The 51,486-nt window shown below is 41.3% G+C and overlaps 5 protein-coding genes across 9 annotated transcripts; 2 read left to right on the forward strand and 3 right to left on the reverse strand.

Annotated features, from left to right (window-relative positions):
• Positions 1-15,710: 15,710 nt before the first annotated feature.
• Positions 15,711-20,374, reverse strand: LOC141004532 (flavin-containing monooxygenase 5-like). Its single transcript, XM_073476072.1, has 10 exons — positions 20,253-20,374; positions 19,434-19,574; positions 19,150-19,338; positions 18,839-19,004; positions 18,407-18,549; positions 17,899-18,095; positions 17,387-17,534; positions 17,052-17,259; positions 16,865-16,937; positions 15,711-16,791 (listed from the first exon to the last, which is right to left on the reverse strand). The coding sequence occupies exons 2-10, from the start codon at positions 19,563-19,565 to the stop codon at positions 16,377-16,379; spliced, it is 1,671 nt and encodes a 556-aa protein (XP_073332173.1). The 5' UTR covers positions 19,566-19,574; positions 20,253-20,374; the 3' UTR covers positions 15,711-16,376.
• Positions 20,375-22,139: 1,765 nt separating this feature from the next.
• Positions 22,140-27,964, reverse strand: LOC141004861 (flavin-containing monooxygenase 5-like). Of its 3 annotated transcripts, XM_073476548.1 has the most exons (12): positions 27,751-27,830; positions 27,223-27,349; positions 26,282-26,472; positions 25,941-26,129; positions 25,504-25,669; positions 25,069-25,211; positions 24,715-24,911; positions 24,092-24,227; positions 23,680-23,899; positions 22,812-22,884; positions 22,626-22,695; positions 22,140-22,535 (listed from the first exon to the last, which is right to left on the reverse strand). In XM_073476548.1, the coding sequence occupies exons 3-12, from the start codon at positions 26,411-26,413 to the stop codon at positions 22,296-22,298; spliced, it is 1,566 nt and encodes a 521-aa protein (XP_073332649.1). In that variant the 5' UTR covers positions 26,414-26,472; positions 27,223-27,349; positions 27,751-27,830; the 3' UTR covers positions 22,140-22,295. The 3 variants fall into 3 exon arrangements, with proteins under 3 accessions (XP_073332649.1, XP_073332646.1, XP_073332645.1); XM_073476545.1 differs by lacking the exon at positions 27,751-27,830 and adding an exon at positions 27,868-27,964 and having other exon boundaries at positions 22,140-22,695; XM_073476544.1 differs by having other exon boundaries at positions 22,140-22,695.
• Positions 27,965-28,790: 826 nt separating this feature from the next.
• Positions 28,791-33,240, reverse strand: LOC141004895 (flavin-containing monooxygenase 5-like). Its single transcript, XM_073476592.1, has 9 exons — positions 33,103-33,240; positions 32,725-32,913; positions 32,141-32,306; positions 31,725-31,867; positions 31,404-31,600; positions 31,024-31,159; positions 30,248-30,467; positions 29,949-30,021; positions 28,791-29,485 (listed from the first exon to the last, which is right to left on the reverse strand). The coding sequence occupies exons 1-9, from the start codon at positions 33,232-33,234 to the stop codon at positions 29,095-29,097; spliced, it is 1,647 nt and encodes a 548-aa protein (XP_073332693.1). The 5' UTR covers positions 33,235-33,240; the 3' UTR covers positions 28,791-29,094.
• A 3,967-nt stretch (positions 33,241-37,207) lies between these two features.
• LOC141004334 (flavin-containing monooxygenase 5-like) lies at positions 37,208-42,067 on the forward strand. 2 transcript variants are annotated; one of them, XM_073475767.1, is made up of 11 exons: positions 37,235-37,307; positions 37,412-37,508; positions 37,631-37,771; positions 37,863-38,051; positions 38,250-38,415; positions 38,621-38,763; positions 39,875-40,071; positions 40,713-40,860; positions 40,988-41,195; positions 41,297-41,369; positions 41,468-42,067. In XM_073475767.1, the coding sequence occupies exons 3-11, from the start codon at positions 37,640-37,642 to the stop codon at positions 41,880-41,882; spliced, it is 1,671 nt and encodes a 556-aa protein (XP_073331868.1). In that variant the 5' UTR covers positions 37,235-37,307; positions 37,412-37,508; positions 37,631-37,639; the 3' UTR covers positions 41,883-42,067. The 2 variants fall into 2 exon arrangements, with proteins under 2 accessions (XP_073331867.1, XP_073331868.1); XM_073475766.1 differs by lacking the exon at positions 37,412-37,508 and having other exon boundaries at positions 37,208-37,307.
• Positions 42,068-44,171: 2,104 nt separating this feature from the next.
• On the forward strand, positions 44,172-50,786 carry LOC141004333 (dimethylaniline monooxygenase [N-oxide-forming] 2-like). 2 transcript variants are annotated; one of them, XM_073475765.1, is made up of 11 exons: positions 44,240-44,330; positions 45,315-45,455; positions 45,615-45,803; positions 45,922-46,087; positions 46,230-46,372; positions 47,139-47,338; positions 48,220-48,453; positions 48,779-48,900; positions 48,996-49,068; positions 49,215-49,284; positions 49,373-50,786. In XM_073475765.1, the coding sequence occupies exons 2-11, from the start codon at positions 45,324-45,326 to the stop codon at positions 49,718-49,720; spliced, it is 1,677 nt and encodes a 558-aa protein (XP_073331866.1). In that variant the 5' UTR covers positions 44,240-44,330; positions 45,315-45,323; the 3' UTR covers positions 49,721-50,786. The 2 variants fall into 2 exon arrangements, 1 of the variants encoding a protein (XP_073331866.1); XR_012179810.1 differs by lacking the exons at positions 48,779-48,900; positions 48,996-49,068; positions 49,215-49,284; positions 49,373-50,786 and having other exon boundaries at positions 44,172-44,330; positions 47,139-47,400; positions 48,220-48,306.
• Positions 50,787-51,486: the final 700 nt, after the last annotated feature.

The following is a 51,486-nucleotide window of genomic DNA, read 5'->3' on the forward strand; positions in this document are numbered from 1 at the left end:
CTGCTGTGTCTCGTTCAGCCAGTATAGGAGCACATTTGGGAGCGATTTCGAGTCAATCGGTCCAAAGACCTGGAAGCTATTGAAAAAATGGGCCACTTTTTTCTTTAAAATATTCACCAAAAATACAAATTTCACCGGAATCCGATGGGGACTGCTGTGTCTCATTCAGCAAGTAGAGGACCACATTCGTGACGAATTTCGAGTCAATCGGTCAAAAGACGACCGTAACCCTAACCCTAGCTCCATAACCCTAACCCTAACCCTAACCCTAATGCCAGCCTTAAGGCAGTCTCATGAAACATTGTCTCTTTTCACTAAAATATTCACCAAAAATACAAATTTCACCGGAATCCGATGGGGACTGCTGTGTCTCGTTCAGCCAGTATAGGAGCACATTTGGGAGCGATTTCGAGTCAATCGGTCCAAAGACCTGGAAGCTATTGAAAAAATGGGCCACTTTTTTCTTTAAAATATTCACCAAAAATACAAATTTCACCGGAATCCGATGGGGACTGCTGTGTCTCATTCAGCAAGTAGAGGACCACATTCGTGACGAATTTCGAGTCAATCGGTCAAAAGACGACCGTAACCCTAACCCTAGCTCCATAACCCTAACCCTAACCCTAACCCTAATGCCAGCCTTAAGGCAGTCTCATGAAACATTGTCTCTTTTCACTAAAATATTCACCAAAAATCCAAATTTCACCGGAATCCGATGGGGACTGCTGTGTCTCGTTCAGCCAGTATAGGAGCACATTTGGGAGCGATTTCGAGTCAATCGGTCCAAAGACCTGGAAGCTATTGAAAAAATGGGCCACTTTTTTCTTTAAAATATTCACCAAAAATACAAATTTCACCGGAATCCGATGGGGACTGCTGTGTCTCGTTCAGCCAGTATAGGAGCACATTTGGGAGCGATTTCGAGTCAATCGGTCCAAAGACCTGGAAGCTATTGAAAAAATGGGCCACTTTTTTCTTTAAAATATTCACCAAAAATACAAATTTCACCGGAATCCGATGGGGACTGCTGTGTCTCATTCAGCAAGTAGAGGACCACATTCGTGACGAATTTCGAGTCAATCGGTCAAAAGACGACCGTAACCCTAACCCTAGCTCCATAACCCTAACCCTAACCCTAACCCTAATGCCAGCCTTAAGGCAGTCTCATGAAACATTGTCTCTTTTCACTAAAATATTCACCAAAAATACAAATTTCACCGGAATCCGATGGGGACTGCTGTGTCTCGTTCAGCCAGTATAGGAGCACATTTGGGAGCGATTTCGAGTCAATCGGTCCAAAGACCTGGAAGCTATTGAAAAAATGGGCCACTTTTTTCTTTAAAATATTCACCAAAAATACAAATTTCACCGGAATCCGATGGGGACTGCTGTGTCTCGTTCAGCCAGTATAGGAGCACATTTGGGAGCGATTTCGAGTCAATCGGTCCAAAGACCTGGAAGCTATTGAAAAAATGGGCCACTTTTTTCTTTAAAATATTCACCAAAAATACAAATTTCACCGGAATCCGATGGGGACTGCTGTGTCTCATTCAGCAAGTAGAGGACCACATTCGTGACGAATTTCGAGTCAATCGGTCAAAAGACGACCGTAACCCTAACCCTAGCTCCATAACCCTAACCCTAACCCTAACCCTAATGCCAGCCTTAAGGCAGTCTCATGAAACATTGTCTCTTTTCACTAAAATATTCACCAAAAATACAAATTTCACCGGAATCCGATGGGGACTGCTGTGTCTCGTTCAGCCAGTATAGGAGCACATTTGGGAGCGATTTCGAGTCAATCGGTCCAAAGACCTGGAAGCTATTGAAAAAATGGGCCACTTTTTTCTTTAAAATATTCACCAAAAATACAAATTTCACCGGAATCCGATGGGGACTGCTGTGTCTCATTCAGCAAGTAGAGGACCACATTCGTGACGAATTTCGAGTCAATCGGTCAAAAGACGACCGTAACCCTAACCCTAGCTCCATAACCCTAACCCTAACCCTAACCCTAATGCCAGCCTTAAGGCAGTCTCATGAAACATTGTCTCTTTTCACTAAAATATTCACCAAAAATACAAATTTCACCGGAATCCGATGGGGACTGCTGTGTCTCGTTCAGCCAGTATAGGAGCACATTTGGGAGCGATTTCGAGTCAATCGGTCCAAAGACCTGGAAGCTATTGAAAAAATGGGCCACTTTTTTCTTTAAAATATTCACCAAAAATACAAATTTCACCGGAATCCGATGGGGACTGCTGTGTCTCGTTCAGCCAGTATAGGAGCACATTTGGGAGCGATTTCGAGTCAATCGGTCCAAAGACCTGGAAGCTATTGAAAAAATGGGCCACTTTTTTCTTTAAAATATTCACCAAAAATACAAATTTCACCGGAATCCGATGGGGACTGCTGTGTCTCATTCAGCAAGTAGAGGACCACATTCGTGACGAATTTCGAGTCAATCGGTCAAAAGACGACCGTAACCCTAACCCTAGCTCCATAACCCTAACCCTAACCCTAACCCTAATGCCAGCCTTAAGGCAGTCTCATGAAACATTGTCTCTTTTCACTAAAATATTCACCAAAAATACAAATTTCACCGGAATCCGATGGGGACTGCTGTGTCTCATTCAGCAAGTAGAGGACCACATTCGTGACGAATTTCGAGTCAATCGGTCAAAAGACGACCGTAACCCTAACCCTAGCTCCATAACCCTAACCCTAACCCTAACCCTAATGCCAGCCTTAAGGCAGTCTCATGAAACATTGTCTCTTTTCACTAAAATATTCACCAAAAATACAAATTTCACCGGAATCCGATGGGGACTGCTGTGTCTCGTTCAGCCAGTATAGGAGCACATTTGGGAGCGATTTCGAGTCAATCGGTCCAAAGACCTGGAAGCTATTGAAAAAATGGGCCACTTTTTTCTTTAAAATATTCACCAAAAATACAAATTTCACCGGAATCCGATGGGGACTGCTGTGTCTCATTCAGCAAGTAGAGGACCACATTCGTGACGAATTTCGAGTCAATCGGTCAAAAGACGACCGTAACCCTAACCCTAGCTCCATAACCCTAACCCTAACCCTAACCCTAATGCCAGCCTTAAGGCAGTCTCATGAAACATTGTCTCTTTTCACTAAAATATTCACCAAAAATCCAAATTTCACCGGAATCCGATGGGGACTGCTGTGTCTCGTTCAGCCAGTATAGGAGCACATTTGGGAGCGATTTCGAGTCAATCGGTCCAAAGACCTGGAAGCTATTGAAAAAATGGGCCACTTTTTTCTTTAAAATATTCACCAAAAATACAAATTTCACCGGAATCCGATGGGGACTGCTGTGTCTCGTTCAGCCAGTATAGGAGCACATTTGGGAGCGATTTCGAGTCAATCGGTCCAAAGACCTGGAAGCTATTGAAAAAATGGGCCACTTTTTTCTTTAAAATATTCACCAAAAATACAAATTTCACCGGAATCCGATGGGGACTGCTGTGTCTCATTCAGCAAGTAGAGGACCACATTCGTGACGAATTTCGAGTCAATCGGTCAAAAGACGACCGTAACCCTAACCCTAGCTCCATAACCCTAACCCTAACCCTAACCCTAATGCCAGCCTTAAGGCAGTCTCATGAAACATTGTCTCTTTTCACTAAAATATTCACCAAAAATACAAATTTCACCGGAATCCGATGGGGACTGCTGTGTCTCGTTCAGCCAGTATAGGAGCACATTTGGGAGCGATTTCGAGTCAATCGGTCCAAAGACCTGGAAGCTATTGAAAAAATGGGCCACTTTTTTCTTTAAAATATTCACCAAAAATACAAATTTCACCGGAATCCGATGGGGACTGCTGTGTCTCGTTCAGCCAGTATAGGAGCACATTTGGGAGCGATTTCGAGTCAATCGGTCCAAAGACGTGGAAGCTATTGAAAAAATGGGCCACTTTTTTCTTTAAGATATTCACCAAAAATACAAATTTCACCGGAATCCGATGGGGACTGCTGTGTCTCATTCAGCAAGTAGAGGACCACATTCGTGACGAATTTCGAGTCAATCGGTCAAAAGACGACCGTAACCCTAACCCTAGCTCCATAACCCTAACCCTAACCCTAACCCTAATGCCAGCCTTAAGGCAGTCTCATGAAACATTGTCTCTTTTCACTAAAATATTCACCAAAAATACAAATTTCACCGGAATCCGATGGGGACTGCTGTGTCTCGTTCAGCCAGTATAGGAGCACATTTGGGAGCGATTTCGAGTCAATCGGTCCAAAGACCTGGAAGCTATTGAAAAAATGGGCCACTTTTTTCTTTAAAATATTCACCAAAAATACAAATTTCACCGGAATCCGATGGGGACTGCTGTGTCTCATTCAGCAAGTAGAGGACCACATTCGTGACGAATTTCGAGTCAATCGGTCAAAAGACGACCGTAACCCTAACCCTAGCTCCATAACCCTAACCCTAACCCTAACCCTAATGCCAGCCTTAAGGCAGTCTCATGAAACATTGTCTCTTTTCACTAAAATATTCACCAAAAATCCAAATTTCACCGGAATCCGATGGGGACTGCTGTGTCTCGTTCAGCCAGTATAGGAGCACATTTGGGAGCGATTTCGAGTCAATCGGTCCAAAGACCTGGAAGCTATTGAAAAAATGGGCCACTTTTTTCTTTAAAATATTCACCAAAAATACAAATTTCACCGGAATCCGATGGGGACTGCTGTGTCTCGTTCAGCCAGTATAGGAGCACATTTGGGAGCGATTTCGAGTCAATCGGTCCAAAGACCTGGAAGCTATTGAAAAAATGGGCCACTTTTTTCTTTAAAATATTCACCAAAAATACAAATTTCACCGGAATCCGATGGGGACTGCTGTGTCTCATTCAGCAAGTAGAGGACCACATTCGTGACGAATTTCGAGTCAATCGGTCAAAAGACGACCGTAACCCTAACCCTAGCTCCATAACCCTAACCCTAACCCTAACCCTAATGCCAGCCTTAAGGCAGTCTCATGAAACATTGTCTCTTTTCACTAAAATATTCACCAAAAATACAAATTTCACCGGAATCCGATGGGGACTGCTGTGTCTCGTTCAGCCAGTATAGGAGCACATTTGGGAGCGATTTCGAGTCAATCGGTCCAAAGACCTGGAAGCTATTGAAAAAATGGGCCACTTTTTTCTTTAAAATATTCACCAAAAATACAAATTTCACCGGAATCCGATGGGGACTGCTGTGTCTCGTTCAGCCAGTATAGGAGCACATTTGGGAGCGATTTCGAGTCAATCGGTCCAAAGACGTGGAAGCTATTGAAAAAATGGGCCACTTTTTTCTTTAAGATATTCACCAAAAATACAAATTTCACCGGAATCCGATGGGGACTGCTGTGTCTCATTCAGCAAGTAGAGGACCACATTCGTGACGAATTTCGAGTCAATCGGTCAAAAGACGACCGTAACCCTAACCCTAGCTCCATAACCCTAACCCTAATGCCAGCCTTAAGGCAGTCTCATGAAACATTGTCTCTTTTCACTAAAATATTCACCAAAAATACAAATTTCACCGGAATCCGATGGGGACTGCTGTGTCTCGTTCAGCCAGTATAGGAGCACATTTGGGAGCGATTTCGAGTCAATCGGTCCAAAGACCTGGAAGCTATTGAAAAAATGGGCCACTTTTTTCTTTAAAATATTCACCAAAAATCCAAATTTCACCGGAATCCGATGGGGACTGCTGTGTCTCGTTCAGCCAGTATAGGAGCACATTTGGGAGCGATTTCGAGTCAATCGGTCCAAAGACCTGGAAGCTATTGAAAAAATGGGCCACTTTTTTCTTTAAAATATTCACCAAAAATACAAATTTCACCGGAATCCGATGGGGACTGCTGTGTCTCATTCAGCAAGTAGAGGACCACATTCGTGACGAATTTCGAGTCAATCGGTCAAAAGACGACCGTAACCCTAACCCTAGCTCCATAACCCTAACCCTAACCCTAACCCTAATGCCAGCCTTAAGGCAGTCTCATGAAACATTGTCTCTTTTCACTAAAATATTCACCAAAAATCCAAATTTCACCGGAATCCGATGGGGACTGCTGTGTCTCGTTCAGCCAGTATAGGAGCACATTTGGGAGCGATTTCGAGTCAATCGGTCCAAAGACCTGGAAGCTATTGAAAAAATGGGCCACTTTTTTCTTTAAAATATTCACCAAAAATACAAATTTCACCGGAATCCGATGGGGACTGCTGTGTCTCATTCAGCAAGTAGAGGACCACATTCGTGACGAATTTCGAGTCAATCGGTCCAAAGACCTGGAAGCTATTGAAAAAATGGGCCACTTTTTTCTTTAAAATATTCACCAAATTTACAAATTTCACCGGAATCCGATGGGGACTGCTGTGTCTCGTTCAGCCAGTATAGGAGCACATTTGGGAGCGATTTCGAGTCAATCGGTCCAAAGACCTGGAAGCTATTGAAAAAATGGGCCACTTTTTTCTTTAAAATATTCACCAAAAATACAAATTTCACCGGAATCCGATGGGGACTGCTGTGTCTCGTTCAGCCAGTATAGGAGCACATTTGGGAGCGATTTCGAGTCAATCGGTCCAAAGACCTGGAAGCTATTGAAAAAATGGGCCACTTTTTTCTTTAAAATATTCACCAAAAATACAAATTTCACCGGAATCCGATGGGGACTGCTGTGTCTCATTCAGCAAGTAGAGGACCACATTCGTGACGAATTTCGAGTCAATCGGTCAAAAGACGACCGTAACCCTAACCCTAGCTCCATAACCCTAACCCTAACCCTAACCCTAATGCCAGCCTTAAGGCAGTCTCATGAAACATTGTCTCTTTTCACTAAAATATTCACCAAAAATCCAAATTTCACCGGAATCCGATGGGGACTGCTGTGTCTCGTTCAGCCAGTATAGGAGCACATTTGGCAGCGATTTCGAGTCAATCGGTCCAAAGACCTGGAAGCTATTGAAAAAATGGGCCACTTTTTTCTTTAAAATATTCACCAAAAATACAAATTTCACCGGAATCCGATGGGGACTGCTGTGTCTCATTCAGCAAGTAGAGGACCACATTCGTGACGAATTTCGAGTCAATCGGTCAAAAGACGACCGTAACCCTAACCCTAGCTCCATAACCCTAACCCTAACCCTAACCCTAATGCCAGCCTTAAGGCAGTCTCATGAAACATTGTCTCTTTTCACTAAAATATTCACCAAAAATACAAATTTCACCGGAATCCGATGGGGACTGCTGTGTCTCGTTCAGCCAGTATAGGAGCACATTTGGGAGCGATTTCGAGTCAACCGGTCCAAAGACCTGGAAGCTATTGAAAAAATGGGCCACTTTTTTCTTTAAAATATTCACCAAAAATACAAATTTCACCAGAATCCGATGGGGACTGCTGTGTCTCATTCAGCAAGTAGAGGACCACATTCGTGACGAATTTCGAGTCAATCGGTCAAAAGACGACCGTAACCCTAACCCTAGCTCCATAACCCTAACCCTAACCCTAACCCTAATGCCAGCCTTAAGGCAGTCTCATGAAACATTGTCTCTTTTCACTAAAATATTCACCAAAAATACAAATTTCACCGGAATCCGATGGGGACTGCTGTGTCTCGTTCAGCCAGTATAGGAGCACATTTGGGAGCGATTTCGAGTCAATCGGTCCAAAGACCTGGAAGCTATTGAAAAAATGGGCCACTTTTTTCTTTAAAATATTCACCAAAAATACAAATTTCACCGGAATCCGATGGGGACTGCTGTGTCTCGTTCAGCCAGTATAGGAGCACATTTGGGAGCGATTTCGAGTCAATCGGTCCAAAGACCTGGAAGCTATTGAAAAAATGGGCCACTTTTTTCTTTAAAATATTCACCAAAAATACAAATTTCACCGGAATCCGATGGGGACTGCTGTGTCTCATTCAGCAAGTAGAGGACCACATTCGTGACGAATTTCGAGTCAATCGGTCAAAAGACGACCGTAACCCTAACCCTAGCTCCATAACCCTAACCCTAACCCTAACCCTAATGCCAGCCTTAAGGCAGTCTCATGAAACATTGTCTCTTTTCACTAAAATATTCACCAAAAATACAAATTTCACCGGAATCCGATGGGGACTGCTGTGTCTCGTTCAGCCAGTATAGGAGCACATTTGGGAGCGATTTCGAGTCAATCGGTCCAAAGACCTGGAAGCTATTGAAAAAATGGGCCACTTTTTTCTTTAAAATATTCACCAAAAATACAAATTTCACCGGAATCCGATGGGGACTGCTGTGTCTCGTTCAGCCAGTATAGGAGCACATTTGGGAGCGATTTCGAGTCAATCGGTCCAAAGACGTGGAAGCTATTGAAAAAATGGGCCACTTTTTTCTTTAAGATATTCACCAAAAATACAAATTTCACCGGAATCCGATGGGGACTGCTGTGTCTCATTCAGCAAGTAGAGGACCACATTCGTGACGAATTTCGAGTCAATCGGTCAAAAGACGACCGTAACCCTAACCCTAGCTCCATAACCCTAACCCTAACCCTAACCCTAATGCCAGCCTTAAGGCAGTCTCATGAAACATTGTCTCTTTTCACTAAAATATTCACCAAAAATACAAATTTCACCGGAATCCGATGGGGACTGCTGTGTCTCGTTCAGCCAGTATAGGAGCACATTTGGGAGCGATTTCGAGTCAATCGGTCCAAAGACCTGGAAGCTATTGAAAAAATGGGCCACTTTTTTCTTTAAAATATTCACCAAAAATACAAATTTCACCGGAATCCGATGGGGACTGCTGTGTCTCATTCAGCAAGTAGAGGACCACATTCGTGACGAATTTCGAGTCAATCGGTCAAAAGACGACCGTAACCCTAACCCTAGCTCCATAACCCTAACCCTAACCCTAACCCTAATGCCAGCCTTAAGGCAGTCTCATGAAACATTGTCTCTTTTCACTAAAATATTCACCAAAAATCCAAATTTCACCGGAATCCGATGGGGACTGCTGTGTCTCGTTCAGCCAGTATAGGAGCACATTTGGCAGCGATTTCGAGTCAATCGGTCCAAAGACCTGGAAGCTATTGAAAAAATGGGCCACTTTTTTCTTTAAAATATTCACCAAAAATACAAATTTCACCGGAATCCGATGGGGACTGCTGTGTCTCATTCAGCAAGTAGAGGACCACATTCGTGACGAATTTCGAGTCAATCGGTCAAAAGACGACCGTAACCCTAACCCTAGCTCCATAACCCTAACCCTAACCCTAACCCTAATGCCAGCCTTAAGGCAGTCTCATGAAACATTGTCTCTTTTCACTAAAATATTCACCAAAAATACAAATTTCACCGGAATCCGATGGGGACTGCTGTGTCTCGTTCAGCCAGTATAGGAGCACATTTGGGAGCGATTTCGAGTCAACCGGTCCAAAGACCTGGAAGCTATTGAAAAAATGGGCCACTTTTTTCTTTAAAATATTCACCAAAAATACAAATTTCACCAGAATCCGATGGGGACTGCTGTGTCTCATTCAGCAAGTAGAGGACCACATTCGTGACGAATTTCGAGTCAATCGGTCAAAAGACGACCGTAACCCTAACCCTAGCTCCATAACCCTAACCCTAACCCTAACCCTAATGCCAGCCTTAAGGCAGTCTCATGAAACATTGTCTCTTTTCACTAAAATATTCACCAAAAATCCAAATTTCACCGGAATCCGATGGGGACTGCTGTGTCTCGTTCAGCCAGTATAGGAGCACATTTGGGAGCGATTTCGAGTCAATCGGTCCAAAGACCTGGAAGCTATTGAAAAAATGGGCCACTTTTTTCTTTAAAATATTCACCAAAAATACAAATTTCACCGGAATCCGATGGGGACTGCTGTGTCTCGTTCAGCCAGTATAGGAGCACATTTGGGAGCGATTTCGAGTCAATCGGTCCAAAGACCTGGAAGCTATTGAAAAAATGGGCCACTTTTTTCTTTAAAATATTCACCAAAAATACAAATTTCACCGGAATCCGATGGGGACTGCTGTGTCTCATTCAGCAAGTAGAGGACCACATTCGTGACGAATTTCGAGTCAATCGGTCAAAAGACGACCGTAACCCTAACCCTAGCTCCATAACCCTAACCCTAACCCTAACCCTAATGCCAGCCTTAAGGCAGTCTCATGAAACATTGTCTCTTTTCACTAAAATATTCACCAAAAATACAAATTTCACCGGAATCCGATGGGGACTGCTGTGTCTCGTTCAGCCAGTATAGGAGCACATTTGGGAGCGATTTCGAGTCAATCGGTCCAAAGACCTGGAAGCTATTGAAAAAATGGGCCACTTTTTTCTTTAAAATATTCACCAAAAATACAAATTTCACCGGAATCCGATGGGGACTGCTGTGTCTCGTTCAGCCAGTATAGGAGCACATTTGGGAGCGATTTCGAGTCAATCGGTCCAAAGACGTGGAAGCTATTGAAAAAATGGGCCACTTTTTTCTTTAAGATATTCACCAAAAATACAAATTTCACCGGAATCCGATGGGGACTGCTGTGTCTCATTCAGCAAGTAGAGGACCACATTCGTGACGAATTTCGAGTCAATCGGTCAAAAGACGACCGTAACCCTAACCCTAGCTCCATAACCCTAACCCTAACCCTAACCCTAATGCCAGCCTTAAGGCAGTCTCATGAAACATTGTCTCTTTTCACTAAAATATTCACCAAAAATACAAATTTCACCGGAATCCGATGGGGACTGCTGTGTCTCGTTCAGCCAGTATAGGAGCACATTTGGGAGCGATTTCGAGTCAATCGGTCCAAAGACCTGGAAGCTATTGAAAAAATGGGCCACTTTTTTCTTTAAAATATTCACCAAAAATACAAATTTCACCGGAATCCGATGGGGACTGCTGTGTCTCATTCAGCAAGTAGAGGACCACATTCGTGACGAATTTCGAGTCAATCGGTCAAAAGACGACCGTAACCCTAACCCTAGCTCCATAACCCTAACCCTAACCCTAACCCTAATGCCAGCCTTAAGGCAGTCTCATGAAACATTGTCTCTTTTCACTAAAATATTCACCAAAAATCCAAATTTCACCGGAATCCGATGGGGACTGCTGTGTCTCGTTCAGCCAGTATAGGAGCACATTTGGGAGCGATTTCGAGTCAATCGGTCCAAAGACCTGGAAGCTATTGAAAAAATGGGCCACTTTTTTCTTTAAAATATTCACCAAAAATACAAATTTCACCGGAATCCGATGGGGACTGCTGTGTCTCGTTCAGCCAGTATAGGAGCACATTTGGGAGCGATTTCGAGTCAATCGGTCCAAAGACCTGGAAGCTATTGAAAAAATGGGCCACTTTTTTCTTTAAAATATTCACCAAAAATACAAATTTCACCGGAATCCGATGGGGACTGCTGTGTCTCATTCAGCAAGTAGAGGACCACATTCGTGACGAATTTCGAGTCAATCGGTCAAAAGACGACCGTAACCCTAACCCTAGCTCCATAACCCTAACCCTAACCCTAACCCTAATGCCAGCCTTAAGGCAGTCTCATGAAACATTGTCTCTTTTCACTAAAATATTCACCAAAAATACAAATTTCACCGGAATCCGATGGGGACTGCTGTGTCTCGTTCAGCCAGTATAGGAGCACATTTGGGAGCGATTTCGAGTCAATCGGTCCAAAGACCTGGAAGCTATTGAAAAAATGGGCCACTTTTTTCTTTAAAATATTCACCAAAAATACAAATTTCACCGGAATCCGATGGGGACTGCTGTGTCTCATTCAGCAAGTAGAGGACCACATTCGTGACGAATTTCGAGTCAATCGGTCAAAAGACGACCGTAACCCTAACCCTAGCTCCATAACCCTAACCCTAACCCTAACCCTAATGCCAGCCTTAAGGCAGTCTCATGAAACATTGTCTCTTTTCACTAAAATATTCACCAAAAATACAAATTTCACCGGAATCCGATGGGGACTGCTGTGTCTCGTTCAGCCAGTATAGGAGCACATTTGGGAGCGATTTCGAGTCAATCGGTCCAAAGACCTGGAAGCTATTGAAAAAATGGGCCACTTTTTTCTTTAAAATATTCACCAAAAATACAAATTTCACCGGAATCCGATGGGGACTGCTGTGTCTCGTTCAGCCAGTATAGGAGCACATTTGGGAGCGATTTCGAGTCAATCGGTCCAAAGACCTGGAAGCTATTGAAAAAATGGGCCACTTTTTTCTTTAAAATATTCACCAAAAATACAAATTTCACCGGAATCCGATGGGGACTGCTGTGTCTCATTCAGCAAGTAGAGGACCACATTCGTGACGAATTTCGAGTCAATCGGTCAAAAGACGACCGTAACCCTAACCCTAGCTCCATAACCCTAACCCTAACCCTAACCCTAATGCCAGCCTTAAGGCAGTCTCATGAAACATTGTCTCTTTTCACTAAAATATTCACCAAAAATACAAATTTCACCGGAATCCGATGGGGACTGCTGTGTCTCGTTCAGCCAGTATAGGAGCACATTTGGGAGCGATTTCGAGTCAATCGGTCCAAAGACCTGGAAGCTATTGAAAAAATGGTTCCGAGGTTTTCATGAAAAATGGCCACTTTTTTCTTTAAAATATTCACCAAAAATACAAATTCCACCGGAATCCGATGGGGACTGCTGTGTCTCGTTCAGCCAGTATAGGACCACATTTGGGAGCGATTTCGAGTCAATCGGTCCAACGACCTGGAAGCTATTGAAAAAATCGTCCGACATTTTCATGAAAAATGGCGACTTTTTAAAAAATATTCACCAAAAATACAAATTCCACCGGAATCCAATAGGAACTGCTGTGTCTCGTTCAGCCAGTATAGGACCACATTTGGGAGAAATTATGAGTCAATCGGTCCAAAGACCTGGAAGCTATTCAAAAAATCGCAGACGTTTTCATGAAAAATTGCGACTTTTCTTTAAAATATTCACCAAAAATACAAATTCCACCGGAATCCAATGGGAACTGCTGTGTCTCGTTCAGCCAGTATAGGACCACATTTGGGAGAAATTTCGAGTCAATCGGTCCAAAGACCTGGAAGCTATTGAAAAAATCGTCCGACATTTTCATGAAAAATGGCGACTTTTTAAAAAATATTCACCAAAAATACAAATTCCACCGGAATCCAATAGGAACTGCTGTGTCTCGTTCAGCCAGTATAGGACCACATTTGGGAGAAATTATGAGTCAATCGGTCCAAAGACCTGGAAGCTATTCAAAAAATCGCAGACGTTTTCATGAAAAATTGCGACTTTTCTTTAAAATATTCACCAAAAATACAAATTCCACCGGAATCCAATGGGAACTGCTGTGTCTCGTTCAGCCAGTATAGGACCACATTTGGGAGAAATTTCGAGTCAATCGGTCCAAAGACCTGGAAGCTATTGAAAAAATTGGCCTATGTTTTCATGAAAAATGGCGACTTTTTAAAAAATATTCACCAAAAATACAAATTCCACCGGAATCCAATAGGAACTGCTTTGTCTCGTTCAGCCAGTGTAGGACCACATTTGGGAGAAATTTTGAGTCAATCAGTCCAAAGACCTGGAAGCTATTGAAAAAATCGCAGACGTTTTCATGAAAAATGGCGACTTTTCTTTAAAATATTCACCAAAAATACAAATTCCACCAGAATCGAATGGGAACTGCTGTGTCTCGTTCAGCCAGTATAGGACCACATTTGGGAGAAATTTCGAGTCAATCGGTCCAAACACCTGGAAGCTATTGAAAAAATCGGCCGACGTTTTCATGAAAAATAGTGACTTTTTAAAAAATATTCACCAAAAATACAAATTTCACCGGAATCCAATAGGAACTGCTGTGTCTCGTTCAGCCAGTATAGGACCACATTTGGGAGAAATTTCGAGTCAATCGGTCCAAACACCTGGAAGCTATTGAAAAAATTGGCCTATGTTTTCATGAAAAATGGCGACTTTTTAAAAAAATATTCACCAAAAATACAAATTCCAACGGAATCCAATGGGAATTGCTGTGTCTCGTTCAGCCAGTATAGGACCACATTTGGGAGAAATTTCGAGTCAATCGGTCCAACGACCTGGAAGCTATTGAAAAAATCGTCCGACATTTTCATGAAAAATGGCGACTTTTTAAAAAATATTCACCAAAAATACAAATTCCACCGGAATCCAATAGGAACTGCTGTGTCTCGTTCAGCCAGTATAGGACCACATTTGGGAGAAATTTTGAGTCAATCGGTCCAAAGACCTGGAAGCTATTGAAAAATTCGGCCAAAGTTTTCATGAAAAATGGTGACTTTTCTTTAAAATATGCATGAAAAAAAGAAATTCCACTACATTGAGGTCAGAGATGAGTTGTACTGTTCTGCCGTTTTGGTGATCATTAAAAGAAGACTGAGAATGAGAAGTGTAGCCCGCTATTTATCCACAGCCATGAGAGACTGGAGTACGCTACCAGACAAGAAAAGAGGGTTACACCAGTATAACAAGACATTTCGGCATTGATTTTGAGTCAATGGCTCAAATGAAGACCTGGAAGCTATTGAACAAAATAGCCAGTGTATTCACTAAAAATGGTGATTTTTAACACGACGAGTCATAGTGTTCACTGTCCCGTGAAGGACAACATTAGATTTATTTGGTTAAAAGAAGTACATAAATCACGGTGATTTAAAGGACTTTAAAGATAAAGTTGGTCAGCACAAAGATGCAATTTTTCTCTCTATCCACAGCAGACCTGTTGCCTTCTTCAGTCTGGATTCCTCAGGTGTCTCGCCCAGTTTGTTTTAACAAAACATATCAGACTTATTCATGCATTATAGATCTGGATACAGCTGAGCTGCTCAGCCTGGCTTCCCTTCAGCTCAGCTCAGAAAGCCTTTCCCCCACAGAGCATCATAAAAGTCTGTCAAACTGTTGACAGCAAACCTAGAACTGCAAACAAGGTCAATTACGACTCTTTCTATTATCAATTTTTTATATATAGAGGTTTTACATTTGTATAACTTTCCTCGAGCCCAGAAAAGCGATTTAAAAATATTTTGACGTCATCACAATATAAAGTCTATGTGCTCGGAAAAACTGTACTGCTGTCTTTGCTGTAATCAACATACTTTAAATCAATTGCAATCAAGTTTGCTCCATTCACCCTAACCCTGAAAAAAAATTATCATCCTGCTCATAAAATGTTAATGTTTAACAGCAGTGGATGTCCTCCTATCTACTGACCTGTTGAATGCTTTTATGACCACAAACAATAGGCTAGATATGATAGCGGCCTGAGCTTAGCTGCTTCTAGTGTTCTTCTAAGAAAACACATTACATAACTGTATTTTTGCAAAATCCCTCTTGGAACTATCAGACTGATTTCTCTCCAGAGCAATCCTGCAAATCACTTACCTGTTGTGATGCAAAAGAGAAACCTCAGTTTCACAGGTTAAGAGAGCAATTGAAAGAATAACTGGCACTGTGCAGATTCAGCAGTTATTAGAGTTATTAGTTTCAACACAGTCACCAAGATTGCATGTAAAACCTACCGACGTCCAAAGGTCCCCACAGGTGATTACAGAGGCTTTTTCAACTCCTTTCTTATTTTGATGAATCTGAGGACTATATACTGTAACTGCATGGCATTCCTCAGAGGTGGATCGGTAATGACAGAGAGCCATGCACTTGATCATGCACTTTGACTTTTAATTACATTAATCTCACATCAGTGACCTCAATTGAGGTGTTTTCTTATCACAAGTCTTCATTACATATATGAGTTTGAACAGAAAAACATAAAAGCACCGTACATATTTTGCCCAAAGTACTGCACCATAAATCCAGATTTGCATCATTTGTAGCCAACAAATCTCATTTATCAGATTTTCTGAGCACCATACAAGACAGAGGCAAAGCAGGGTGTGGAATGATTGTGATATAAAAAATAGAAGCCTACAGAAATGTCAGAGACATATTCTTGCAATCATATAATCCCAAGACTATTCAGTGAAAAACAGCGATACAGATTTAGAGATTGTACAAGTATGAATAGAAGAATAGAGAATATAACATAGATTAAGAGGTATTCAACAACTAGTATGAGCTAAGAAGTTAGAGAACCCAGAACAGGGTCCTTGTTTTCGCACAATGTGATATGTTGAATAACAATTTATAGCATAATATAAAATCAGTTGTCAGTTTTTGGAGCCACCATGAGGACGCATCATTGACTCAAATGTATAATGTCCATTTCAGGAGTTGGGGTAGTACAGTATACATATTGTTTGTACTATATGGTAAATCTGTTATAAGAGTAATTACAGCTGAAATGGAACAAGTATAATTTGCACATCACTGTGCAGGCAGGTACACTTTTATCTTGTCCAACAGTGCAGTGGGATCTTGTAGGAAGGGTGGAAGGTTGTTCCTGTTAACATAGGCAGCCAAGCCCACTGCAGCAGTCGACAGAATCAGAGGCCACATAAATGATCTCTTGTGTTTGGGCTCATCACAGGGCCTGGTCTGCATGGGTCGAGCCACTCTCTCCCACTGAGTGAGGATGGCCTGACGGGCCCCAGCCCACTTCCCTGGCCCTCTGAGACGAAACTGGTATGGTGTGCAGGGACCGAGCATCACATTCAGCCCCAGCCTTGGATCAGTCAGCAGCATTTTTGGGATGTTTGGTTGAACCCCCACCAGCTTTGCTATCTCATCCATGTAGCATACATAGTCAATCTGGATGGTGTGTCTCTGACTGGTGACATACCTGAAAAAGAGATCTGAGTTGAACATTATGGATAACAAGATCTGTTTCTTTTCAGTACAGTTCAGTGCAGTACCTTTCTGCCATTGCTTGCTGCTTGCTTTGGACATCTTTTTGCATGGCAGCCATGGAGGGAAGCTTGATGCAGCCTGTTTGAGAGGTGGCATTGTAACACAGTGCTTTAGTCCTTTAAACACAACATACTTCTATAAATGGACAGAGTGATGGAAAAAGGTTGCTTCATTTATTTATTTATGTCTTACCTTTAAAGACCCGTGTGGCCCATCTGGCCTGCATCTCAGAGACGGGCATAATGGCCCCCAGTGGCTGCACTAGACCAATGATGGCCAGAGTGGGGCGGTCCAGCTCAGGAGGAAACACATACTTGTACAGAGAGGCTTTGTTCTCAGATGCTGAAACAACATGTGAGGCCAGGAATGGAAAGGAAAACCTGTAACCTGTGGCAAACACCTGCAAGACAGGAGACTCACCTCAGTGACACACTACTGGCCGACAAGTCTATGAAAGTGTAAGGAGGACAGACTAATACACAGACTGTTATTGTAAGTTAATGAGTGTGTATACAAAGATAACCTACCACCAGGTCAACATCCTCCACTACACTTCCATCATCAAACTCCACACTGGACCCCTGAAATCTGCGGATGTTGGGTTTCACCTGAACAGTTCCAGACAGGATGCGATTGGGAAGCTCATCATTCAGTGTGGGATGTTGGCTGAACACCCTGAGATTTATATTCACACTCTTTAGTTATGTTTCTGCAATGTAATTATTACGGCAAATCATGTTCATGCACAGAATGAGCATGCTGAAAATGATGATGCTGAAAGCTTGTCCTAAAGGTTATGCCAGGCGGTAAAATGTCACAAACTAGTTTTTTATATCAGTTGTCTGGGGACCATACAGCAAATGTCAAAACTATTCTGGCTAACACTTGTTGAGATATTTCTTCTAGACTAGTGTTGAGAGAACAGAGTCAGAGTCTGCCCTCTACAGGGCAAAAATACACACTAGCTCTTTTGTGCAAGCAGTGCTTTAGCTCTAACTGTAAAAAAAAAAAAAAAAATTGACAGATACAAATACACTACCTGTGCTTTGGCTTAAGATTGTACAGAGCGTGGTCGAATCTTTGGTTGAGTCGGCTCTCTGCCACACCACAGAAATAACCAAAGGGAAGGATTTTTCTCATAGAATCCGTCACCCTGTTAAAAAACAAATCGAGGGGCAGCCCGTTGTCCCCGACTCGGTTCAGAATCCAGGCTCCCCTTCGAGTGCTCAGGTAGAGCTGGGAAGAGAACAGATGGCTGTCAGTGATTATATTAGAAATCTTTAACAGTTAGTTTCAACATTATTTTACTAAACTCTATGGCTCTGTTACCTGTACCTTTTTAAACCCATATTCATTTTTTTTTAATACGGGTAAATTAAATAATTTAAACCAAATTATTTTGTTCATGTCTGAACTATAGATTTTTACAGTTTGATTGTCTGACTGTGTTATTTAATCTTCTGGATTCTACTGCACAGCTGCTGTCACAAAGTGCACTTTCAGACTATCACACATATTTCATCTATATGTAACTATTTTATCCAAACCTGCTTGGTGACTCTGCTCAGCTCCACTGCGATGTCTCCTCCAGAGTTTCCTATTCCAATCACTACAGCCTTTTTATTCCTCCACTCCTCAGGAGTCTTGTAGTCTCGGCTGTGGAAGTACTTTCCCGTGAAAGTGTCAATGCCTGAAAAAATCAAAACAAAACTTGACACTGCTAGACAAAGTGTTGCCCTACACTTACTGGGAGAAGGCTTTAATCTTTATTTGAAATAGACATTACAGCTTTGCCCTAAAAATATAAATTAAGCAAAGGTTGAGGACATTATAGTGACATAGTAGATTATTCATTATTATTTATTGGTGCTGCTTTCTGATGATACAGCGTTACATAACATTGGGCAGGGTTGCTGGTACAAGCTTGTTCATACTGTGTCAAAGGTTGATTCTGTGTATTTAAAGCCTATCAGTTGTACCTGGGAAGTCCTGTAGTGGCATGTTGGGGTGGCAGTGATGTCCAATACAGATCATCACAGCATCAAAAATGTGTTTCTCCTTTTTGCCATCCTTGTTCTCTGTCTCAACATCCCACTGGCCTGAGTGTGAAAAATCTGATCTCTGCTTCAGCTGCAAGACTTTGGTCTGAATAACAGAAAGACAGAAACAGATAACAGTTTGCTGATAAGAGTACAAAAGCTGAACAATATTTTAAATTAAACTAAGGTGAGAATGTTGCTTCTTCAGGTTCAGAGAAATGGAACTCAGGAAGTTAGTGAAGCATCCTTACATTGAAGCGTATGTGCTCGATGAGCTGAAAGTTGTCAGCATACATTCGGAAGTAGTCCATGATGAGGGAGTTGTGCATGTAGTTGGGGAAGTGTGCAGGAATGGGGAAGTCACTGAAACACATCATCTCCTTGGATGTGTTGATGATGACAGAGTGGTAGATGCTGGCCCTGTCTGGCTCTGGATTCTCCTGCAAGAACAGCCAGGAGTTGAGAAAATAATCATCCTTAATCTCTAAAGAAAATAAATAAAAATAAGGTCTAACCTGCACACAGTGTGACCCACCTTAAACCTCCACAGACCACCAATGTCATTGCTGCTTTCGAAGCAGACAGGCTCCAGCCCCTCATCCAGACAGCACTTGATACAGGCCAGACCTGAACTACCTCCTCCAATCACTGCCACACGACGAGTCATACTTCAGCTCTGTGAATCATGAAACAGATTACTATTTTATGTGTAAACAAGTTGCACATCTCAGGAAGCCCCCCCCGTCTCAAGTTTAGTTTTAACTGGTGGTTTGGACATTTCTCTGAATGTTGGATCTGAGCCACATTCACAAAGCAGAATCAAAGTTCAGTACGAGCTAGTATGTAGCTCAAGTGCGTAATAAAGGACACATACTGTAACCATTTTCACTAATCCTTGGAGTCTAACGTCAAAGGTGAGTTTCTGAAGTGACGCAACGGCATACATAATTAATACATGTATCATATCAATATCGTTAAGTCATCAACCAGCCACTGAAGCATCTGAAAAGGTTGACTTTAATCTTGTATTGTCAAGTTTATCGTCGACATTTCGACTTTTTTCTTTAAGTGCATACTTAAAGAAATACAATAAATAAACTTCTTCCTCTCATCTTTTTACGTTTTTCACGTTTTATATAAAGTGCTCCACCAACCGAACCTGCTATCGCAACCAAACCTGTCGTTCACAGTCCCTCTCCTGTACTTTACATGCATGGACTCTGCACGGGCGTTGACAACAACCTCCAAGTTCAGCGGAGATTTTTTTCAAACACATTTATTATTTTTTCTCTCTAACGTTGACGCGCTCAAATGTTACGCTCGAGTTTCTGCACAATGTACAGTAATGTCTTACCTTTTGCGGTACGAAGAAGGAGAAGGAAGTTTTCCGTGGCAGGTCCGTTCAGCTCGACAGTGGGCGGGCGCAGTGACAGTGAGTGGGATCGTGTAAATGCATCGGTAACACTGTCCTAAAGTGAACCCTTGATTCACTGCGGTCACAGAGAACAAGCCTGGTGGAAAAGCAAACATGCAACGCCCCCAGAGCAACTTACTGTATGCCACATTTTACACTCAGGGGTCGAGATCATTGACAATTAATCAACAACTCTTACTTTATTTTGAATACCAGTCCATGGAGATACTATTAAGACTTCCCACCAGTGACCAGACAAATCATATGTTACAAGGTTTTATGAGTTTTAGCTATTTCACCTTTTCTGGTGTAATGTTTACAGTGTTTTTAACTTAAAACAACCTTTTATAACACTATAGTGAATTAGGTGCACATTACAGCAATCCTCCACTGTACTTAGAGCAGCAACATCACATCTGCAGTGATTCTGGACACTTCAAATTAAACTTACACTCACAGCGAACTAGCAAACACCTTGAATGTGCAACCATTTGGCTGTAACTGAATACCACAATAACATTCATCCCTTTGTCTGTACAATATTAACATTCCCCACTAAGAAAAACTGTAGAGCATCTAACTGCTATTTTAGAAATTACTAAATTAGACTAAATTACTTTCCTGCTGTTTCAATTAAATAAACACAAATTTGGTTGTACAATTTTGGATACACGCAAACACTGTTTTAATCGTTAATTATGTTGCTCACTTTCTCCTTCTTTCATACATTAAAGGTGCACTATGCAGTTTTGGGAAAGAAATATTAATCAGAAGATCTTCCCTGACTGATTTTTTTATACCTTGACAAAGTAAATAAACAAACTTTCTTTGTTTTCACGACTGAATAAACTGAATAAACAAACTGACCTTAAAGGACAATTTAATTTCATGCTGTTTTACTTTGTGTATATTTGGCGGACCCCACCACCTTTCCAGCTTCCAGCGTTGTAGATAATAAAATTCTGAGTTTGAATTCCTTCCCCAAATAACATAGTGTCCCTTTAATAGCCTAAGTAAAAGGATCAGATATTTTCTATTTTAACAAGCTATTATGATGATTTAAAATGCCAAATAGAGACAGGAAGCTATGATAGAGAGGTCAGCACAATCCAATTTAAAAGATATTTCAGAACGTAATAAGTCATTTCAAGCCCACTCGTGGTTTACTGGTGTATAGGATTTTGTTAGATGATCTATGAACTATTTTGAAAATCACTCGTTGCAAGTGTGTAACGACTGGTGACTTATACAAATCAGCAGGACACTGAGGGAGCATAAGGTATATCTGCTCTGCCCTTGTTTCTCCATCTGCTGGCATAACAAAACCCTGTTTTATTTTGAATTTTTACATTCGATACTTGGATCAAGTAATGGAGGAATAATGGCTTGGAGCTCCTTTTCATGGTTTGTATCAGGCTGTGTATTTATAGTTTGTTAGAGCATACGGTCACATTGACAAATTCGGGTCAAGTTTGTGGAAGCCCTCCGGTTTAAGCATGACATAAAATGGAGAACACAAAGGTGTTTACTAGTTTGTTTCTGTGCATTCCAGCCATTTTGTCTAAACTCTTCTGCACTCACATGGAAGTCTTTGTACAGAAATCAGGCGTGGCTTGACGGGTATGATTACAATAACAACAGGAACGTCTCAAATGTATTTTATCACACATGCCATCATGCACAGCTGGAGGACAGTTTTATCATGCAGAATTATGTCAAATGTACAGCAGTGAACATTACAAAATGGTATGTACGGACCTCAGTGAATGTCAAAGAAGCTATGCGAGAGCGGGAAGCAAAGGCATTCAGTATGTTGAGAACACTGCATAGACTTTGAAAAATGTTTATTTTAAAACCAGTTCTCATACAAATAGGTACAGTCTAAAACATACATCACTTAAGAGAAAATACAATTTGCTGAAGTGTGCTCCTTTACTGCTTCTTCCATCAACATGTTATCACTAATGTATATAATCAAGCTGCTCACTGAGGAGATCTGAGAAATGACTGCAGGCATAACAAAGAGGAGAGATGGTGTTTATTGTAGCAGAAGCAGCACAGCAGGGCTGCACCTGAGACAATTACTACCACGCTCCGTCTAGACGAAGGTCTGCTCTCTGGTTCTGGTACCACTCTGGTCCTGAAAGGCTGAAGCACTCGCTCCCACTGAGTGAGGATGGCCTCACGGGCTCCGGCCCACTGGCCAGGCCCAGTCAGACGGTACTGATAAGGAGTACAGGGACCCGTTAAAACCTGCAGTGCCAGTCTGGGGTCCTTCAGGAAGAGCCACAGTATGTTTGGTCGAACCCCCACCTGCTCCGCCAGAGAGTCCAGGTATGGGATGTAGTCCACCTGGATGGGGTTACGATCAGTGCAGGCAAACCTGACGAGAGAAGCAAACAATAATAAAATAATGGTTAGTTGCAGCCCGAGTGGAGTCATCACCATGGCTTAACATGCATCCTGCACACTTTAACAGCTCTGCAATTGAGCTCCTACCTCTGATGCATGATTACTGTGTCTTTCTCAAGTTCCTTCATCATGGTCTCTTCTGAAGGGAGGGTTGTTAAGCCTGCATGATAAAAAAGAAATCTGTCAACTTAAAATGTACAGAAAAACATATTTCTAACAGTTATCTTAACCCCAATGTTCTGCTTCTCTTTAGCAGCTCAAAAAACATAACTCACATCGTTTTATATGCTTGATAGTTCAGACTCTTACCAATTGTGGAATTATGAATACACATTTCACATTTTACAGAAGACCTATTATGCTTTTTTGTTTTTTTCCTTTCTTTCAGTGTTTTTCATAGGTTGTTTTGCATGTAAATGGTCTTGAAAGTTAAAAAGGCCAAAGTCTGCACCAACAGTAGACAGGACTGTGGACTGCTCCTCTCTCCCACAGAAAACACTGCTCCTGAAACGCCTCATCAGTAGTCCCACTTTTAATTCTGTGGCTTTGCAACATGACATTACAGTTGTAAAACATGGCTAAAGGGGTTTTTAGCACAGCGTTGGAGCCCATTATGTGCCCTTAGTGTGTCTGTAAATAACAAAATGATAATAATAGATCCTGTGTGTGTGTGTGTGTGTGTCAAACTGTCAGCATACATGAGAGCATAAAATTGTTTCGGTGCTATTTCACTGTAGTTATTTGTTTTAATTTAAGCATTTTAAATCTTCCATAGGACACAACCTTAGTTTCCATTGCAGCATTTATTGGTCACATCATTGGGTGCAGCTTTCGCTTTATCATTACATTTGGTTTATTGATTTATCTTATCTTATCTGTAAATGTACACTGACGGCAAACAAGGTCAGCAGAGAGAGCCCTAGGTATTAAACTATAAACTAAGATTCAAGTTCACCTTTAAACACTCTTGTAGCCCAGCGGGCCTGCATCTCCGCCAGAGGGTTGATGGCCCCCAAGCCGTGGATGAAGCCCACCACCGCAAGCGTAGGCTGGGTCAGTGCAGGAGGGAACACGTGCTTGTAGAGACGCAGTCTGTAACCACATTTAGCCTGCAGAGCTGAGGGCAGGAAGGGGAAGCTGTAGTTGTACCCTGTGGCAAACACCACTACATCCACCTGTATGACACACACACATAGTTTAAAGATTAGATGACTACAAACATTGAATTACATTGTGATTATTTATCTATGATAAATACTGTGTGCAGAAAGCAAAAAGGAAGGAGATTCCTAAAATGGATGTTGCCATATTTTATTACATGACACGCAAATGTTGATCCACATTCTAAGAATAGCACCAATACACACCTTGTCTATAACACTCCCATCGACAAAAAACACACTGGACCCACAGAACTCCTTCACATTTGGTTTCATCTGAACACGACCTGAGATGATTCGAGCTGGTAGGTCGTCATTCACAAGAGGGATCTGTGCAAAAAAACTGCCAAAAGGACAAGAGAGCTGTTATGAACAGTGTCTCAGAGGCACAGAAACACATTTAGTGCACACTTACAGTAACTAGGAAGACATGCCTAGTATGTGAAGAAACTCTTAAGTGGTAAACTTGGCAAAAATGGATACATAAGACAAAAAAAGTCTGTGACCTAAAATAAAGCAATATTTTCTGCTTAAGCCTTACTGTGTTTAGACTTTTTAGTTGCCATTTGAAGAGACATGAAACATTTTAACACTTTCCTCTGCTGCCACCTGCAGGACAAACTGTAAACTTCAACCCCTCCAGTAAGGCTTCACACATTACAAAAGTCCTCAGTATGTTACACAGTCCACCTTACTCATATTGTGGGGTGTCATGAACATTGCAATCTGAGGCACTACTAGATAAGATGTATACTTTTAAGTCATAATCACTTAGCTGAAACGCTGTACACACAATAAAGTAAAGATGCTTCTCTAAATGATCTTGTTACCCGTGTTTTGGTTTCAGGCCATATAATTTGTGGTCAAATGCTGTGTTAAGGTTCTTCTCCAATATCATGTTGGTCCAAGAGGGGACGAGCCTCCCTATCATCAGATCCATTCGAGAAGTCCCAATGAGATCAGCTGGGAGACCCGCCTGTCCTACGCGGCTGACAACCCACGCTCCGCTCCTGGTGCTGAGGTGCACCTGCAGGTCAGTTCAGCGCAGAGAGGGTCAAGATTCACATGCTCTGCTTTAAGATCACACTGAATACAGCCAAAGGCAGCAGTTTTTTTTTAATATCAAGGAACACTTCTCTATTTGAAAAGACACAAAAGTACAGAAATGCAGTTTAGTTGTGTACCTTCTCAGCAACTCTACTGATCTCCACAGCAATATCACCTCCAGAGTTCCCAATCCCAACCACCACCACTCTTTTCCCCTGCAGACCCTCAGAGTTGCGGTAATGCCAGCTGTGGAAATATCTGCCTTCAAAGCTCTCTATGCCTGAGGATGGGAAATCAAAGAATAATCAGTCAGTCATTGTGCTGAATTCAGTCAGGGAGCTCGGACATTCTGTGTCACCTTTGTAAGCATATATTTTCCTTATTCTTCAATACGTTGGTGGTATATATTATATTTAAATAAAAAAGTTGCTGTCCCTTTGTAATATCTGTCTACTTATGTTCTTAGACTACACAGCAACCTGTATATTGATCTACTGAGATCTGTTGCAGGACAGTCCTGACCCTTATTTCTTTGTGAAGCCAATGAATAAGAACGAAAATGTTTCTGGTACCTGGGAAGTCTTTGAGTGGCAGGTGAGGCTGGGTGAAGTGTCCTGTACAGACTATCACTGCATCAAAAACATGAGTCTCCCTCTGACCGTCTCTGCTCTCCGTCTCCACCTCCCACTGGCCTGTCGAAGCAAAATCCAGGGTCTGCCTCACACTGACCACAGTAGTCTGCCACACACACGTACATACAAATAGTGTTGAATATCCTCCATTGTTATTGATGTTTATCTGTTTTCATTACCATTGCTGTATGTGGGGTACCAATGTACCAGTGACATCGGCACATTCAAATAAAAAAAGTACAGGACTCAAATTTAATGTCTGTAACCAGAATCATAATTGTGGTCAATGTAGGTAGAGACCTGTTGGGCTTTACTCCATATAGATAGGCTAACTGAGCTTATTGTTACCTCTTCAAATAAACCCAAAGGCCACTAACCTTGAAGCGTATGTGCTGCAGCAGTTTGAAGGCCTGAGCGTAGAGGCGCATATACAGCAGCACCTCAGAGTGGTGCATGTTGTTGGGGAGCTCAGCTGGTGGAGGGAAGTCACTGAAGGCCATCATCTCTTTGGAGCTGTTGATGATCACCGACTGATAAATGTTGGTACGTCCAGGCTCGGGCTTCTCCTAGAGAAGGACAGTGACAGGCAGTTTTTTATTACTTCACTTTGCTACTGTGTCTGCAAGTGTCATAACAAATAAATGATAATACTGGTGTGATGATATGAATAGTATTACACATCTCCTGGGTGTGTTTGTAAGAAAGCATCGTCCCTCACCTTAAATCTCCATAGACCTCCAATGTCATCGCTGCTCTCAAAGCAGGTAAGCTCCAGACCTTCATCCACACAGGCCTTGATGCTAGTCAGTCCAGAAATCCCTGCACCGATCACTGCCACCTTCTGAACCATGCTGGAGAGGCTGTCAGTCTGACAGCAGTGGGGACTCTGGTCTGATATAGAGGCTGGAACTGGAGCATGAAGAGAGGTAAAAGATGAAATGTGTGTGTTGTTTTGTCATGTGATGTGAAGCAGTTTAATCTTGACTGTGTGACTAGTCATTGTCAAGTCATTGATTTGCATATACATGTTGGCTTTTCAGTTGCTTGAGTCAATCAAGGATAATTATATTAATTTGGATTTGAGACAGACGAGTACTTAACATCTACAACTCCATCCACGCCCTTTTTTCAGAAGCTAATGTGGAGCGAAATAAAGTTTTATAGACCTTTTTGCAGGAGAGGTTTTACACAGCTGTAAAGAATACCAGCAATTACCAAAGTGCATTGCATTAATTAACTATCAATCCCTCCTGAGCTTTTACTGCTAATGATAAGTCAAAATGTCTTTAGTGAAATAGGAACAATAAAGAAATGGATGTGCTCTCATGCTGGCAGAGCTATTAAGATCCAAGTTAGCAAGAGTTGAGAAAGTGAAATTAAAAGTACAGGACTTGTACTTTGAAATTATTGTTCTCGCAACTTCTGGATTTGAAGTAAAGTGGAAGTTACAGTTACTGAATAATAATCAGCAAAAGTTTTTGTAATGACCAAGTGATATTTCAAATTTGTACTTGAGTACTGTACTAAAGTACATCAAAAAATCACATGTGTAAATCACATCTCACCACAGTCTCTCTCACTAACAGAGAAACACATACATGAACACACCCTTCAAGTGCAAACTATACAAAAATGAACATCAAATTGCATGAGCCTTACCTCTTTTTCACAGGCAGAGATGAGCAATGGACTCCTGCACTCCAGCACTCTTTAAATCAGGTTATCAGTAAGGTTTTAACGCACAGACGAGCCCGATTGATGATTAATCCACTGTGAGTCCTCAAAACTAGTGAGGACATTAGGAGATAAATTAACACAAACTTTTTTAGAAAGTGAACTATGATTATCGGATTCATCAAAGCATACCAGCATTACTAGAAAATGCAATATAGTCATCTACATCTTGTTATGTATGGACAGAGAAGTGAAGTGAAAGACGGGGTCTGATGCAGGGGTTACATTGTCACTAGAGTGAACAATGTGGTGACTGCCTCCTGTTTAATAAGTACCAAGATGATACACAGAATGCAAAAACACACGACAAAGTGCAATGTGTTTTTCTTCCCCTAGAGATCGTCGAGTGAAACCTGAGAACATATCAGCCACAGAATTTGTCACAGTCCTGTCACTTTAGTTCACGATGTGTGTGTTTTATATGTGTTTTCTGGTTTTTTCTTGTCTTTTGACCTTTTCCAGTGTTCTGTCTTCCCTCCTGTTTTCTTGTTGTCCCCACCAGCCTGATTTTCCCTCCACACCTGTGTTCAATCTGATTATTTAGCCCAGCTCTGTTACCGGAGTTCTTACCCAGTCTGCTTCCCCTCCACACCTGCACTGCATCTCCCTCATTAGCCTTTCCCTCGTTCCAGCGTTTTCCAGCCTTTCCAGCCTATCTGCCCCTTCTCCCTGTTTCTAATGTTTTTCTGTTCATTTCCCTCACCAGTGTTTCTCCGCCTTACTACACCTGCACCTCATCCCCTCATTAGGTTTGTTTGTATTTAAGCCTGTGTTGTTCCCTCACTCTTTGTTGGCCTGTCAGTTCAGTTAGTCCTGTTTTGTTCACTTGAGCCTGTTCCCAAGTCTCACCGTGATATGTTTCTGTGGGGTTTTTTTTGTTCCTCATGTTCAGTCTTTGTACTTTGCACTTCTTGTTTTTTATTATTATTATTATTATTATTATTATTTGGTTGATTGGTGATCAGCTTTCAATAAAGCTTGCTTTTTTTCGTTGAATCTGTCTGCTCCTGTGTCTGCATTTGGGTCCTGTTTTTGCATGTGTGACAGAATCCTTTGGTTGGACCACAAAGTTAGTTTAAATGCAGTCAACAATATTTAGACAAAGTAATTCTTTTTTTTTTTTTTGTCTTTATTTCATTATTCTGTTTTGAGGTCGCTCTCAGAAAAGTGGGGCTTTAGAATTTTATATATTTCTATTTCTGGTCAATAAAGAACGTTTGACAAACACAGAAATACCAAAATGAAATGCATGCATTTTATAATAATATGGATTTATTCAACAAAGGATACAAAAAAAGTTTAGTTTCTCTAACACAGAAAAGTGACACAAAGACTCAGATGGCTTCATTTGCATAAACATCTGGATACTGAATTTTACACCAGTTTACATAAAGCAGGACACAAGCTTGTGATCACTGATGGTTTCTGTGTTAAAGCAACACTAAGAGGCCACCAGATGGTGCTGTTTACCAGCTTATTTACACTGTCTCTGGACTTTGTGGTTTACTCTCCCAGATTCACCTCTTAAGGAGCATTTTTTGAAGATTTTGATCAAATTAAACTCTGCAAATGGTGCAGCATACTGGACAACAGTAGCAAAAAGTGGTTCTTGAGGGTATTCAGAGTGAATAAAGATGACTTCAGCTTTCTTGAACTTAAATAGTAGAAACGTCAGTTTCCTAGTAACGCTTAACTGGCAAAAAACACACAGGAGAAGGTTTTTGAATATCGTGCAGGCTTTACCATAGACAAGATGTCAATAGTCCAGCCATGTTGGTTGAACACTAAACGTTAACACTAAGATTTACAGAATGTGGGAGGAAAGAAAGAGGAGAGGCAGTTTTTATTGTACAACAAGCAGCACAATAGTGCTGCACCTGAGAAAATAACTATGATGCTCCGTCTAGAGGAAGGTCTGCTCTCTGGTTCTGGTACCAGTCTGGTCCTGAAAGGCTGAAGCACCCGCTCCCACTGCGTGACGATGGCCATGCGGGCTCCAGCCCACTGGCCTGGCCCAGTCAGACGGTACTGATAAGGAGTGCAGGGACCTGTTAAAACCTGCAGTGCCAGTCTGGGATCCTTCATAAAGAGCCACAGTATGTTTGGTCGAACTCCCACCTGCTCTGCCAGAGAGTCCAGGTAAGGGATGTAGTCCACCTGGATGGGGGTGCGTTCAGAGCAGGCATATCTAAGAGACAGAGATGCAAAAAGACAGACAGATGAGTTTTAAAAGTTGCCATATGACACTTTTAACAGTCAGTGCTCTATTACATAGATGTTATGTTTAAAGAGAGGCATCTTTTGAGACATGTTTGCTGATTGACAACTGTCTCAGCTCGTTCTTTCTTGTTTAATTTCTCATCATCATCAGCTCCTTTCGAGGTTCATTCCTCTTTAGGCTCCAGTATCTGATGAATGAGTTGATAAAGACCAGTAAACCCAATTCCTCAGAATGTTGGATGTTACATGATTGTTTTCCCACAGTTACATGAAACAGGGTCATGTTTTTCTCATGGTAGGGGACTTTTTGGGTGTGCTGTTATGTATGATGTAGACACCATTTTACTGGAATGTTGGAAATTAATTTAAAAAAGCAATGTCATGACAAACTGAACATATTATTCAACCTTATGTTTTGTTTTGTGTCTTACCTCTGATGCATGATTGCTGTGTCCTTCTCAATTTCCTCGAGCATTGTTTCCTCTGAGGGTAAATGATTTAAACCTTGGGGAAACATGAAAAATGATTACCAATCACATAAACACAACGTGTGTGTTTGTTGTTCACATTGGTTATTTTCCTCTTACAAATCACACACTGCGCGTATTCTGTGTATGAATATTTATGGCAAACAAGAGTCTTTATCTTTAAGCAGAGAGAGCCTTTTTGAGGTACTAGCTCAAATTAGCTCTAGGTGAACAAGTTATCAAAAAACTTGGATCAAGTTTACCTTTAAACACTCTTGTAGCCCAGCGGGCCTGCATCTCAGCCAGTGGAGTGATAGCCCCGAGGCCGTGGACAAAGCCCACCACCGCCAGCGTAGGCTGGGTCAGTGCAGGAGGGAACACATGCTTGTAGAGACGCAGCCTGTAGCCACATTTAGCCTGCAGAGCTGAGGGCAGGAAGGGGAAGCCGTAGTTGTACCCTGTGGCAAACACCACTACATCCACCTGTACGACACACATAAACAGCTCAGTAATCAATTTCTGCTCCCTTCTGTCTTGTAACAACCATTTTCCAAGGTAGTTTCACCACCCGACCTTCCCCACCCACTCACTCATTGGCCTAACATGAACTTAATCATCCCAACATTATAACTTCCACAAGCGCTCCACCAGATTGTCTAGTTTGCGCATGCCCTAGCTTTCTAGCCTTCTTTGATTCTGACTGCCTGTTCCTGCCTGTTTTCTGGTTTGATGATTCATAACCTGTCTTTTGTCTGGTTAAGTCTGCATCTTCCTTGTGATCTACTGGTTTGACCCTCATCGTTTTTTCAATTAAATCCCCAAAGAACTTTTATTCTACTCTGACTGCCTCTGTGTCACCATGCTTTAAGGTTCAAGTGTGTTCTAAATGGTAATTAAAGCACTATGCCATCACATGTGAAGTCCAAAACTGAGTGCTGTCATATCACAGGATCAAGTGAAACATTATTATCCTTGTTATAAGATAAAGACCTTATATATCTGTTACAGAGTTACAGACTCTGAGAAATGTGCTACACACCTTGTCTATAATGCTGCCATCGACAAAGACCACGCTTGAACCGGAGAACTCTCTCACATTTGTTTTCACCTGAACGCGACCCGAGATGATCCGAGCTGGCAGGTCGTCGCTCACGACAGCATTCTGCGCAAAAATCCTAACAATATAACCATACGAGGAGTGGTCATTAGGCAGAGGAACATGACAACATACATTAAACCAACAGAAATGTAAATGGATAGTTCTATTGAAGGATACATATTAAACTCATTTTCAGGTGCATAATGTTATTTTGGGTTACTACTAGAAACTACTTGTACTTATCTACTCTTAATGTATCAGAGCTGTCTCTGGATTGGTCGATTAGTTAAGTGTTTGTGACTAAAATATGACTTTGTTACCCATGTTTTGGTTTCAGGCCATATAGTCCATGATCAAATACGTTGTTCACTTTCTTTTCCAGCATCCTGGCACTCCACGAGGGGAAGAGCCCCTGCAGCATCATATCCATGCGGGAGACCCCCAACATGTCCACTGGGAGCCCCCCCTGTCCTACACGGCTCACAACCCACGCTCCGCTCCTGGTACTGAGGTACACCTGCAGGTCAGATCAGCACACAGTGGGTAAACATCTCTGTCCTCGTTATCTTTTAAACCTTCAGCATCATAAAAGCATCATTAATATGCATATGCAAATACAGAAATGTGGTTCGGCTGTGTACCTTGTCAGCAACTCTACTGATATCTACAGCAATGTCACCTCCAGAACTTCCTATTCCAACCACCACCACTCTTTTCCCCTGCAGACCCTCAGAGTTGCGGTAATGCCAGCTGTGGAAATACCTGCCTTCAAAGCTCTCAATACCTGAAACAGTGGAATCAATGAAAAATCAATCAATTCACTGTTTACTTAATGAATGATTACTGATAATTTGTAAGATGTGAGGCCGAGAAAGGTGACACAGAAGTATGAGTTGGTTCATGTTGTGTTGATACCTGTTGACTATTATCTTAACCGCAAGATAAACCAGTCATCTAAACTAGGTAATCTCCATTAGATCAATATCTATGTTGGAAAAGAGACCTAAGGAAAACAGAGTTTTCTCATATGTAGTACATATGAAAATGTTTCTGGTACCTGGGAAGTCTTTGAGTGGCAGGTGAGGCTGGGTGAAGTGTCCGGTACAGACTATCACTGCATCAAAAACACGAGTCTCCCTCTGACCGTCTCTGCTCTCCGTCTCCACCTCCCACTGGCCTGTTGAAGCAAAATCCAGGGTCTGCCTCACACTGACCACGGTAGTCTGCCACACACACGTACATACAAATAGTGTTGAATATCCTCCATTGATATTGGCATTTATCTGTTCAAATCATTAAGTCAGGAAACATCGAGTGATCCCGTTAAATAGGTGAGTCAGAAACAGGAAGGCAGATTAAAACAGTCAGGGGTCAGGCTGAGGGGCAAGGTTAAAGCACAACACGCAGACAGATTAGTAAGGAATGAGTGGAAATGGGCCGGGATATACTTTAGGGCTAATGATGACAGACACAGCAGGGTGTAAATAATCACTGCCAACATCCTGGTACAAACAAATCTGGAAATATTTGACTAGAGTTTCATTTTAGGAGGAGGTGCATGTTCAACCTAAACTTGAGGCCCTCTGAAGGACACACCAATGTAAGCAGCGCAACCTACTATTACATATAATGACCACTAACCTTGAAGCGTATGTGTGGCAGCAGTTTGAAGGCCTGAGCGTAGAGGCGCATATACAGCAGCATCTCAGAGTGGTGCATGTTGTTGGGGAGCTCAGCTGGTGGAGGGAAGTCACTGAAGGCCATCCTCTCTTTGGAGCTGTTGATGATCACCGAGGAATAGATGTTGGCCCGTCCAGGCTCTGGATCGTCCTGTGAGACAGATAAAAACATACTGTACGTTAGTAGCGCACTTCACTAAGTCCGTATGTTGCTGTCATGACTTTGGGGCCACCGTATGCAACTAAAATGGGTTTCAAGCTTGGTATTCACAGTCAGCACACATTTTACCAGGCACACTCTTTCAAATTGTACTGCATGGAAATACTGTATGTGGCTCACCTTAAATCTCCATAGACCTCCAATGTCATGGCTGCTCTCAAAGCAGGTGGGCTCCAGACCTTCTTCCAAACAGGCCTTGATGCTGGTCAGTCCAGAAATCCCTGCACCGATCACTGCCACCTTCTGAAGCATGCTGGAGAGCAAAAGCAGATTAAGAGATTCAGTTTCTTAATAAGCACAATAAAACCAGCAGACTTTGGCTGGAATAATGAACGGGGGAAAAAAAGTCGTGCATTGTGTTGCAGCCAGTTATTGACTTTCTATTTAAAAAAAAAAGTTTTTTAAAGGTTCCCTGTATTAACTGACTTAACCTGAAATTACAGCTTCATATGCATTAAAATGTTCAAATAACTTTGTGGTGGGAGCCATACTTTCAGTACCTTTTATACTTCAAACCACTATATATAAAAATGTGTCTGGCATTGTGATTGATTGTCTGGTATAGCCATACATCCACTGGTCTTTTTATTGAGGCACATATTGTGTGTTATGTTGTTGTTATGCAGCACCAAAATTGGCTTTAATTGCACCAAGCTGGACAGCCTCTGTCTGGTTATTGGACACTTTTACTTGCTACACCATATTTCTCATTCAGATGCACCCTTTGTCCCCGCTCATAGTGATTGCCTACAAACTGTATGAAAAGGAAATGATGTCAGCCCAGATACTGTGGTGTATTCCTTGTTGATAGCGGTTATCAATGCTTGTTAACCTCTTAAAGTTTAAATATTACTCAACAGTGTGTCACGAGTGTGTAGGCACATTTAGACGTTGACGTGACTTACTGCCTCTCATAACTCATAAAATAACGCTGTAATAAATCACGAGACAGAGTGATCTAAAGGCTAGTCATCAACAACATGAGTCAGACATTCCCTGATTGTGTCTTATTTACACATAACCTTCAAGTCACGTGCGAATACAACGTCATATTTAGACTTTTTACAACTGCTATTGAAGCCATTATCTGATGACCTCAGGACTCTTTTTCCAATAACTTCTGATCTTCTTGATAACAAATGTACTGGCAGATGTCTCTATAGTGAGCAAGTTGTGTTTATAAAGAGAGAGATTTAATAAAGCACTCCTAAAATTCCCACCACAGCCATGCTGAATCTCACACAAATACTAATCAACATCCAAATTTACTGTTGATACTATTTACAAGTCAGCAGATGTCCAATGACATTAGAGTAAACTCTATAGGTACATGTTGGGAAAAATAAAAAACAAAAATGTGGAAACAGAAGGAGCATTTTTCTGCTGTTTCTACATTTACAGTTAACTTCTATAAACCACTTACTAAACCACAAAAAAATGTTTATACTGTCTCTTTTAAAACTGTCTTTTCAAAGGTTTTGTAAACTGTCAGACCTTCCAAAGAAAATATCAAATACTCAAACTAAGAGCAACACAAAACCAATTTGAATCATTTTCATATGATGAAGGCTGAGTCTATGAGCTTTTGGAGCTCAGAGGAAAGCTCTTTTCTCTGAGACCAGTCAATCACAGTACCTTGTTAGTGCAGCCGTGTCAGAGTCCTTCTTCATAAAAATAAAATTGCAGCAGAGGTTACGCAATCTAAACCTCATGCAGATTCTCATCTGTCTAAATGATCCTGGTTCACACGTTAGTTTCCCTTGATTTTATACCCAAGTGCAGATCCTGGGCGGGTTGGATGGTTAACCATTATAGAGCTTGTCAGCCTATATACATCTTGACAAGACGATGATGGGACTTGGATAAAAGTATTGTCTTTTTTAATACACTTTGTGTCTTTGAGTCAGTGTGCAGTATGAACAGTTTTTTTTTTTTACATAGATGTGACTTTAAACAGCCTCAGACCAACATTTTCTTCAAGATAATTGGAAAACTAACTTATTATGTTTAAGTAAAAATAAACTTCAGATTTTTCATTTCAAACTCAGGGTCTAACTTTAGTGTGATAAAGAAAATTTACATTATTTAGTGGTTAGGAGAAAGACAAACATTTTAACTGTATTAAACTGGCAACCTCTAGGTTGGCATATCTTCAACCTACAACCACATCAACTTGTGAAGCTTAGAACATTATAGAAAAAGTATGGACTGAATTTTTTTTTTCATTATTTCCTACATAAAATAAGAAACAGAAAACAAGACAAGACAAAAAACAAGGTACAGTAATAAGGTTAGAATCATGGTTTGGGCCTGGTAGGGTTTGTGGTAGAGATCAGGAGTTGTGGGCGCAGGTCAAAAGGAAGGTCCCCCTAGTTCCAAGACCTGGAGAACTCTTTTCCAAATAGTTTTCTCCTATTTTTTTCTAGATATCCTCCTCTTGATAGGTCTTGTTTCTCTCATGATCCATTTCCCTGACCTGCCCTTGTCTGCCTGAGCTGATGTAGCCTTTATCCAGAATGTTCCCTCTATTAGGCTCGTCTCTACCTCTTTCTCTTTTACAGTTTTGAGAGCTTTCTCTAGTTTAGGATCAGCATCCCTTCCTGTTAGACCTTCTTCTGGGGAGCTCAACTAGAAATACCATCATTTGGTGGTTTGACTCAGCCTAACCCTAACCCACAGTTAACATCTGAAGCAAGATGTTGTAGCTGAATGGGTTATGTACAGGACCTCACCCAGGAGACTAGGATTTGTGTCCTGTTTTGAACAAGTTGACTGATTTTCCTTTTATTCAGTCCTCTGTCGCAATTTGGTTGGCTTTAGGCAACAAAAATACTTGGTTAGGTTTAGGATACAAAACAAAATTTCATTTTAGGAAACAAAAATACTTGGTTAGGTTTGGGAAAAGATAGTTTGGGTTAAAATAGATCCTTTCACAACATTAACTACGTGTTAGAAAGGGTCATTTCTCCCATGTGGATATTTTTCTGGTCTTTCTCCTGAGTCTCAAAGCTGTGACATTACATTTTTGGTCAGTTGCAATGATGGTCCTTCAGCAACATTAATAATCATTAATTATGATGTTCCAAGAACAACACAAAAATGGTGATATATATACAGTATATAAGCCACTTTTTCTTCAACTTGTATGGTGTCTGCTCATCTTTCGAGTCCAGGAGCCAGTGTAGCTCCAGCTCAGGTATCTGTTGACCTCAGCCACCTCATCACCGGTTTTCACACCAACCTGCATCAGCTGGTCAATGCCCTGTCTCTGGTGTCACAGAGGGCAATGTTTGCTCTGGAGTCACTTCAGGCTTTGTTTGGGAGGTCACAGCAGGCTCTGGTCCTGTCACACAGGTTCCGTCCAGATCTGTTATCAAGTACCATTTCTCTTTAAACAGTATGTGCCTGCGACTGATAAAGGTGAACTTAAAATGTAATCATTTATTGGCCGCTAGTCTTTATCTTTTAACTTTAGTGGCACTCACAGGTTCAAGCCCAGACTCTTAAGTTATACTCCTAAAATGTTACTTCTTGCCCATGCTTGATGTTTAGGCTCCGGTTTTATGAAATAATTGAAACATAAGTCATGTCAACTCACCGCGTCCACTCACTCAATGGCCAAGTCATCAGAATAGCTGTTTGTTGATTTGTTTTTTTGGTATGTTCACATGATCTTCGTTGAAATAAAGGATTTGTACTGAGCTGTGAGATATTATAATTCTTTTGACCGTAAAAAAACAGCAGATGGAGACATTTGCTCCCTCAGAGTGTCCTGCTGTTTTGTCGAAGTCACCCAGTGTTGTACACTTATAAACAGTAACTTTCACAATAGCTCATAAATCATCTATTAAAATTGTTATAAATCAGTAAGCCATAAATAAAAACTACTAACTAGGTTCTGAAATATCTTTAAATTAAATTTCCTCTTCAACCACTTTAGCATTTTATTTCATAATGATAGCCTGTTGAACGAAACCACTTTAATCCTTTGACTTATTAATATATCACGGAAGACCCAGTAGAAAGCGATAACAACGTATTGATTTATGATTATTGATTTACATTCATTTGTGACTGCTGACTTTATGCCTTAGACAGAACAGAATGTGTCTCCATAACTTACCTTTTTTTTTTTGGCTGCTTTTTAACTATTCAAGTCGAGAGGTTATATATTTTTCTCTCTGCCTGTTGTGACGCTGCAGTGATTCAAGGGTCAGTTTATGATAACCGCTTGATAAATTGACACAACCCTATTCAACATCACTCCGCTCACTGTTGAGTTGCATGCAGCACGGAAAAGTATTTTCTTGTTCTAAACGCAAAAGGTAAGACATTTACACTAATGCAATTGTAACTAATCAGTGCGTGTAAGTTGAGAAAAAAGTTGCCTTTGAACTTTGATTATAGTAAATGTTTTTGTTTGGCATAGAACAGAGAAATGTCCACTTCAACAGTGAAAACAACATTGAGCGGACTACTGTCCATAACAGAAAAAGTCTGGAAAAATTAATCTGAGATTCTGAGAAGTATGCCAATCAACACAAAAACCTGGAAAACTCTTTGCCAGCTATTCTATGCACCTCCAGGGATGCATCTTCTTGTTCACACATAAAACATTATTCAGAGTAAACTGTTTCATGATTCACAGAGCTGAAGTATGACTCGTCGTGTGGCAATAGTTGGAGGAGGTAGTTCAGGTCTGGCCTGTATCAAGTGCTGTCTGGATGAGGGGCTGGAGCCTGTCTGCTTCGAAAGCAGCAATGACATTGGTGGTCTGTGGAGGTTTAAGGTGGGTCACACTCTGCAAGTTGGACTTTCTTTTACTGACTATATTTTGAAAGTCTGGCTGATAAACTCTCTCTTCCTGGCTGTTCTCGCAGGAGAATCCAGAGCCAGACAGGGCCAGCATCTACCACTCTGTGATCATCAACTCCTCCAAGGAGATGATGTGTTTCAGTGACTTCCCCATTCCTGCACACTTCCCCAACTACATGCACAACTCCCTCATCATGGACTACTTCCGAATGTATGCTGACAACTTTCAGCTCATCAAGCACATACGCCTCAATGTAAGGATGCTTTACTAACTTCCTGCTGTTATATATCTCTGTGCCTACAGATGCGACATTCTCACCTCAGTTTCAAATGTAAAATGTTGCTTAGTTCAACACAACTGATGGTTTAATGTATAGAAAATATTCATCTCATCTCAGCTTTTGTATTCTTATCAGCAAACTGTTATCTGTTTCTGTCTTTCTGTTATTCAGACCAAAGTCTTGCAGCTGAAGCAGAGATCAGATTTTTCACACTCAGGCCAGTGGGATGTTGAGACAGAGAACAAGGATGGCAAAAAGGAGAAACACATTTTTGATGCTGTGATGATCTGTATTGGACATCACTGCCACCCCAACATGCCACTACAGGACTTCCCAGGTACAACTGATTGCTTTAAATACACAGAATCAACTTTTGACACAGTATGAACAAGCCTGTACCAGCAACCCTGAGCAATGTGGTTATATAATGCTGTATCAACAGAGACCATAGTGTTGTCATCTCAAATTACAGATCAAAGTCTTGTAGTAAGAGTAGAAAGGTGCTTTGTCCAGCAGTCACAGTCAAGTCTTTTTTTTTTCAGGCATTGACACTTTCAAAGGAAAGTACTTCCACAGCCGAGACTACAAGAGTCCTGAGGAGTGGAGGAATAAAAAGGCTGTAGTGATTGGAATAGGAAACTCTGGAGCAGACATTGCAGTGGAACTGAGCAGAGTCACCAAGCAGGTTTGTGCAAACAAGTGTGTTTGTGTTGGCAGCTTTGGTCACTGGTCCGAAGCTTTGGACACTGTAGGTACACTGAGCATGTGTTCCGCGGTCGAGTTAGCAATAATTGTTATTTAACGTCTGGTTAGAGCGATGTGAAACATTCGCAGTTTGGTTATACTTGGCTAGGTTTAGGAAAACATCATGGTTTGGGTTAAAATGAGTATGAAAGTTTAATTGTGTAGTTTACATAATTTAAAAAAACAAGTAAACATTGCTATTTGGTTATACACAGGACTCAATCTCAGGTCCTCTGGGTTAGTACTGTGTTTACCCACCCAGCCACTGACCAGTGCAGACATTTCTTGCTCTTTATACCACCATGACAGATAAGAGGGGTGCCTCAAGAAATGACTCTGGAGGGGTTTAAAATGCTAAGCCACTGACCAAGTTACCTTATTTGACATGTTGGGAGGGGTTAGGGGCACATAAAACACATATTTTGAATCCACCTTATAAATGCTATTTTTACATATTAAAATGTGTTATTGATAACATTCAACCACTAAATGTGGCATTCCATCTCCCCCCCTTCCGTCGCATTCACGCCACAACGCCAATGTTGTTTGAATCATCTGCACCCTCAAGTGGTTGCCAGTTTACACTAGCTAACATTGCTAATGCTAACTAGCTAACATTAATGTTGCTCACACTAGCTAACGTTATGGCAGTATGCTGGGTGCAGACCATAAAACTCGTTTTATGGTTAACTACATTTTTATGCTTTTTCCCCCCCAAATTGCAACTACTGACACTCTCGCTGCTGACGAAGAACAGATACCGCGTGATACCACCGACGTTATACTGCTGGCTGACAAATCTTGTTAGAAGATGGAGCCAAAATAGTGAAACAAAACAGTCATTTTGGATTCAATTTTTTAAAATTAATTCACAGTGATCAATAATGTTTTTAAATAAGAGAGACACTTTCACTCTGCACCTTTCTACAAGCTCTGTAGATGTATTTTTAAACATACATACATTTCACATGCTAGATTTTTGTAAACTATTGATAATTAAAGATTTCTATCATACCAGCATAGTGACTGGCAGCCATGCCTTCTGTTTCCAGCTTTACCTGAGCACTCGAAGGGGATCCTGGATTCTGGACCGACTCGGATACAACGGGCTTCCCCTTGACTTGTTTTTCAACAGGGTGTTGACATTTCTGCAGAGTATCCTTCCCTTTGGTGTTTTCTGTGGTCTGGCAGAGAGACAGCTCAACCAAAAATTTGACCATGCCCTGTACAATCTTAAGCCAAAGCACAGGTACTGTATTTATATCTGTAAAATTACAGTTACAGTATAGCTTGGTCAAGGAATTTGATTTTGCCCTGCCAATGGCATAGTCTTTGACTCACTCTATACTTTAGGGCAAACAGAGCTTTGAACAGTCCCTTTTCCCTTTTTCTGAAATAAAAGGAGTGTCAGAATCCATCTCTATTTACTTTTCATGGTCCTATCAATATGAGGGTGTTGGAGGGGTGCAGTTGTCTCAGTTTAGTTTGAGGTGCCACAGTATCAGTTTTTGAAAACCCCCGTGCGAGAGATTTTCATTACATTTATTGACTACATCCATGCTCCCCAGATGATGAACCTTCTTCATTTTGTCAAAATCAGTGAGATTTTCTCCAGCATTGCTTTCAGGCCAAAAATGTAAACATACAATTTATATTTTAATATAATGTGCAGACTGACATGACGTTATATGGAATTCATGTAAAGGACAGACCTCATGGCATTTCCTCCTGACATGACAAAGGACAAACTTTATAGCCGCACTGTTTGTATGTCTGTAGAGCAACGTTATCAGCATGTTTATTCTGTGTGTGTAATTAATGGTGCTTTACATGTTTGGCAGTACTGATCAAATCGCAGTAACATAACAACAGTATAAATATGAATCCCAGGTTGTTCAACCAACATCCCACACTGAATGATGAGCTTCCCAACCGCATCCTGTCTGGAACTGTTCAGGTGAAAACCAACATCCGCAGATTTCAGGGGTCCAGTGTGGAGTTTGATGATGGAAGTGTAGTGGAGGATGTTGACCTGGTGGTAGGTTATTTTTGTATACACACTCATTAACTTACAATAACAGTCTGTGTATCAGTCTGTCCTCTTTACACTTTCATAGACTTGTCGGCCAGTAGTGTGTCACTGAGATGAGTCCCCTGTCTTGCAGGTGTTTGCCACAGGTTACAGGTTTTCCTTTCCATTCCTGGCCTCACAGGTGGTCTCAGTGTCTGAGAACAAAGCCTCTCTGTACAAGTATGTGTTTCCTCCTGAGCTGGACCGCCCCACTCTGGCCATCATTGGTCTAGTGCAGCCACTGGGGGCCATTATGCCCGTCTCTGAGTTGCAGGCCAGATGGGCCACACGGGTCTTTAAAGGTAAGACAGGTTTTGTTAAAAAAGAAAATCTCAGTCCCCTTATAGAAGTATCTTGTGTTTGAGAGGTTGAACCACTGTGTTTCATATCTCCTTCCAAACAGGCTGCATCAAGCTTCCCTCCATGGCTGCCATGCAAAAAGATGTCCAGTTTAAGCAGAAGGAAATGGCTGAAAGGTACTGCACTGGATTTTCTCAACTTTGTGATCCTATTTTGGTTCTGAAAAGAAACAAATCTTGTTATCCATAATGTTCAACTCAGGTCTCTTTTTCAGGTATGTCACCAGTCCAAGACACACCATCCAGATTGACTTTGTACGCTACATGGATGAGATAGCAAAGCTGGTGGGGGTTCGACCAAACATCTTGTGGCTGCTGCTGACTGATCCAAGGCTGGGACTGAATGTGATGCTCGGTCCCTGCACACCATACCAGTTTCGTCTCAGAGGGCCAGGGAAGTGGGCTGGGGCCCGTCAGGCCATCCTCACTCAGTGGGAGAGAGTGGCTCGACCCATGCAGACCAGGCCCTGTGATGAGCCCAAACACAAGAGATCATTTATGTGGCCTCTGATTCTGTCGACTGCTGCAGTGGGCTTGGCTGCCTACGTTAACAGGAACAACCTTTCAGCCTTCCTACAAGATCCCACTGCACTGTTGGACAAGATAAAAGTGTACCTGCCTGCACAGTGATGTGCAAATTATACTTGTTCCATACATTCTGTACATTAATATAATTGTTTACTTACATTATTAATGTACCTTGCTTCCTGTTGTTGCTTTATACACTGCCTAATACAAATGAGATTATCATCTTTGCACATACATTTTGTTACTGCTGTTAAAGATAAAATATTAAAGATTATTTTTCAGGTCAAGAGAGTCGCAGTTTGTCGCACTTAAAGTAAAATATCATCTAGTTTTGTGAGAAACCGCTCAGTGAACTACATCATCTACCAAAATAATATTGAGCACTGAACATGACTGACAAGTGGAAGCAAAAATCTATCAAATCTCTTACCTGCATTGAAACTGTTTGAGAAAATCACTTTTGCATCAGTTATGATGAAGTCTTACACGTCACAAGTCTTTTGTTAAATCTCTCCAGACTCTTGCCACACTTCTCCATTGTTCCAGTGTGCAGCTTGTGCTTAATTGAAAGGTGGAGGAAGGGCAACTTAATGCTGCTCTGGGGCAGCAGCAGTGCAAGTGCAGGGGGGAGTGCCTCTCCCCTCCATGGGTGATTAGTTAAGCCTGAGCTGTATTCATTTATTCATTCATTCAAAATCCCACCCATACTGCACACCACCTATTCAGTTACCCAACACACACTACCCAAAATGTGTGGCACAGTCTGGTGGTTAAGTTGCTTGCCTTTCAATCTGGGGAGCTGGGTTCAGTTTCCACCACAAGCAGATTTTTTTAATGATAGGGTTTATTAAAAGTGGTATCTGTGAATGAATCTGTGCAGCAGCCAGTTGGTCATCACACTTTTGTTCAGTTATACAGTTTGGATGTTACAACCCCTTTCGCTTATCAGCAACTTAAGGCTAATTAATGCTCCCCTTACATAAGAAGAAAGACACATCCCTTTCAAACGATTTAACCATCACTGCACATACTTTCATGTGTCCTTCACGATAGCATGGATTTTAAGTAATACAACCACTAGAGGGCGCCGCCGCGCTGATCAGAGGTCTCGCACGGACCTCCCACTTTTCTTTCACCACCGTCCAACTCACATTTGATTCCCTTCCAATCTCCTCCCAGTTGTTCTGTAGTGTTTGTCTCTGTGCCCGGGTGAAGTAACAACATACAGATGCCTAAACTTCTCACCAACTCACATAATCTCTCCTCAGAAAGTTCAGCCATTTTTAAAACTTCTTCCACTTGTCCCGTCTCGCTTGAACTATTGGCTACACTACTACACTGCCCCCACGACTACCAGAGGTACTGCTCCATAACCGTAAGCTTTCAGAAAACATGCAGAAATATGGACGTAATGAACACCAACTATGGACAGAAGGCTTTGTCCGTAACCATACGCGTATATCATTTGTATGCGCGTATCTTCGTCTTAACAATGAAAATAGAGTTGACCTGCATAGACGTCATTCGCCCTTTTTTCCAGTTCAAGCTAGGCGGAAGCTGAAGGGCATTTCCCCGGGAGGCAACCGCCATTCTGACATTAGGCCCTAATTGTTGGAATGACAACACTTAAACCTTTATTTAAACGTCCCATCATTCCGACATTTTTTGCCTCCTAAGGTCGGAATGGTGGTATTTATTTCCTTTTTTGAACGTGTTGCCATTCCGACACATCTTTTAAAAGGGTTAAGGTTAGGGTTACGGGTTGCGGGTTAGGATTAGCCTTGTCGGAATGCCGGGACGAAACTTTGTCGGAATGCCGGGACGTTCGCATGTCGGAATAGTGGTATGTCGGAATGGTGACATGTCTGAATAGTACAATGTCGGAATGGCGGTATGTCGTAATGGCAGCATGTAACCCATTTCCCCATCTTAAACCCTTTGTTATCAGTCACAGCTTTATTCCATCTATCACTGACAGTCCCATGATCTTGTGTCTCACTGACAGTCTTGTAACGGCAGACATGATAATCGTAGCTGATATGATATGTAGCATACAAACGCCAGCTCTGGCATTACAGAATTTTCTATTCAAAATGCTTTAAGTGGTTTATGTCGTCGGTGCTCTCCTCTTTGTCTCTTTTTTTAAATACTTTTTTCACACATGCAGCAGCACTCCCAAAGAGGTGTAAACAGAGTGAATTTTTAACTGAAACCAGCGGTACAGCAGTGACCAAGCTTGACACTGTGCACATTTTCATCTGTGAATGATCACAAGTGGAGCATGTTTTGTGAAATGTATCATTTAAACTTGTTCAGGGTGGTTTGTTATGGAAGTCAGAAGTTGACATGACTTGGTTAAAACTTAACCCCTTTTTTTCTCTACCCTTGCCTATATTTGGAGACGTTCCAATCCAAACAGGGTCAGAGTCCCATCCCTGCGTTACTGTTTAGTGGAATTGGTGATAAGCGCGGGGGAGTTCATGTGAGCATAGAGGCTGTTTCACATTTAATCGCAGCTGCACTGGATTTGTAATCAGCTTGCTGGAGAAGGTGAGAGCGGTCTTTCCAATCTCAACAATAAGCGCATTGTTTTTCAACATAATAATAATGGGTCCTATTTTTGTGCCAGACAAAAATGTGTTTGTTGCCATGCAGTGGCACTTCCTCCAAACTGATTTACTTCCTCTAACTTTCAGCAATATTTCCTATGACTTTCAAACAACTTAATGAGACACTTGACATTGTTGTGCTTAATTGTTACCTCTCTGGTCCATCACTTACATTCTGATGCATGCTGTTGTGTTATTCTGAACATCCCTCAGTGTTAAAATGCTCCTAGCAAGAAGCTGTTTCATGAAAAGTATGGAGGCAATGCTGGGGGGGATTGTCATAGATTATTGCTGTTTTTCAAATTGAGAAAATATTTACAGAGCATATTGTGAATGTACACTCTATGACAAGACTATTTACTGAATTTTTCAGGAAATGGCTGAAAAATAACTTACCAAAGTCATGTCCGGGTGTCTACACTAATAGACTCACAGACTTTGAGGTGCATTACTGTTAAATCCACAAAGGCTCAGGGCTGTTCTGTCAAATTGTCAAGTGCATGAGTGATCCTTTGCAGTCCACGTCTGACGTTTTTGAGGAGGGATTTACCCACAGTTCATAGTGTTGTAACGTAAAACATATGGTTACCATGGTTTCCCAGGGGAAGCCCAAAATGGTTTTAAGAAATAAATGATACTTCAGCTGTTGTCGTTCTTGAATATGTGGTGAATTGCATAATTATATATGCAACGTTTTTTATTCACTCACAGAAATGTTTCTAAATCACTTCCTGAGATCTGGTGTGTCAAACAACAGACAGATTGTCTCCTCTTTAGACTGAAGTACATGTGTTCTGTCAAATACTGTCCCGGATGTTTTCAGCAAAGCCTGTGAAGGTTCAGGGCAAAGGCATTAATGGCGGACATTGGTATTGGTGTTGATTTCAGGCATGACACATTTCCGATTCTCTGTTTCCCTCACTAGTGCTCGGCAATGGTTCGACGTGTGGCAGTGGTTGGAGCAGGCAGTGCTGGTCTGACCTCAATCAAGATCTGTCTTGATGAAGGCCTGGAGCCTGTCTGCTTTGAAAGCAGTGATGACATTGGCGGCCTGTGGAAATTTAAGGTGAGTGGAGGCATCTTTTCAAAGCGTATCCCACATGTTAATCTTATTACCAGTTCGTGCTGCATGCTGCATTCAGGATATATTAACAATGATTAACACAACACTATCGATTAAACAGTAAAATCATCTATCAGCTCTATTTTTTCTATTTGTCAACAGGACTCCCCTGAGCCAGAGCGAACCAGCATTTATCGCTCCTTGGTGATCAACACCTCCAAAGAGATGATGTGTTTCAGTGATTTTCCCATGCCCGCTGATTATCCAAATTTCATGCACAACTCCCAGCTGATGCAGTACTTCAGGCTCTATGCTAAGCACTTTGACTTGCTTAGATACATCCATTTCCAGGTGATTCTAGTTGAATTAGCCAGGAGCAATGATTGTCGTCTTCTCTACAATAATTATGTGAAGTGGAAGTTATTAATGTGTGTGTATGTTTGTGTGAATGTGGACACGCATGCTTCAGACCACAGTCAGGAGTATCACACCAAGGGCAGATTTCTCTCTGTCCGGTCAGTGGGACATAGTGACCGTTAACAGGGATGGAGAGGAAGAGAGGCAGATCTTTGACGCAGTTCTGGTGTGTTCAGGCCACTACACCCAACCGATCTTACCCCTGTCGGAGTTTCCAGGTCTGTGAACAAATATATATCGTTTTTCAGACATTTTACAGAAACTAATAGAGGAGTATTCACATTCACAAGTTCACATCTATGAATTCTATGCAAAAGACTCATTCTCCTTTGATCTGTAGCATCATCTGTATTTCTCCAGGACATGAGACGTTTTCCGGCAGGTGTTTTCACAGCTGGGAGTATAAAGATGCAGATGCCTATAGGGGAAAGAGGGTTGTGGTGGTTGGACTTGGCAATTCTGGAGGAGATATTGCAGTAGAGATTAGTAGAGCTACAGAGAAGGTAAGACACATGAAGAATAGAAAAGCTTTACTGTCCAAGGGACCTAAGACAGATGACTAAAATATATTTATTCATGGATGGATCAGTTGTTATTATTAAAGGATAAGTTCACCCCAAAATTCAGTCATTATCTACTCACCCTTATGTTGCTTGAAAGTCAGGCGTAGTTTCATAGTCCACAAAACATATCTGGAGCTTCACAGCGCTGCAGCATTCTCTTAAGCATCTGTTTAAGCATCAAAAGATGATGGAGGACGTGTTTTCAAATCTAAAAAAACAACAACCTGCAAAACATAAAATGGTTCCATACAGCTGGTCCAGCGTCTCCTAATATCCCAAACTGATTTGAAAAGAAGCTATTTAATACCCTTTTTTAAAGCCAAACTCTTCACTGAAGCTGCTAAGCTAAAAGCCTTAGCATGCACTGTGGCTGAAGAGCATTGAGGATGAACACTAAATAGCGTCTTCCAGAGACGTGAATTTAAGCAGGATAAGCTGCACATTACATTTACATTTTAAAACAAGTCCCCATCTACTTCAGATGTTTAGGAGAATGCTGCAACGTTATTTTGCTGTGAAGCTCCAGAAATGTTTTGTTGTCTACGAAACCTCAACTGACTTTCCATCTGCACGGGTGTGAGTAGATAAGACTGAATGTTGATTTTTGGGTGAACTTATCCTTTAATGTATTTTAATATAATTTTTATTGTGTAATGAGTTTTAACCTTATTTTCTTACATTACTGCTACTGGTTTCACTCTGACAGACGTTTCTCAGCACTCGTCAGGGGGCCTGGGTGGTCAGCAGATTGTCCAATAATGGTCTTCCCTTGGACATGACCTCTATCACCAGGCTCAACAACATCCTCATGAGGCTTCTTCCCAGCAATTTGGTCAACTGGGTAGTAGAGAGATCACTGAACCAAAAATATGACCACAGATTATACGGCCTGCAGCCCAGATACAGGTGACATCATTTGACCCAGATGACGTCTGTTCTTCTCTGCCTTATGATCCCAGGCCACTGGGGTTCGTGTGATTTTGTCAACCGGCTTCATACACCTTCTTTTTTTTTCACTGTGTGTTTTATTTATTATACTATGTGATTCATCTTTAAAGCCCCAGTTCATATTTTATAACCACTTAGATAAAAATTGTAGCTTAGTCTTGTAAATGATTAGTCTGATGTTGGGCAGCATAGTGATAAACACTGTCAACTGTCCCCCATGTTTACAGTATATTGGACTTTCTCCATTGGTTTGCCCAGACTTTCACCATGTAGGTTGCTCCTTTTATACCCTTAATCAAAGCCTTGGCCTCAAAACGTGTGCCCCACTGGTCATCTATCCTTTACTGATTTGTCTCCTTTGGTCAAGTGTGAGGGTTGGGGTTTAACTAAACAATTAAAAAGCCCAAAGTTTGTGCCAACGGGAGAGACAGGAACTAAAACAGAGTGTTTCAGTCAAATGAGCATGACATGTCTCCTAAAGTTGAATGGTAATGTCGGCATTTTAACATGCTTACAATGAGAATGCTAACATGCTGATATTTGTGGTATTTCCTGCTGTTTCCTGCTGTTATTCTGTCCTGTGATTCATTCAATGAAATTCATTCAATGATTCATTGTTTATAAAAGACCAAGCTTGTTCTTGTATGATTCAGTTTAATTCAGCGACCGGGTCAATTGGCTATTGTGTCCTTACTTGCAGACAATGTTTATATTTCAAATGTAATGTTGTGATGTTAATAACTTAATACAAGCATTATTGATGTTTGCTCTTCTGGCTGTGAAGAATCTTCGTAGCACAACAGGTTTGGTTGACTGCTATCATTTCCTGTCTTTCCCAGACTTTTGGACAGGAGGCCTTTGGTCAATTGTGACCTGCCTAATCAAATCCTTCAAGGAGCACTGGTGATGAAGCCCAATCTGAAAGGCTTCAAGGACTCTGGAGTTGTCTTTGAAGACGGCACTGTAGAGGCGAACATTGATGCTGTGGTCTTCTGTACAGGTTATAAAGCCAACTTCCCATTCCTGCCTCCAGCTCTGTCTGAAGGGCCTGACCAAGAGTTGACATTGTACAAGTAAGTATATTAGAGGTTGTTAGAATTTTGTTTAGCTAGGGCTGATAACTTTTATTATGAAAAAAGCATAGCGTGAAACTCTATAATACAAAATTAGAAACTGAGGCCCTGACTTACTGAGGGTGTAAACTTCATGTAGCGCATCTAACTAATGAGTTAGATAAGGAGATAGATGCCTGTCTCAAATATGTTGCAGTGGAGACTTTAGGAAGTCAAAATAACGCTCGTAAGAGCATCATGCCTTTGTAGATCTTAATTATGTGAAGCAATGTCATGCATCATAATTTTAAAGTATGACCTAACAGTTTGTTTCCTCAAATTTCAGGAGACTGTTTCCTCCTTCTCTATCAAAACCCACACTGGCAGTCATGGGTCTTTTCCAAACAAAAGGACCAATCCAGACAATTATGGAAATGCAGGCACGGTGGGCTGTGAAAGTCTTTTCCGGTAAATAATTGTGAGCTTTACATGAACTGTATATATACAGACACACACATCATTAAGTAGCCGGATGTGTCAGCTGGTGTGTTTTTATCATTAAGGTCTGAGCCGTCTTCCATCTGAGAAGAAAATGCTGGAGGTTATCGAGTGTGATACAAAGAGAAACAGCAAAAGGTAGACATTATCTTCATACTGATGTCCTGTAGATGGTAAAGGAAGATCAATCATGTTCCTCCTGTAGAAAGCAGAATTTTATAAATATTTTTAGATTATTATGTCTTAATATGTCACGAATCCACATGTCATTTTTGTTTTCTCAGCTATCCGTGCCCACGACAGGCTGCTCTCTATGTAGATTACATTTCTTACCTAGATTTCATGGCTGGAGAGGTGAGTTTAGTTCAGCTGTACATCAAACTGTGTTACTCGAGTATTACATGTATAAGACACAAGCATCATGACAGACTTCCAATCACAGATCGGGGTTCGACCAAACCTTCTGAGGCTACTGCTGCGAGATCCTGTGCTCTGGGTGAAGGTCACCTTTGGTCCCTGCACTCCTTATCAGTACCGTCTGACTGGGCCTGGACAGTGGGACGGAGCGCGTCAGGCCATCCTCACTCAGTGGGAGCGGGTGATTCAGCCTTTCAGAACCAGAGCCGTACCAGAACCAGAGAGCCGGTCGTCTGTCCTCTTCTTTCCATTGTTGCTAGTATTTGGAGGGACTGTGATAACAGCGGTGCTCCTGTCTAAAAATGAGACTGTTTCGGCTCAGATTCTGGACAGCTGCAAGATTTTCCTCAGGGACTCCGGGTTCACAGGATAACTACAATATAGGGTCCAAAATGATGTCCACATGTTGCAATATAGACACTGATTAGAGACCTTTAATATCCAGAAATGAAAAGTCTGAGAATTTTTTAAAGTCATGATCTCTACTTTAGTCCTTTTACTTTGGTGAACAAATACTGTATATATAATAATGTGGGATTGTAAAATTTCTAAATTTCTTTAAAAACATCTGAGTTTAATTCGATCACAATCTTCATCTTGATCACCTCAAGAATTTTATTTCATTCTGCTTCCCTCCTTAGAAATAGATCTGGATTTAAATGGTCCCTTTCTTATAATGGCCCCTCCAGAGTCATAGCAGGTGCTGTGAGTTAGGATGTTCACTCACTCAGTAACTCTTGCATAGACATGGTGACAAAAAGATGAAGAATCTCTCGTTAAACAGATTTAGTTACTTTCTACGTGGACTGATATTTCATTTTTAGCAAAGGGAAGTGTTTTGAGGCCGATCTCAGTGCAGTCTACACTCCTTCACTCCATGTTAATGCAGTCAGAGTGGACTGTAACACAAACTGTAGAAAACAAACTTTTTATAAGGAACATGCTCTTGTCTTTTTCTTAAACCTACATTATGATTTGGCTTAATCAGACAGGAAATAGCTTTCCTACTAGCTTGATGTGTGTCACTCAGAAAAACCAGACATAGAACATGTACCCAGTATTTTCAAAATAAGAGGAACGCCTCATTGTAGGTTGGTTAAATTTGAAGAAAATGCTCCTTAAGAGGTGAATCTGGGAGAGTAAACCACGAAGTCCAGAGACAGTGTGAATACGCTGGCAAACAGCACCATCTGGTGGCCTGTTAGTGTTGCTTTAACTCAGAAACCATCAGTGATCACAAGCTTGTGTTTGGCTTTACGTAAACTGGTGTAAAATCCAGTCTCCAGATGTTTATGCAAATTAACCCATGTTTTATGTTTTATATCTTTTATGGGTGTGTGTGTGTGTGTGTGTGTGTGTGTGTGTGTGTGTTTGAGAAACCGATCTTTCTTTGTATGGCATTGAATTTATCGAGGTTGCAATAAAATACAATTGTTTCATTTTGGTATTTGTGTGTGTTTGTTGAACTTTCTTTATTGACCTTAAGTTGACATAAACAGGAAAATAAAATAAAGACAAATTACCAAGAATATATATTTTGTCTAAATATTATTGACCTCATTTAAGCGAACTTTGTAGTATACTTTGTCTAATAGTTTGGGTGGTAGGCACCATGTCTTGCAGGCCCTGCACACCCTTAAAGGTGTGTTCAGCCTGTTGTAATGTGCTAATAGATATGCTAAAGGTGTAATTTGTATTGTCCACTTGAGACTTAAGACTTTATCTTGATTAATTCCTATTTTTTTATTTCATATATGCCCACTTGTATCCCAACTATTATATTGTTACAGTTTAAATAAAGCTGAACGCAAAAAGACACTCAGATGAGACGTCTAACACATTGGTTTATTCAGGCAGGAAAAACACTACATTCATGGTGACTTTATATAGTCAGTTATATAGTTACATGATGTAAATACACCTGGTAAGCTTAGTTGTCCCTGACCTTAACAATCCACAAAATCTCAACACGCATTCAGTGCTAACGCGATTTGCTACTGATCGCTTTTAAAGGAGACACATGCATATGCGGAAGCAAATATCACTCCACCTTCTGTGTCAGCATGGCTTTAATCTGAATTTTAGAAACAGCAGATACGGTATTTGCTTAGTTTTTTTCCGTATACTTTATTGGTGGAG

The sequence above is a fragment of the Pagrus major genome, chromosome 11 (assembly GCF_040436345.1).
Source record: "Pagrus major chromosome 11, Pma_NU_1.0".
NCBI classification, from domain to species: domain Eukaryota; kingdom Metazoa; phylum Chordata; class Actinopteri; order Spariformes; family Sparidae; genus Pagrus; species Pagrus major.

Coding starts and splice junctions, on each gene's coding strand:
- LOC141004333 (XM_073475765.1), top strand. CDS start 45,324: ATGGTTCGACGTGTGGCAGTGGTTGGAGCAGGCAGTGCTGGTCTGACC. Junction 45,804..45,921: donor TTAGATACATCCATTTCCAG/GTGATTCTAGTT, acceptor CGCATGCTTCAG/ACCACAGTCAGGAGTATCAC. Junction 46,373..47,138: donor TTAGTAGAGCTACAGAGAAG/GTAAGACACATG, acceptor TCACTCTGACAG/ACGTTTCTCAGCACTCGTCA.
- LOC141004861 (XM_073476545.1), bottom strand. CDS start 26,413: ATGGTTCAGAAGGTGGCAGTGATCGGTGCAGGGATTTCTGGACTGACT. Junction 24,228..24,714: donor GGCCTGAAACCAAAACACGG/GTAACAAGATCA, acceptor TCCTTTTGGCAG/TTTTTTTGCACAGATCCCTC. Junction 22,696..22,811: donor ACAGTAATCATGCATCAGAG/GTAGGAGCTCAA, acceptor TTCTCTCGTCAG/GTTTGCCTGCACTGATCGTA.
- LOC141004334 (XM_073475766.1), top strand. CDS start 37,640: ATGACTCGTCGTGTGGCAATAGTTGGAGGAGGTAGTTCAGGTCTGGCC. Junction 38,052..38,249: donor TCAAGCACATACGCCTCAAT/GTAAGGATGCTT, acceptor TCTGTTATTCAG/ACCAAAGTCTTGCAGCTGAA. Junction 41,370..41,467: donor CAGAAGGAAATGGCTGAAAG/GTACTGCACTGG, acceptor TCTCTTTTTCAG/GTATGTCACCAGTCCAAGAC.
- LOC141004532 (XM_073476072.1), bottom strand. CDS start 19,565: ATGACTCGTCGTGTGGCAGTGATTGGAGGAGGTAGTTCAGGTCTGGCC. Junction 19,005..19,149: donor TCGAGCACATACGCTTCAAT/GTAAGGATGCTT, acceptor TCTGTTATTCAG/ACCAAAGTCTTGCAGCTGAA. Junction 18,096..18,406: donor TGAGCAGAGTCACCAAGCAG/GTTTGGATAAAA, acceptor TTCTCTTCCCAG/CTCTACCTGAGCACTCGAAG.
- LOC141004895 (XM_073476592.1), bottom strand. CDS start 33,234: ATGCTTCAGAAGGTGGCAGTGATCGGTGCAGGGATTTCTGGACTGACC. Junction 32,307..32,724: donor TGCCACACATACGCTTCAAG/GTTAGTGGTCAT, acceptor TGTGTGTGGCAG/ACTACCGTGGTCAGTGTGAG. Junction 31,868..32,140: donor GCCACTCAAAGACTTCCCAG/GTACCAGAAACA, acceptor CCACTGTTTCAG/GTATTGAGAGCTTTGAAGGC.